This window comes from Canis lupus, unplaced genomic scaffold, assembly GCF_011100685.1.
Source record: "Canis lupus familiaris isolate Mischka breed German Shepherd unplaced genomic scaffold, alternate assembly UU_Cfam_GSD_1.0 chrUn_S2184H2384, whole genome shotgun sequence".
NCBI classification, from domain to species: Eukaryota; Metazoa; Chordata; class Mammalia; order Carnivora; family Canidae; genus Canis; species Canis lupus.
Window position 1 is genome coordinate 1 of NW_023331066.1, and position 51,894 is coordinate 51,894.

At 49.2% G+C, this 51,894-nt stretch overlaps 4 protein-coding genes and 1 long non-coding RNA gene across 6 annotated transcripts; 1 reads left to right on the forward strand and 4 right to left on the reverse strand.

Annotated features, from left to right (window-relative positions):
* Nucleotides 1-6,972: 6,972 nt before the first annotated feature.
* LOC119878981 (ral guanine nucleotide dissociation stimulator-like) lies at nt 6,973-11,290 on the reverse strand. The gene is made up of 5 exons (XM_038589495.1): nt 11,209-11,290; nt 9,319-9,511; nt 8,740-8,799; nt 7,639-7,832; nt 6,973-7,418 (listed from the first exon to the last, which is right to left on the reverse strand). Exons 1-5 carry the CDS (start codon nt 11,288-11,290, stop codon nt 6,973-6,975), a joined length of 975 nt encoding a protein of 324 aa, XP_038445423.1.
* Nucleotides 11,291-15,682: 4,392 nt separating this feature from the next.
* On the forward strand, nt 15,683-26,360 carry LOC119878984. 2 transcript variants are annotated; one of them, XR_005387274.1, is made up of 4 exons: nt 15,683-15,739; nt 17,944-18,014; nt 23,240-23,303; nt 26,302-26,360. It is a non-coding gene; the product is annotated as an uncharacterized LOC119878984 (long non-coding RNA). The 2 variants fall into 2 exon arrangements; XR_005387273.1 differs by lacking the exon at nt 26,302-26,360 and having other exon boundaries at nt 23,240-23,308.
* Nucleotides 26,361-27,322: 962 nt separating this feature from the next.
* Nucleotides 27,323-31,440, reverse strand: LOC119878954 (ral guanine nucleotide dissociation stimulator-like). The gene is made up of 5 exons (XM_038589497.1): nt 31,252-31,440; nt 29,798-29,991; nt 29,158-29,217; nt 28,057-28,250; nt 27,323-27,830 (listed from the first exon to the last, which is right to left on the reverse strand). Exons 1-5 carry the CDS (start codon nt 31,387-31,389, stop codon nt 27,496-27,498), a joined length of 921 nt encoding a protein of 306 aa, XP_038445425.1. The 5' UTR covers nt 31,390-31,440; the 3' UTR covers nt 27,323-27,495.
* Nucleotides 31,441-40,934: 9,494 nt separating this feature from the next.
* LOC119878983 (CMT1A duplicated region transcript 15 protein-like protein) lies at nt 40,935-42,661 on the reverse strand. The gene is made up of 2 exons (XM_038589498.1): nt 42,452-42,661; nt 40,935-41,191 (listed from the first exon to the last, which is right to left on the reverse strand). The coding sequence occupies exons 1-2, from the start codon at nt 42,587-42,589 to the stop codon at nt 40,994-40,996; spliced, it is 336 nt and encodes a 111-aa protein (XP_038445426.1). The 5' UTR covers nt 42,590-42,661; the 3' UTR covers nt 40,935-40,993.
* A 7,198-nt stretch (nt 42,662-49,859) lies between these two features.
* LOC119878982 (ral guanine nucleotide dissociation stimulator-like) lies at nt 49,860-51,788 on the reverse strand. Its single transcript, XM_038589496.1, has 3 exons — nt 51,623-51,788; nt 50,526-50,719; nt 49,860-50,305 (listed from the first exon to the last, which is right to left on the reverse strand). Exons 1-3 carry the CDS (start codon nt 51,712-51,714, stop codon nt 49,860-49,862), a joined length of 732 nt encoding a protein of 243 aa, XP_038445424.1. The 5' UTR covers nt 51,715-51,788.
* Nucleotides 51,789-51,894: the final 106 nt, after the last annotated feature.

A 51,894-nucleotide genomic window follows, 5' to 3' on the forward strand; every position in this document is an offset into this window, starting at 1 on the left:
GTATGTTAACTTATTGTCAAATACATGGTTTGCACATATTTTTCCCATTCTATTCGTTGTCTCTTCACTCTCTAGATTGTATCCTTTGGTGCATTTGAAGTTTTATAGACCCCATTTGTCTATGTTTATTGTTTGCTGGTGCTTTGGTATCGTAGTCAGGAAATCACTGCCAGGTCCGTGGATCCTGGGTGGCTCAGTCAGTAAGCATGTGACTCAATGTCAGCTCAGGTCTTGATCTCAGGGTTGTGAGTTCAGGCCCCATATTAGGCTCCACCCTGGGTATGGAGCCTGTTTACAAAAAGAAAGAAATCATTGGCAGATCTAATATTGTGAATCTTTTCCTTATGTTTCCTTTCAAGCACTTCATCTATAAAATAGATATCTATTATTGGGGTTTTTTTAAACATTACTCTTACATATGTTTTCTCATTTTCAGTGTATGATTCTTTCACTTCTTTCATTAGTCTTGTTCCTGAATATCTTACCTTTTTCAGTGTTGTGGTAAATGGAGTTGTGTTCTTGAGTTCCACTTCAAATTGTTCATTGTTAACATCTAGAGATGCAACTGCTTCTTGGTGTGTTGGTTTTCATTTCTGCAACCTTGTTGAATTTGTTTACTGCTTCTAATTTTTTTAATCCTTACGATTTCTACGTATAAGATTATGGTATATGCAAATATGATTCTTCTTCTTCCTTTCCAGTTTGGATGCGTTTTGTTTCTTTTACTTGCCTAATTGCTCTGGCTAAGTTTTCTTGTACTATATTTGATGGAAAGGCCAGAGTAAAGAACTTTATTTTGATCCTATTTTTAGAGGAAAAGTTTGAGTCTTTTGCTATTTTGTACATTAGTTGGAATTTTTTTTCATATTTGGTCTTTATGATGTTTAGTTGGTTTACTTTTACTCCTAGTTTAGTAAGAGTTCTTTTCATGAAAGAGTATTAAGTCTCGTGAAGTGAAAAAAAAATAAACAACATACAAAGTCAGATGCTTTTACCATCTGAACCACCTAGGTGCCCCCCTTTGCACATTCTTTTTTTGTTTCTTAAATTACACTTAGGAATGAAATCATATGGTATTTGTGTTTCTCTGACTCACTTATTTCACTTAGTATTACTCTTTCGCTCCATGTACGTCATTCCAAATGACGAGATTTCATTCTTTTGTATAACTGAATAATACTCCATCGCATAGGGATCCCTGGGTGGCACAGCAGTTTAGCACTTGCCTTTAGCCCAGGGCGCGAGCCTGGAGACCCGGGATCGAGTCCCACATCGGGCTCCTGGTGCATGGAGCCTGCTTTCCCTCTGCCTGTGTCTCTGCCTCTCTCGCTCTCTCTGTGTAACTATCATAAATAAATAAAAATTAAAAAAAAAATATTTAAAAAAAATACTCCATCGCATATGTACCACGTCTTCTTTATCCATTCATCTATTCTTTCTAGAGTTCCTTGAGAGATTTATATATATATATATTTTTTTTTTCTGTATGTGTTTATAGCATTAAGCTCTCCTAAATCTTTTGCTGCAGCCTAAATGTTTGGTATATTGGGTTTCCTTGTTTCATTTGTTTCAAGATACTATGTATTTATGTAAGAAAGAGAACCCAGTGGGTGGGGGCAGGGGGAAAGGAGAGGGAGAATCTTAAGCAGGCTCCACACTCACTGCAGAACCCAGCACAGGGCTCGATCTCAAGATACTGAGATCATGATCTGAGCCAAATCAGGAGTCGAAGGCTTAACCAACTGAGCCACCCAGATGGCCTCAAGATGCTTTTTAATTTCCCCCTTAAGTTATTCTAGGAAAAAGTTTTTCTTCTTTGACCTGTTGGTTGTTAAGAGAACGTTGTTTCATAATTGGCTCTTTATACATCTGAGACTTCACTAATGTGGTGGTCACTGGCCAGGCACATGTGACAATTTACATTAAAATTAATTAAAATTATATAAAATTTTATATAATTGAGAAAATTCACTTTCTCAATCACACTCGCCATATATATCAGATATGTAATAACCACAATACCATATTGGGCAGCACTAGTAGACAGTATTTCCTTTTTACGGTACGATCTATTGGAGTCTTGATATAGATAGAATAATAGTTGTCAACCAGGTGCAATTTTGTCCCCCATGGGACGTATGGCAATATCTGGAAACATGTTTGGTTTCACAGGTAGGGGATCCGTGCTTATTGGCATCTAGTGGGTGGAGTTCCGGAAAGCTGTTAAAATCCCGTAATTCACAGGACAGCCCCCCAACAAAGGCTCATCCGGCCCACATGCCAGTAGTTTTGACAGTGAAACCTTTGACCTATAATATGTTTCAGCAGGACGTGGAGGGCTCGTTGTTTTTTCCCTCTGATTGGCCAGTTGACTAGACCCCCTCTGCTGTGTGTATTCAATCCATCCTCTGCTTACTGCTAGTGAACTTTAGGCTAAAAATGTGTTTTGGTATTCGTGGTTTTTTTTTTTTTTTTTTTTTTCACTTAAATGGTGGAGAAGGGTCCTATTCCTGCTAATTAGCATGCAATTTTTTTTAAAGTGAAATTGATAGTTAAGGTCCTTTACAATGAAAGAATACATATTTAATTTTATTTTTTTATTTTTAAAGATTTTCTTTATTATTCATGAGAAGAAACAAGAGGGAGAGAGAGGCACAGACACAGGCAGAGGGAGAAGCAGGCTCCACGCAGAAGCCTGACGTGGGACTCGATCCTGGGTCTCCAGGATCACACCCTGGGCCGAAGGCAGTCACCAAACCACTGAGCCACCCGGGCGGCCCAGCATACAATTTTAAAAAATCGACTTTTGCTGTCTTACAGGTTTCTTTGACTCTGCACATATAGGACAAATCTCTGTTTCTGGCTCATCATGGCTTCCACTTCAAGGTAAGTGCCTTTGATGAAAGCCTTTATGAAGGGCCACACCCAGGACATTTTTAGCTCTTGGTCCTGCTGGCCTCACTAAGCATATGGTGTCTAGGAAAGAAAAAGGAGGAAGAGGAGAGCACAAAAGGGAGACTGATGAGGAAAGATGAGGCAAGCAGGGTAGTGCATGTGGTATAGCTGAGGCTTTGTAGCTCCAGGGTCTGCACTGTGTCTGAAAATGTGATTTATTTCTCTCATCTTATTTTTTTTTTAAGATTTATATTATATATGAATCAGAGAGAAGGAGAGAGAGCACAAGTGGGAGTTAGAGAGAGAGGGAGAACACGCTCCAGATTGAGCACAGAGCCCGATGTGGGACTCGACCTCATGACCCCGAGATCAGGATCCAAGTCTGAAACCAACAGTTGGTCACATAACTGACTGTGCCATCCAGGCGCCCCTTCCTCATCTTTTAATGCACAAGGTGCTTGCTACTGGACTACCATGGTCCCTGCAAGCTTTACCATTCCATGAGTCTCTTTCCTTATTTTTTTCAAAAGTTTTACTTAAATTCTAGTTAGTTAACATATACTGTAATATTGGTTCAAGATAGTGTTAGTGATTCATCACTTACCTATAACACCCAGTGCTCATCACAACAAGGTGCCCTCCTCACTGCCAATCACCACGCCAATCCATGCCCCTCCTTCCCTCCAGCAAGCCTGTTGGTTCTCTGTACTAAAGAATCTCTTATAGTATACCTCCCACTCTTTCCTTCCTTCCCCTATATTCGTTTGTTGTTGTTGTTGCTGTTGTTGTTTTGTTGTTGTTGTTGTTTTAATTCCACGTATGAGTGAAATCATCTGGTATTTTCTCTGAATGACTGACTTTGCTTAACATATAGAATACACTCTAGGTCCTTTCTTTGGTGTTAGTAGTGATCTCTCCTTTCTCATCATGATTTTATTAGTTTGAGTGTTTTCTGTCTTCTTTTAATAAGGCTGGCTAATGGTTTATCTACCTTCTTAATTGTTTCAAAGAACCAACTCCTGGTTTTGTTGATCTTTTCCACAGTTCTTCTGGTCTCTATTTCATTGAGTTCTGCTCGAGTCTTTTTAACCCTCTTCTTCTGCTGGGGTGTTGGATCTATTTGCTGTCTTTCACCAGCTCCCTTAGGTGGAAGGTTAGCTTTTCTATTTGAGTTTTTTCCAGTTTTTGGATGGATGCTTGTATTGCGATGTATTTCCCCCTCAGGACTGCTTTTGCTGTATCCCAAAGATTTTGAATGGTGGTGTCTTCATTCTCATTAGTTTCCATGAATCTTTTTAATTCTTCTCTAATTTCGTGGTTGACCCTTTCACCTTGTAGCAGGATGGTCCTTAACCTCCACGTATTTGAAATCCTTCCAAACTTCTTCTTGTGATTTAGTTCTAGTTTCAAAGCATTATGGTCTGAAAATACACAGGGTCGATCCCAATCTTTTGGTATCAATTAAGACCTGATGTGTGACCCAGTTTGTGGTCTCTTCTGGAGAAAGCCCCACGTGCACTTGAGAAGAATGTGTATTCAGTTGCGTTTGCATGTAAAGTTCTATAAATATCTGTGAAATCCATCTGGTCCAGTGTATCATTTAAAGCTCCTGTTTCTTTGGAGATGTTGTGCTTAAAAGACCTGTGGATTGCAGAAAGCGCTACATTGAAGTCACCAAGTATAAGTGTATTATTATCTAAGTATGTCTTAACTTTGGTTATTAATCGATTGATATACTTGGCGGCTCACGCATCCGGGCCATAAATATTCGTGATTGTTAGGTCCTCTTGTTGGATAGATCCTTTAAGTATGATATAGTGTCCCTCTTCACCTCTCACTACAGTCTTTGGGACAAACTTTAATTTATCTGATATAAGGATGGCTACCCCTGCATTTATTGAGGACTATTTGAATGGTACACAGTTCGGGGGATCCCTGGGTGGTGCAGCGTTTTGGCGCCTGCCTTTGGCCCAGGGCGCGATCCTGGAGACCCGGGATCGAATCCCACGTCGGGCTCCCGGTGCATGGAGCCTGCTTCTCCCTCTGCCTATGTCTCTGCCTCTCTCTCTCTCTCTCTCTCTCTCTCTCTCTGTGTGACTATCACAAATAAATTAAAAAAATAAAAAATAAAAAAAAATAAAAAAAATAAAAAAAAAAATGAATGGTACACAGTTCTCCAACCTTTTATTTTCAGGCTGTAGGTGTCCTGATGTCTAAAATGAGTCTCTTGGAGACAGCAAATGGATGGGTCTTGCTTTCTTTTATCCAGTCTGAAACCCTGCGCCTTTTGATGGGGTCATTAAGCCCATTCACGTTCAGAGTTACTATTGACAGATATGGATTTAGTGTCATCATGATACCTATTCAGTCCCTGTTTTTGTGGATTGTTTCCTTGGACTTCCCCTTTCTTTTACAGGGTCCCCCCTTAATATTTCTGGCAGAGCCGGCTTGGTGGTCACATATCCTGTCAGTTTCTGCCTCTCTTGGAAGCTCTTTATCTCTCCTTCTATTCTGAATGAGAGCCTTGCTGGATAAAGTATTCTTGGCTGCAGGTTCCTCTCATTTAGGACCCTGACTGTATCCTGCCGGCCCTTTCTCACCTCCCAGGTCTCTGTGGAGAGGTCTGCTGTTGTCCTAAAGCTTCTCCCCATAAAAGTTAGTGATTTCTTGTCTCTTGCTGCATTAAGGATCTTCTCTTTATCTTTGGAATTTGCAAGTTCCAGTATTAAATGTTAAATGTTGAGCGGTTTTTATGGATTTAAGGGGGGTGGGGGTGATCTCTCTAGCTCCTGGATCTAAATGCCTGTTTCCCTTCCCAAGTTAGGAAAGTTTTCAGCTATGATTTGTTCAAATACATAATCTGGACCTCTGTCCCTTTTGGCGCCCTCGGGAACCCCAATTAAATGTAGATTTTTCCTTCTGAGGCTGTCATTTATTTCCCTTAACCTATCCTCATGGTCTCTTAATTGTCTTTCTTTTCTTCCCTCAGTTTCCGCCCTTGCCATCAACTTGTCTTCTGTGTCACTCACTCGTTCTTCTCCCTCGTTAACCCTGGTCGTTAGGACCTCCAGTTTGGATTGCATCTCATTTAACTGATTTTTAATTTCGGCCTGATTAGATCTAAATCCTACAGTCATGAAGTCTCTTGAGTCCTTTATGCTTTTTTCTAGAGCCACCAGTAGCTTTATAACTGTGCTTCTGAATTGGCTTTCTGACATTGAATTGTAATCCAAATGTTGTAACTCTGTGGGAGAGAGGACTGTTTCTGATTTCTTTCTTTGGAGGTGAGTTTTTCCTTCTAGCCATTTTACTCAGTGTGGAGTGGCCAAAAACAAGTTGTACTGGAATAACGAGAAAGAGAGAGAGAGAGAAAAAAAGAAAAGAAGAAATAAAAAAGAATTAAAAAGGGGGGGGGTGGGGAAACAACAGAAACAAACAGAAAAGAAAAAAACAAGGGGGAGTATCCTCTGATTCTATATACTGTAAATCCCTCGACTTCCCCTGGAACTTTCCAGTGCTGCTTGGTCAATACCTTGCTTTTCCCCTGACCTTCTAGCTGGTCTTCTGAGGGAGGGGCCTGCTGTGCTGATTCTCGGGTGTGTGCACCTGGGGAGCTGCCCAGGCCCCTGCCAGGTGTATGGCTCAGTGGGAGTTGTTTATCTGTGAGGCCCCTGCTCAGTCCCAGGTACAGGGTGACACCAGGAGGGACAACAACAGTGGGGGCGGCCAGCTGTGCAGCTCTGGAGTCAGCTCCCGCAGTGACTACTGCAGCTCCCAGTGTGCAGGGGCCTGGATGCTCCAGGGGCGGGCCCGCCGATCTGTACAGCTCGGGCCGCCCGGGGGCAGGAGCCACCTGGCTGTCCTGTGTCCTCCCGGCCTCTGCCTGACCTGGGGGAGCACCCGATCCTGGGCTGTGTCCCCCGGCGCCCTGGGCTCTGGGACCTGTGACACTGTGAATGGACCTAAAGTGTAGGTCCACGATGTATAATTTAAAAGCATCAGAGTGAATTTTGTTTGAAGTTAACTATACTTTATTACAATAAAACTCATAAGCCATTTTACAGGTTAAAGAAAAACTCAAAATATAGAAACAGTGAAATGACACGGGAAGGGCAAGCCTCCGTTGGGCTGCAGGCATGACGAGCCCTGCGGTGGGAGCTGGGGGCGGGCTCCCGAGGTGGTCAGGGGGGCTGCGCAGAGGTTGAAGCCAGTTGTCCCAGAGGCAATTGGCGGCTCTGGCACTCTGGGGACCCCGATTGCAGGTGCCAGGGCCTGCTCCTCCTCCGGGGTGGCCGCAGGTGCACGTGGCTCGTCCAGGGCGCAGCCGTGATCTAGAGCAGTGACCACTATCTGCAGGGGCTTCGCCTCCCCAGCTGGCACCTCAGCTGGGGCCAAGCCCTCAGCCCCAGCAGCCAGGGCGGCCTCGAGCACTTCAGGCCCATCCGAGGCAGCAGGCCCCACAGTTGGGGCTGGGGCGGGCTCCGGAAGTGCTTCAGGGTCTTTTGCTCGGGCCGAAGCTGTAGCTCCAAGAAGACAAGGTATCACCACCAGGACGGACTTTCCACGTCCCTCCCAAATCAAGGACACTCTTCCAACCGCTCAAAGAGCCCTGGGAGGTGTCCACAGCCTGCAGCTCGTGGGGATGGGGTGTGAGCCGAACCCCTGCTCCCGGCCCAGCTGCACGGACGCTGGATCCGTGGGGCCCACCCTGTCCCCAGCTCGGCCACCCCCAGGCCTCCTCACCCCCAGCCTCTGGCTCCGCTGCATGGAGGCGTCTGAGTTGTTGCAGGTAACGCCGGGCACGGAGCTCCACGTCTGTGCCTGGCATGCGCTGCCTTATGAATTCCAGAATCTTCTTCAGGGAGGCAGATTGGGGGAGCCGACAAAAGTCCTCCTGATAATAGTCCATCCATATCTCCAGGATGCAGCAGATGGCCCTGGGGAGGGACAGGTGGGCACAGGGGTCAGAAGACAGGGCTCCCTCACACCGAGGTGTCCCGGGGAAGCCCTGCAGGACCCGGGGCCTCGGCCTCCCGTGCGGGGCTGTCAGAGGCCAGTCCTGCTCCTCGTCCACCTGCCACCTGGCGGTCCTGCCTGCCACAGGCCTGCTCCCCGAGGAGGGGCTGGCACGAAGCCTCTGTGCGGGGGAGCCCACGCCCAGCGGTGTGACCATCACGGTCTTTGCTGGGAAGCGGGGCTCCCTCCTCAGCCTGGCTCCCTGCCCACTTGCCCCTTGAATCCACCGGCAGGCGTCCGGGGACGGGGGGCGTCTGGCCTGTCATTGCCCTCACTGCACACACTGTCGCTCTGGGAAGGTCCAAGCCAGGAGGGCTCGGGCTCTGTGTCCTGCCAGGCCTTGCCAGGAGCCACCCGGGACCTCCACTTTCCCTCCCTGTGGCTCTGCGCTGCCTCCCTCATGAGGGGCCCCGGGGGGTGTCCTTCCACTGACTCTAATCTGCCGTCTCCCACGGGGCCAGGGCCACCGGGTCTGTGAGCCCTCAATGGCCCTCGTGGCAACCTGCTGTGCACTGGGTCCAGGTGCCACCAGATTGGGGAGTGCGATGCTCCCCACCCCCTCTGCTCTGGGTCCCAGGTGTGGGGCAGACAGAGGGCTGGGAGGGGCGGGCATGGAGAAAGTCTCCCTTAGGGGTCCCAGTGCTCTCCCACCAAGCCCACACCCTATTCACGGCTCTCCTTTCCTCCTTTCCTGAAGGGCCCTTAGACCTTTACCCCGTCACGGGAATTGCAGATGTGTGGGGTGAGGGTCCAGCACCCCCGGCCCACAGCCCCCTCGCTGCCCTCCTGGAGAGGGAAGGCCCTCGGGCAGGGGCCGGAGTCACTCACAGTTTCCAGCGCTGCAGGACCGCGTCGTCGCCACCACACGCAGCTGCGATGCACCCATATCTAGGGGAGGGCGGGGGCATCCCACGAATCATCCTGTGGCCGCGACCTCTCACCGTGGGGGCTGTCACCTCTGACCCCCGACTAGGCCGGAGCCCCGGGGGCCGTCAGCTCTGTGCGGGGGGCCACGGGCAGCCCCCGGAGAAGCGCCCGCACCTGCCGGGGCCTCCTGAATGCTTGAGCATGAAAGGCTCCGGCCAGGCCCACGGCCGATATCTGAGTGGGCCTGGGCGCCCGGGGTCCCCCTGTGTGGTTGCCCCAGGACACAGCCCCCCGGTGACGGTGGGGAGGAGGCACAGGCCCCGTCACGGGGGGAGGAGGACGGCTGCGGAGCACAGGCACAGCCCCTCTGGCCGACCCGCCACAGGCCAGGCCCCGGGGCTGCCCTCCGGGACCCCACTGTGCCCTGGCTGACCCTGCTCCAGGCGGGGGAGCGGCCCGAGGCCGGGCAGCTCAGAACCATTCCCAGCCTCCCCACCAGCAGGTGGCCCACCCCTGGGCTGCGGAGGCGCAGGTGCTCACTTCGTAAACAGCAGATCCAGCACCTCGTCGGTGGTGGCAAATCCATGACAGTTGTCTAAAAAGATGAAAACGGAGATGACATCCCTGCGCAGCAAGGCGGGCAGCAGTTGTTGGAATTCCTGCTCCAGCAGCTCCGTCCGGCTGGGCTTCGTCGGGCAGATGGGAGGCGCCTTCCCGGCCGAGGCCTTGCACCCTGAGTTGGGACAGAGGGGACGTGCATGGAGCCGCCGGGAGGCCTGGGGTGGGAGCGCAGCCCGCAGCCCGAGCTCTCGGGGGCCGTGGGGGGCAGGAGTGCCCACGGCAGGAACCCGGGCCTTGATGCCTGTGGCTCAGTCACTTAGCCTCTGACTCTGGGCTGTGGCTCGGGTCGTGGCCTCAGCACCCTGGGATCCCGCCCTGGCAGGCCCTGCGCTTGGGGCCCAGTCTGCTTCAGGAGCCTGGGTCTCCCCTCTCCCCTCCCTGCTCTCTGCCTGTCTCTTACACAAACAAGACAAACTATCCGATAAAGAAACAATCTTAGAGGATAAATGTTCAAAAAAGTTTGGATCAGTACAAGGACCTCAAGAGACACAGAGAGACAGAGACCGAGAGAGACAGACACACAGACAGAGGGAGAAGCAGCCCTGGTGCAAGAGAGCCCGAGGCGGGACTCGATCCCGGGCCTGCGGGGTCAGGGCCTGGGCGGAAGGCAGGCGCTAAACCCCTGGGCGACCAGGCCGCCCCTGAAGGCTCTGCTCTGGTATTCCTACACCTCTGTGCACAGGGACTCTGCATCTGGCCCAGGCAGGGGCAGGGCCCTGGGGCAAGTGTGGGGAGCAGGGGAATGCAGACTCATGTGGGAGCAGGAGTGTAGGGGGGAGCCCAGGGGAGTAGCAGGCTGGCTTCTGGGACCCGGGGCCCTTCGTGCCGCATCGGGGACCCGGGTGTCGGGGGTGCCCCGGCCCCTGCACTCATTTGAGCCCGCGCTGGCCTCTGTTAGCTGCGCAGGGCACTTCCCAGTTCCTCGAGGCGGTGGGGCAGAGCACCCCTTCCTCCCGCTCGCGCCCCCTGTCCCGGGTGGAGCTCTGTGGAGACAGTGCCCGGCAGCCAGGCAGGAGGCCTCAGCGCCCGGTCCGGCCGCCTCGGCTGGGCCGCACCCCCAGCGGCCCCCATCCAGACACAGCACAGCGCAGGCGGCACCCCCCTCCCCCAAGGAGAGCAAAGGGATCGGCTGCAGGGCCTCGGGGGGACTCTTACTCGGCGGGTAAGAGGACCTCAGGAGCCCTGTTTGCACCCTGCCCACCTTGACCTCAGGGTGACCCTGAAGGGATCACCGGGGAACCTGCCGCCCTGCAATGTCCCCCAGCCTGGATGCACCTGCCCACACATCCCTGTTTCCCGGAAGCTGAAGAGGAGGGGATGGGGCCACCCAGGATGGCTGGCACAGGGGGCCTGGCCTGGCCTGCTCTGGCTTACCTGACGGCGCCTCCTGATAAACGCCCTGAGGCGTTGGTTTTTATGCTGGAGCCAAAGCCTACAGCATTGGAACAAGCGGCACCCCTGGGGTTCCTGGGAGCCAGAGCCCCCAGAGGTGGGCCGGCAGCAGGAGAACATCTTCCAGGAGCGGATGTCTCCAGCCAAGTGAGCCTGAGGTGGGGCTGCACTAGATGCGGTTGCCTGGTCACGGGGGTTCCAAGTTCTGTTGGGCTCTGTGTCACGGGAGTGACCTCACTTCCTGGGACCCCCTCCCTGACCCACTCCTGGAGGAAGCTGCAGGGGCGGCGCTCGGGGCTGCCGACGGCTCCCCCGTCCCTGCAGGCGATGGCCTGTGCACCCAGTGACACACCCGCACCCCTGTCCACAGGCCCCAGGGAAGGACTGTGTGCAGCCAGGGCCCCAGCCTGGACACACGCCTGCGTTCAGACACAACTTTCCATTCTTCCCCGGTTTTGACCCCAGAGAAGCCGTTGTGCCCGTCGGGGATGGTCTGCATCTTGCCCGTGGGACAGGGATTATCCTAGCGGGTGCTTCCTCCAGACGTCCCACAGGGCCACTGTGGCATTCATATCTATGACATTGGAGGCGGGTGGCACATGCGGGAAATACCTCCAACCACATGTTCTTCCTTGGTGTGTACATGCGCCAAGGCCCACGAGGTCCATGTGCACACACGTGGGCACCAGTTCTCTCATACTGGAGGCCAGGAAGATGACAGTCCCACCGGGGGAGGCATGGGCAATAGCTCCCCACGATCCTAGGCTCCTGAATCCAAGGCAAACCCTACAGAAGGTGTCAGAGTCTCGGCCTAGAAGGTGTGAGGCCGTCCTTATCCTGAAACCCCTGCCTGTCGTGTGTTATGGGCCCTTCCCTCCTTCCCACTGGGTGAGCTGTGGACAGCGGTGCACCCAGTGGGTCGCCCTGACCTGGGCTCTAGGGAACCTGCTGTCAGCACAGAACTGAAAGTAGACAGGAGGCACTGACTCTCCGGCTTGACCCCCAACTGAACTGAAAGCACGTTGTGTGTCCACGTACACTGACAGAGAAACAGAGACACGGATATAAATGTAGACACAGATGCAGAACTAGGAAGTTAGCAGAGGGAGAAGCAAACATCACTGAAGATCGTTAAATAAAAAAAGAAAGACAGCTGAGTCTCGAATGGAGAAAAATGGAGTAATTAAAATAGAATCATGAAAAAATAATCATCAAACCGAAAAGCAGAGAGATGGATAAAGAAGAAGGAGCACTTTGGTGACACAAAGAAACGGCAAGCCTCGAAGTAAGGGTGATCGTGCCTCACGGACTCATGGAAACCTAAGTTGGGCAACAAGCAGCACCTTCCAGCAAAGGCCTAAGCGAATTATTTTCTGTTGTTGTTTTTTATTAAAGATTTTTATCTCTTTATTCATGAGAGTGACAGAGAGTGAGAGAGGGCAGAGACATAGGGCCGAGGGAGAAGCAGGCTCCATGCAGGAAGCCTGATGGGGGACTCGATCCCGGATCCCAGGATCAGGCCCTGGGCCGAAGGTGGATGCTCAGCTCAGCCCCTGAGTCACCTGGGGGTCTAGACTAAGCTAATGAAAATGTACAAGGGATTGTGTCATACTGTGTTTGTAAGGGGGTAAAAATTTCTCTTTACTAAGAAAGCGAGGGCAGCCCGGGTGGCTCAGCGGTTTAGCAACCGCCTTCGGTCCAGGGCCTGATCCTGGGGACCCGAGATCAAGTCCCCCCTCGGGTTCCCTGCATGGAGCCTGCTTCTCCCTCTGCCTGTGTCTCTGCCTCTCTCTCTCTCTCTTCTCACTGTGTGCCTATCATAAATAAAAAATAAAAAAAAATTTAAAAAAAAAAAAAGAGTCATGGCTCGAGTAAAAGGGTTTTGGTATCACACCACTGATCACACTGTTTTGGTGCCAGTCTTAGCATATCATATGCTAATATCAATATACCACTCTTGTGTTTGGACCCGCTAATGTGCTTCTTATTATGAGTTTCAAGATGCCCTTCAAGAACAATGGGAAACTTTGAAACAATAGAGATTTATTATTTATAAGACCTGGAAATCACACAGCACACCTGGAACCACATAGCGAGGTCACACAGGGCAGGGGGAAGGAGGATGGCGAGCATACAGATGCACAGGCAGGTTTTTCTGCTTTTTATCAGAGCCAAGTGTGGGGGGCTAGGGTTTTATAGGCTCACTCTTTATTAGAAAATTTAAAATATAAGAGTGTGGAATTTAAAGCTCAGGAAGAGAAAAGGCAAGTGGCCCAAATGGTCACTTATTGAAATCAACCAAGTTCACAAAGGAGCCTAGGGGGCAGTGGGGCTGGCTCTTTGTCTAGTCTTGTGGTTGGCAATGTGTTTATTTGAAATAACTATCTTTTGTCAGTTACTCGTATTACCAAAAAAAATAAAAATAAAAAAAAAATAGCCAAAGCTCATGGCTTATATCGCATTGCCAAGTGCTGCAGAGTAACCATCCTGGAGTACCACTCTGTTCATCTGACCCCCCCTGCAAAGTACCCTCACAATTGCTTCCTGATTATGCAAATTTTTCAGGTACAAAATGACCCAACTTTGCCTTCTCAATCCTGGATCCCACCACTGTAATCTACATGCCCTGTCTCCAACCAACTGGGCTATTCACTTCTCTTTTCACAACGCAGCACTCACCTAGCTCCTTGCCTTTGTCCATACTGGTGCCAACATGTTATCATCAAGCACATGGTGTTTTTGCAGAGACGGTTGGTAAATAATAAGGAATGGGCCTCCAGTGGCCCTCCATGATATATATTATTCCTCACCCCCTCTGATTTTCCTCCTCCTGTTTTTCTACCACAACCCCCCTATCTAGTCACACTCCTAAATGTTCCACTCTCTTCATTAACCCACAGCTGAACTTCAGGCTTTACAATCCTAACATGTTAACAGACATTTATGCGGGGTCTACTCTGAAGCAGGTACTGCACAAGGTATATAGGTGAAACAAAGACGAATAAGCTACTTATGTTCCTGCCCTGAAAAAGCACACAATTAACTACAGAATGAGAAATGCAGGATGCTTGGGGGAATGCAGGAGGTCATTTAAAGACAGTTTTTTGGAGTTTTAACCTGAAAAATAAAACTATCAGTTATTTTACTAGCAAAAAAAATGGTTTTTTTCAGGAATAACAGAATTCCAATTCTGGACATGCAACAAACAAAGAGGAACATTATTTTGTGCAGAAGAAGAATGAAGCTGGGAGGGTTTTTTCCAAACAAAAGTCCATTGGGGGGGAAAAAATAGCAGAAGTCCAGGTCATGATGGTTTCCAAAGGGCTGAGTTGCAGGGGGTAGTGGAGATGTTGTCAGAGATACGAAATAACATCTTTCCCTTGCAGGAGCCTGTGATTGATGATTCTTTTCCTGCTGCTGATTCTTCTGTTGGGCTCTTCATTGATAATTCTTTCTGTAATTAACCATAATTGATGTTGAAGTGGTAAGGCTTCACCTCCTAACTTTCTCTTTTCTCCTCCTTTCCCTATTTTAGTGAGGTTCCACTAATTAATATTGTCTTAAACATTGGAAACCCTGGGGCCAAGTGAAGAGCATGGGAAAGAAGAAAGGGCAGGATTCCAGGGAGCAGAAGCAAACAGAGAGCATTCAGACATTTCCAACCATTGGTGGGACTACGGTAGCAAAGGTTAGGTGGTGGGAAAAGAGGCCAGACTGTCAATAGTTTACTAAGCGAATGCCGGGAGTTTTCTCTCCTGAAAGTAATAGGTTGCCTTTAATAGATTTTTAGATTGGGGAATAATCAGCGAGTTCTCTAGAATGATCATTCAGGCAGCATTATCAGAGGTGGTTTGGAAGTGGGAGAAAAGGCAATCAGGGAAGTGAACTATCAAACTGTTGTAAGAAGAGGCACCTGGGTGGCTGAGTTGGTGAAGGGTCAGCTTCGCTCAGGTCATGATCACAGAGTCCCAGAAGAGAGTCCCTGGTGGAGCCCCGGGATGGAGCCCCAGGAGGGAGCCCTACACGGAGCTCCGCCCCTCCCCCTGCTAGTCGTTCTCTCTCTCTCCCCTCCCTCTCAAATAAAAATAAAATGTTTTTTGAAACATTTTCTTTCTTTTTTTTTTTTTTAAGAAACTGTCGGAAGATCCCGGAGCAGGCCGGAGACACGGTCGCGGGGGCTGGAGCGCCCCCCGAGGCCCCTGCTAGGCGGACAGACCTCTCGGGTCGTGAGTGTGCGCCTCGGCCTCCGCCGCACCTGCACCCGATTCCGACCGCGCTCGTGCCGTCTGCCCCCAAACTTATGCACTTAATTATCTTTTCCTGGACTCCCCAGTCGTTTCCTGCCCACCACTCCAGTCTCCCTAGATAACACAATAGGAATTGATGGGGTTGGAAGGGCTCGCAAGCCCTCGGAGGCCCAGCTCACGCCCAGGAAAGCGGGGAGGCGCTCCGGGAGCCCCATCACGGGGCTCATCACCCGGTCGCCTTCCCGGGACACGGAGCAGGACACCTCTAGCGCGCCCCCACAGCTGTCAGGCCCTCGGCGGCCGCCAGGGGGCGCGTCCGTTCCCCTCCCCATCCCCCCCCCCCCCCCCCCCCCCCGTTTTTTCTCTTTTGCGGAAACGCGAACCCGCGCTTCTCCAAAGCAAATGAACCCTGAGGTAATTCGGCCCTCTGCCGTCGCCGTAGCCCCAGACTGTAAACAGGAAGTAGGCGCCAAGAGGCGGGTGAAAAATAACGCCCGGGGCTCGGAGGCGCCGTCGCCTGCGCGCTCAGGGGGTCCCTGCGGTTCTGCGCGGGAGGGCTTCCCTCGCCAGTCCCTCCTCCAGTGGAGGTCTTTTGCCGCTAGCCAGCTCTCCCCTCGGCGGACAGGGCGTCCCCCCAACCATGGCCGATACTCGTACGTGAAGTCCACCAAACTCGTGCTCAAGGGAACCAAGGCCAAGAGGTAAGGCCAGAGCTGGCGCGGGAGACTCTGGGTCTCTTCCGACGGCGCCCCCGCCCCCCCCGCCCCCCCCGTGGGGAGGAGAGTCGAGTCTCGCGGAACTCGGGGTGTGAGGGAGCCGGGAACTCCGGCGCCCCGCCCTCGGGCCTGCTTCCGGCCGCGGGCTCTGTGGCTGCCGGGCAGCTCCGGGCGCTCGTGCGGGGCCGGCCTGACGGAGGAGACCTGAGGGCGCCACCGCGAGCCGCAGCTGCAGGCCCGGCCCCGGGTCAGGAGCCCCCCAGACCGCTGCTCGGCGCGTCCGCCTTAGTCTCGTGCTGCAGGTCGTGACAGCGACGTCTCCTGTTAGGGCTCGTTACTTCACGCCCGCCCCCCCGCCCAGTACTCCTTAAACGTCTCCCCTCAAAAAAAATCCTTCATTCCCCCCCCCACAAAAAAAACCCTTAATTAATCATCCCTCCCTCCCCCCGCCCAAAAAGAGCAAATCCTTAATTTTTTTAATACGATATGCAGATGTGCGTTTTGACAGGTATAGAATAAGCTCAAGTCCGCGTTCTCCGCAGTTACTAGTTTAGCAGTTTGTGGCAGGTCCGTTAATATCCTGGAGCTTCTATTTACTCATTCATTAGGGAAGATTAGCGGTAGGAGAACTGATGCTAGGGGGCAGCCCGGCGGCTCCGCGGCTTGGCGCCGCCTTGGGCCCGGAGCGTGACCCTGGTGACCCTGGAGTCCCGGGATCGGCCCCACGTCAGGCTCCCTGCACGGAGCCTGCTTCTCCCTCTGTCTGTGTCTCTGCCTCTCTCTCTGTCTTTCATTAATAAATAAATAAAATCTTAAAAAAAAAAAAAAAAAGAATTGCTACGAGGATTAGATGAGTTAACGCGTACAGTAAGCGGAACCAAATGCAAGGAGAAGGTCGTAGTGGTGATTTACGGTCGTTGGACTTTTTAGGAAAAAGTATCTGCCCGCCCAGATCTCCACCTCTCTTCTCTCTGGTAGATTTGCTCACGGTTGATCATTCATTACAGATGTTAATCTGAAGCTTGTCCTGCCTGGCTTTACAGGAGAGAGGGGAGAGTTAGCTTCTGAAAGCTTACGTTTCCATGAAAATACAAATAAGCGCATCTCATGCTCATCACAACTATCAATCTTCATTAACGCACGTAGATAGCACTTTCTGCCTGCCTAGAACAACTCTAAGCACTTTGAATACGACTTATTTGGAAACACCCCCCGGGTGTTTTTTTTTTTTTTCTTTTTTTTTTATTACTGAGATATGATACATATAAAATTCACCCTATAAAGCACAGTTCTGTGGGTTTTAGTGTTTAGTCCACAAAGTTCCCCACTGTCATGTTGTCCAACATTTTCATGGTCTGGGAAGGAAACCCCATAATCCTTAGTAGTCCCTCTCCAGTCCACTCTTCCCTCATGCCCGCAACCACTAATATACTTTCTCTCTGTTATCAGTTTTGCCTGTTCTGAATATTTCCTATAAATGGAGTCATGCAATATGCGGTCTCTTGTATCTGGCTTCATCCATGTCTAGCATGTATCAGTATCCTTATTTTTATGGCTGAATAATATTCCATTGTATGGATATAACACATTTTGTTTATCCTTTCACCCGTTGAAGGACATCTGGGGTATTTCCACTTTTTGGCTATTAGGAATCATGCTGTTACGAATTTCTTAGAAAATTTTTGTGTGGATGTGTGTTCTCATTTCTCTTGGGTATATACCTAGCAGTACATAGGTTAGGTCATATGATAACTCTGTTTAACTTTTTGAAGAACCCCAAACTATTTCCTAAAGCAGCTGTACCACTTTTCATTTTCACCAGCAACATAGGAAGATTCACATTCACCCTTAATCCTCGCAGTAACCTTAAGAGCATAAATTATTATCCTCATGTTATAGATGAGAAGCTGACAGTGATTAAGAAATGTTCCAAAAGTCGCAGAGCTAAGAAATAACAAGATTAAAAAGGCAGTCCTCCAGAGCCTGTTCTCTTAACTATAATACAATACATACAGGATCAGAACTGACTTCTCAGTATTAGAAGGAAGAGAACATATCGGTGTAGATAACTGTGAATCAATAATTCATAAATCTGTGTACAGCTTAAAAGAGGCTTGTAAGATTCCATCTTAGATGTTTAACATCAAATCAATATTTCTAAACTTATCTATATAAATTCTCTCCTACAGTAAGAAGAAAAAGAGCAAAGAGAAGAAGAGAAAAAGAGAAGAAGATGAAGAAACTCAACTTGATATTGTTGGTAAGTTTTCCATACTTTATTCTGGGAAAAGTTAATACTGCTGAGATGCCTTTAAAAATATTTTCCTAGTGGGACGTCTCGATGGCTCAGCAGCTGAGCGTCTGCCTTTGGCTCCGGGAGTGATCCCGGGGTCCGATACAGTTCTGAGTCTTTGCTCCTAGTCTATGGTTTAACTTTTCATTTTATTAAATGGTATTTTTCTTAAAGCAAAAGTTTAAAAAATTGAAAAAAATTTTTCAATTATAATTTTTCAACTATAAGTTTTTTTTTAAGATTTTATTTATTTATTCATGACAGACACAGAGAGAGAGGCAGAAACACAGGCAGAGGGAGAAGCAGGCTTCACCCAAGTGTCCCAGAAGTTTTTAGTTTTTATAAGATTCCATTTATTACTATTTTTCTGTTACATTACCATCTTATATCTTCAGTCTAAGAAGTTGTTGCTTACCCCAAGGTCATGAAGAAATTCTTCCACGTTTTCTTTATGAGGCTTCAGTTTTAGTTTCTCATTAGATCTATGATCTATCGTGGTTTATGTATACAATGGAATATTGCTCAGCCATTAGAAACGACAAATACCCACCATTTGCTTCAACGTGGATGGAACTGGAGGGTATTATGCTGAGTGAAGTAAGTCAGTCGGAGAAGGACAAACATTGTATGTTCTCTTTCATTTGGGGAATATAATTAATAGTGAAAGGGAATATAAGGGAAGGGAGAAGAAATGTGTGGGAAATATCAGAAAGGGAGACAGAACGTAAAGACTGCTAACTCTGGGAAACGAACTAGGGGTGGTGGAAGGGGAGGAGGGTGGGGGGTGGGGGTGAATGGGTGACGGGCACTGAGGAGGGCACTTGACGGGATGAGCACTGGGTGTTATTCTGTAGGTTGGTAGACTGAACACCAATAAAAAATAAATTTATTTTAAAAAAAGATCTATGATCTATCTCATTAATTTTTAGTCTTGTGTGAATTAGGGATCAAAGTTCTTTTTTTCATTTTTTCATATTGATAACCAGTTGTTGTAGCACCACTGTTGAATAGACTTTCCTTTCTCCATTAAAATGCCTTAATACGTTTGTCAAAAATCATTTGACTTTATATGTGCTGATATATTTTTTGACTTTGTTCCATTGATTTGTCTGTTCTGTTGATATATTTGTCTTGATTACTGTCCCTTCGCAAGTTTTTGAAATCAGGAGGTCTTCAAGGTTCATTCATGTTACAGCATGTGTCAGTCTTCCTTTTAAGACTGATATTCCAGGCAGCCCAGGTGGCTCTGGGGTTGAGCACCTGCCTTTGGCCCAGGGCGTGACCCTGGAGACCCGGGATCGAGTCCCACATCGGGCTCCCTGCATGGAGCCTGCTTCTCCCTCTGCCTGTGTCTCTGCCTCTCTCTCTCTCTCTCTCTCTCTCTCTCTGTCTAATGAATAAATAAATAAAATCTTTAAAAAAAGAAAAAAAAAAAAGACTGATACTCCATTGTGTATATACTGCATTTATCCATTCATATTTCAATGAACACATGAGTTACTTCCACTTTTTGCCTATTGTGGATAATTCTGCGAGGAATATGGGTGTACAGATATCTCTTCAAGACTTTGGTTTCAGTTCTTTTGGGCATGTACCTAGAAGTGGAATTGCTGGATCATGACAGTAATGCCATTTTTAATTTTGTGAGAAACCACCATACTGTTTTGCATAGTTGCATTTTATATTTCCACCAGCAGTGCACAGGGTTTCAATTTTTCCGTATCCTCACCAACATTTGTTATTTCTGGTTCTCTGATAATAGCCATCCTAGTGGGTATGAAATGGTATCTCATTATGGTTTATGCCTGTGTCTCTGCCTCTCTCCCCGTGTGTCTCTCATAAATAAATAAAAATCAGTATACACCACATTTTCTTTATCCATTTACCTTTGATGGACATCTGAGTTGCTCCCAGCCCTTGGCTATGATAAAGAATGCTTCTATGAGGATGGAAGTCTCTTGGCGACCCTGCTTTCAATTCTTTTGACTACACGTACCCCAGAAATAGGATTGCTGGATTATATGGTAGTTGTAGTTTTAATTTTTTTGAGGAACTCTCATACTGTTTACATAGTGGTTGCACCATGCTACATTCCTATCAGCAATGCACAAGTGTCCTGATTTCTCCATATCCTTGCCAACATTTTATTTTTTAACAGTGGTCATCCTAATGGGTGTGAGGTGACCCTCATCGTGGTTGTGATTTGCCTTTTTTGATGGTTAGTGATGTGGAGCATCATTTCATAGGTTCATTGGCCATTTATACATCTTCTTTCAAGGAATGTCTGTACAGGCTCTTCGTCCTTTCTTCCATTGGGCTACTTGTTGCCTTGTGACGAAGTTCGTAGGAGTTTTTTGTATGTTAACTTATTGTCAAATACATGGTTTGCACATATTTTTCCCATTCTATTCGTTGTCTCTTCACTCTCTAGATTGTATCCTTTGGTGCATTTGAAGTTTTATAGACCCCATTTGTCTATGTTTACTTGTTTGCTGGTGCTTTGGTATCGTAGTCAGGAAATCACTGCCAGGTCCGTGGATCCTGGGTGGCTCAGTCAGTAAGCATATGACTCAATGTCAGCTCAGGTCTTGATCTCAGGGTTGTGAGTTCAGGCCCCATATTAGGCTCCACCCTGGGTATGGAGCCTGTTTACAAAAAGAAAGAAATCATTGGCAGATCTAATATTGTGAATCTTTTCCTTATGTTTCCTTTCAAGCACTTCATCTATAAAATAGATATCTATTATTGGGGTTTTTTTTAAACATTACTCTTACATATGTTTTCTCATTTTCAGTGTATGATTCTTTCACTTCTTTCATTAGTCTTGTTCCTGAATATCTTACCTTTTTCAGTGTTGTGGTAAATGGAGTTGTGTTCTTGAGTTCCACTTCAAATTGTTCATTGTTAACATCTAGAGATGCAACTGCTTCTTGGTGTGTTGGTTTTCATTTCTGCAACCTTGTTGAATTTGTTTACTGCTTCTAATTTTTTTAATCCTTACGATTTCTACGTATAAGATTATGGTATATGCAAATATGATTCTTCTTCTTCCTTTCCAGTTTGGATGCGTTTTGTTTCTTTTACTTGCCTAATTGCTCTGGCTAAGTTTTCTAGTACTATATTTGATGGAAAGGCCAGAGTAAAGAACTTTATTTTGATCCTATTTTTAGAGGAAAAGTTTGAGTCTTTTGCTATTTTGTACATTAGTTGGAATTTTTTTTTCATATTTGGTCTTTATGATGTTTAGTTGGTTTACTTTTACTCCTAGTTTAGTAAGAGTTCTTTTCATGAAAGAGTATTAAGTCTCGTGAAGTGAAAAAAAAATAAACAACATACAAAGTCAGATGCTTTTACCATCTGAACCACCTAGGTGCCCCCCTTTGCACATTCTTTTTTTGTTTCTTAAATTACACTTAGGAATGAAATCATATGGTATTTGTGTTTCTCTGACTCACTTATTTCACTTAGTATTACTCTTTCGCTCCATGTACGTCATTCCAAATGACGAGATTTCATTCTTTTGTATAACTGAATAATACTCCATCGCATAGGGATCCCTGGGTGGCACAGCAGTTTAGCACTTGCCTTTAGCCCAGGGCGCGAGCCTGGAGACCCGGGATCGAGTCCCACATCGGGCTCCTGGTGCATGGAGCCTGCTTCTCCCTCTGCCTGTGTCTCTGCCTCTCTCGCTCTCTCTGTGTAACTATCATAAATAAATAAAAATTAAAAAAAAATATTTAAAAAAAAATACTCCATCGCATATGTACCACGTCTTCTTTATCCATTCATCTATTCTTTCTAGAGTTCCTTGAGAGATTTATATATATATATATATTTTTTTTTTTCTGTATGTGTTTATAGCATTAAGCTCTCCTAGAAATCTTTTGCTGCAGCCTAAATGTTTTGGTATATTGGGTTTCCTTGTTTCATTTGTTTCAAGATACTATGTATTTATGTAAGAAAGAGAACCCAGGAGTGGGTGGGGGCAGGGGGAAAGGAGAGGGAGAATCTTAAGCAGGCTCCACACTCACTGCAGAACCCAGCACAGGGCTCGATCTCAAGATACTGAGATCATGATCTGAGCCAAATCAGGAGTCGAAGGCTTAACCAACTGAGCCACCCAGATGGCCTCAAGATGCTTTTTAATTTCCCCCTTAAGTTATTCTAGGAAAAAGTTTTTCTTCTTTGACCTGTTGGTTGTTAAGAGAACGTTGTTTCATAATTGGCTCTTTATACATCTGAGACTTCACTAATGTGGTGGTCACTGGCCAGGCACATGTGACAATTTACATTAAAATTAATTAAAATTATATAAAATTTTATATAATTGAGAAAATTCACTTTCTCAATCACACTCGCCATATATATCAGATATGTAATAACCACATACCATATTGGGCAGCACTAGTAGACAGTATTTCCTTTTTACGGTACGATCTATTGGAGTCTTGATATAGATAGAATAATAGTTGTCAACCAGGTGCAATTTTGTCCCCCATGGGACGTATGGCAATATCTGGAAACATGTTTGGTTTCACAGGTAGGGGATCCGTGCTTATTGGCATCTAGTGGGTGGAGTTCCGGAAAGCTGTTAAAATCCCGTAATTCACAGGACAGCCCCCCAACAAAGGCTCATCCGGCCCACATGCCAGTAGTTTTGACAGTGAAAACCTTTGACCTATAATATGTTTCAGCAGGACGTGGAGGGCTCGTTGTTTTTTCCCTCTGATTGGCCAGTTGACTAGACCCCCTCTGCTGTGTGTATTCAATCCATCCTCTGCTTACTGCTAGTGAACTTTAGGCTAAAAATGTGTTTTGGTATTCGTGGTTTTTTTTTTTTTTTTTTTTTTTCACTTAAATGGTGGAGAAGGTCCTATTCCTTGCTAATTAGCATGCAATTTTTTTTAAAGTGAAATTGATAGTTAAGGTCCTTTACAATGAAAGAATACATATTTAATTTTATTTTTTTATTTTTTAAAGATTTTCTTTATTTATTCATGAGAAAGACACAGAGGGAGAGAGAGGCACAGACACAGGCAGAGGGAGAAGCAGGCTCCACGCAGAAGCCTGACGTGGGACTCGATCCTGGGTCTCCAGGATCACACCCTGGGCCGAAGGCAGTCACCAAACCACTGAGCCACCCGGGCGGCCCAGCATACAATTTTAAAAAATCGACTTTTGCTGTCTTACAGGTTCTTTGACTCTGCACATATAGACAAATCTCTGTTTCTGGCTCATCATGGCTTCCACTTCAAGGTAAGTGCCTTTGATGAAAGCCTTTATGAAGGGCCACACCCAGGACATTTTTAGCTCTTGGTCCTGCTGGCCTCACTAAGCATATGGTGTCTAGGAAAGAAAAAGGAGGAAGAGAGAGCACAAAAGGGAGACTGAGGAAAGATGAGGCAAGCAGGGTAGTGCATGTGGTATAGCTGAGGCTTTGTAGCTCCAGGGTCTGCACTGTGTCTGAAAATGTGATTTATTTCTCTCATCTTATTTTTTTTTTAAGATTTATATTATATATGAATCAGAGAGAAGGAGAGAGAGCACAAGTGGGAGTTAGAGAGAGAGGGAGAACACGCTCCAGATTGAGCACAGAGCCCGATGTGGGACTCGACCTCATGACCCCGAGATCAGGATCCAAGCTGAAACCAACAGTTGGTCACATAACTGACTGTGCCATCCAGGCGCCCCTTCCTCATCTTTTAATGCACAAGGTGCTTGCTACTGGACTACCATGGTCCCTGCAAGCTTTACCATTCCATGAGTCTTCTTTCCTTATTTTTTTCAAGTTTTTACTTAAATTCTAGTTAGTTAACATATACTGTAATATTGGTTCAAGACTAGTGTTTAGTGATTCATCACTTACCTATAACACCCAGTGCTCATCACAACAAGTGCCCTCCTCACTGCCAATCACCACGCCAATCCCATGCCCTCCTTCCCTCCAGCAAGCCTGTTGTTCTCTGTACTAAAGAATCTCTTATAGTATACCTCCCACTCTTTTCCTTCCTTCCCCTATATTCGTTTGTTGTTGTTGTTGCTGTTGTTGTTTTGTTGTTGTTGTTGTTTTAATTCCACGTATGAGTGAAATCATCTGGTATTTTCTCTGAATGACTGACTTTGCTTAACATATAGAATACACTCTAGGTCCTTTCTTTGGTGTTAGTAGTGATCTCTCCTTTCTCATCATGATTTTATTAGTTTGAGTGTTTTCTGTCTTCTTTTAAATAAGGCTGGCTAATGGTTTATCTACCTTCTTAATTGTTTCAAAGAACCAACTCCTGGTTTTGTTGATCTTTTCCACAGTTCTTCTGGTCTCTATTTCATTGAGTTCTGCTCGAGTCTTTTTTAACCCTCTTCTTCTGCTGGGTGTTGGATCTATTTGCTGTCTTTCACCAGCTCCCTTAGGTGGAAGGTTAGCTTTTCTATTTGAGTTTTTTCCAGTTTTTGGATGGATGCTTGTATTGCGATGTATTTCCCCCTCAGGACTGCTTTTGCTGTATCCCAAAGATTTTGAATGGTGGTGTCTTCATTCTCATTAGTTTCCATGAATCTTTTTAATTCTTCTCTAATTTCGTGGTTGACCCTTTCACCTTGTAGCAGGATGGTCCTTAACCTCCACGTATTTGAAATCCTTCCAAACTTCTTCTTGTGATTTAGTTCTAGTTTCAAAGCATTATGGTCTGAAAATACACAGGGTCGATCCCAATCTTTTGGTATCAATTAAGACCTGATGTGTGACCCAGTTTGTGGTCTCTTCTGGAGAAAGCCCCACGTGCACTTGAGAAGAATGTGTATTCAGTTGCGTTTGCATGTAAAGTTCTATAAATATCTGTGAAATCCATCTGGTCCAGTGTATCATTTAAAGCTCCTGTTTCTTTGGAGATGTTGTGCTTAAAAGACCTGTGGATTGCAGAAAGCGCTACATTGAAGTCACCAAGTATAAGTGTATTATTATCTAAGTATGTCTTAACTTTGGTTATTAATCGATTGATATACTTGGCGGCTCACGCATCCGGGCCATAAATATTCGTGATTGTTAGGTCCTCTTGTTGGATAGATCCTTTAAGTATGATATAGTGTCCCTCTTCACCTCTCACTACAGTCTTTGGGACAAACTTTAATTTATCTGATATAAGGATGGCTACCCCTGCATTTATTGAGGACTATTTGAATGGTACACAGTTCGGGGGATCCCTGGGTGGTGCAGCGTTTTGGCGCCTGCCTTTGGCCCAGGGCGCGATCCTGGAGACCCGGGATCGAATCCCACGTCGGGCTCCCGGTGCATGGAGCCTGCTTCTCCCTCTGCCTATGTCTCTGCCTCTCTCTCTCTCTCTCTCTCTCTCTCTCTCTCTGTGTGACTATCACAAATAAATTAAAAAAATAAAAAATAAAAAAAAATAAAAAAAATAAAAAAAAAAATGAATGGTACACAGTTCTCCAACCTTTTATTTTCAGGCTGTAGGTGTCCTGATGTCTAAAATGAGTCTCTTGGAGACAGCAAATGGATGGGTCTTGCTTTCTTTTATCCAGTCTGAAACCCTGCGCCTTTTGATGGGGTCATTAAGCCCATTCACGTTCAGAGTTACTATTGACAGATATGGATTTAGTGTCATCATGATACCTATTCAGTCCCTGTTTTTGTGGATTGTTTCCTTGGACTTCCCCTTTCTTTTACAGGGTCCCCCCTTAATATTTCTGGCAGAGCCGGCTTGGTGGTCACATATCCTGTCAGTTTCTGCCTCTCTTGGAAGCTCTTTATCTCTCCTTCTATTCTGAATGAGAGCCTTGCTGGATAAAGTATTCTTGGCTGCAGGTTCCTCTCATTTAGGACCCTGACTGTATCCTGCCGGCCCTTTCTCACCTCCCAGGTCTCTGTGGAGAGGTCTGCTGTTGTCCTAAAGCTTCTCCCCATAAAAGTTAGTGATTTCTTGTCTCTTGCTGCATTAAGGATCTTCTCTTTATCTTTGGAATTTGCAAGTTCCAGTATTAAATGTTAAATGTTGAGCGGTTTTTATGGATTTAAGGGGGGGTGGGGGTGATCTCTCTAGCTCCTGGATCTAAATGCCTGTTTCCCTTCCCAAGTTAGGAAAGTTTTCAGCTATGATTTGTTCAAATACATAATCTGGACCTCTGTCCCTTTTGGCGCCCTCGGGAACCCCAATTAAATGTAGATTTTTCCTTCTGAGGCTGTCATTTATTTCCCTTAACCTATCCTCATGGTCTCTTAATTGTCTTTCTTTTCTTCCCTCAGTTTCCGCCCTTGCCATCAACTTGTCTTCTGTGTCACTCACTCGTTCTTCTCCCTCGTTAACCCTGGTCGTTAGGACCTCCAGTTTGGATTGCATCTCATTTAACTGATTTTTAATTTCGGCCTGATTAGATCTAAATCCTACAGTCATGAAGTCTCTTGAGTCCTTTATGCTTTTTTCTAGAGCCACCAGTAGCTTTATAACTGTGCTTCTGAATTGGCTTTCTGACATTGAATTGTAATCCAAATGTTGTAACTCTGTGGGAGAGAGGACTGTTTCTGATTTCTTTCTTTGGAGGTGAGTTTTTCCTTCTAGCCATTTTACTCAGTGCGGAGTGGCCAAAAACAAGTTGTACTGGAATAACGAGAAAGAGAGAGAGAGAGAAAAAAAGAAAAGAAGAAATAAAAAAGAATTAAAAAGGGGGTGGGGGTGGGGAAACAACAGAAACAAACAGAAAAGAAAAAAACAAGGGGGAGTATCCTCTGATCCTATATACTGTAAATCCCTCGGCTTCCCCTGGAACTTTCCAGTGCTGCTTGGTCAATACCTTGCTTTTCCCCTGACCTTCTAGCTGGTCTTCTGAGGGAGGGGCCTGCTGTGCTGATTGTCGGGTGTGTGCACCTGGGGAGCTGCCCAGGCCCCTGCCAGGTGTATGGCTCAGTGGGAGTTGTTTATCTGTGAGGCCCCTGCTCAGTCCCAGGTACAGGGTGACACCAGGAGGGACAACAACAGTGGGGGCGGCCAGCTGTGCAGCTCTGGAGTCAGCTCCCGCAGTGACTACTGCAGCTCCCAGTGTGCAGGGGCCTGGATGCTCCAGGGGCGGGCCCGCCGATCTGTACAGCTCGGGCCGCCCGGGGGCAGGAGCCACCTGGCTGTCCTGTGTCCTCCCGGCCTCTGCCTGACCTGGGGGAGCACCCGATCCTGGGCTGTGTCCCCCGGCGCCCTGGGCTCTGGGACCTGTGACACTGTGAATGGACCTAAAGTGTAGGTCCACGATGTATAATTTAAAAGCATCAGAGTGAATTTTGTTTGAAGTTAACTTATACTTTATTACAATAAAACTCATAAGCCATTTTACAGGTTAAAGAAAAACTCAAAATATAGAAACAGTGAAATGACACGGGAAGGGCAAGCCTCCGTTGGGCTGCAGGCATGACGAGCCCCGCGGTGGGAGCTGGGGCGGGCTCCCGAGGTGGTCAGGGGGCTGCGCAGAGGTTGAAGCCAGTTGTCCCGGAGGCAATTGGCGGCTCTGGCACTCTGGGGACCCCGATTGCAGGTGCCAGGGCCTGCTCCTCCTCCGGGGTGGCCGCAGGTGCACGTGGCTCGTCCAGGGCGCAGCCGTGATCTAGAGCAGTGACCACTATCTGCAGGGGCTTCGCCTCCCCAGCTGGCACCTCAGCTGGGGCCAAGCCCTCAGCCCCAGCAGCCAGGGCGGCCTCGAGCACTTCAGGCCCATCCGAGGCAGCAGGCCCCACAGTTGGGGCTGGGGCGGGCTCCGGAAGTGCTTCAGGGTCTTTTGCTCGGGCCGAAGCTGTAGCTCCAAGAAGACAAAGTATCACCACCAGGACGGACTTTCCACGTCCCTCCCAAATCAAGGACACTCTTCCAACCGCTCAAAGAGCCCTGGGAGGTGTCCCCAGCCTGCAGCTCGTGGGGATGGGGTGTGAGCCGAACCCCTGCTCCCGGCCCAGCTGCACGGACGCTGGATCCGTGGGGCCCACCCTGTCCCCAGCTCGGCCACCCCCAGGCCTCCTCACCCCCAGCCTCTGGCTCCGCTGCATGGAGGCGTCTGAGTTGTTGCAGGTAACGCCGGGCACGGAGCTCCACGTCTGTGCCTGGCATGCGCTGCCTTATGAATTCCAGAATCTTCTTCAGGGAGGCAGATTGGGGGAGCCGACAAAAGTCCTCCTGATAATAGTCCATCCATGTCTCCAGGATGCAGCAGATGGCCCTGGGGAGGGACAGGTGGGCACAGGGGTCAGAAGACAGGGCTCCCTCACACCGAGGTGTCCCGGGGAAGCCCTGCAGGACCCGGGGCCTCGGCCTCCCGTGCGGGGCTGTCAGAGGCCAGTCCTGCTCCTCGTCCACCTGCCACCTGGCGGTCCTGCCTGCCACAGGCCTGCTCCCCGAGGAGGGGCTGGCACGAAGCCTCTGTGCGGGGGAGCCCACGCCCAGCGGTGTGACCATCACGGTCTTTGCTGGGAAGCGGGGCTCCCTCCTCAGCCTGGCTCCCTGCCCACTTGCCCCTTGAATCCACCGGCAGGCGTCCGGGGACGGGGGGCGTCTGGCCTGTCATTGCCCTCACTGCACACACTGTCGCTCTGGGAAGGTCCAAGCCAGGAGGGCTCGGGCTCTGTGTCCTGCCAGGCCTTGCCAGGAGCCACCCGGGACCTCCACTTTCCCTCCCTGTGGCTCTGCGCTGCCTCCCTCATGAGGGGCCCCGGGGGGTGTCCTTCCACTGACTCTAATCTGCCGTCTCCCACGGGGCCAGGGCCACCGGGTCTGTGAGCCCTCAATGGCCCTCGTGGCAACCTGCTGTGCACTGGGTCCAGGTGCCACCAGATTGGGGAGTGCGATGCTCCCCACCCCCTCTGCTCTGGGTCCCAGGTGTGGGGCAGACAGAGGGCTGGGAGGGGTGGGCATGGAGAAAGTCTCCCTTAGGGGTCCCAGTGCTCTCCCACCAAGCCCACACCCGATTCACGGCTCTCCTTTCCTCCTTTCCTGAAGGGCCCTTAGACCTTTACCCCGTCACGGGAATTGCAGATGTGTGGGGTGAGGGTCCAGCACCCCCGGCCCACAGCCCCCTCGCTGCCCTCCTGGAGAGGGAAGGCCCTCGGGCAGGGGCCGGAGTCACTCACAGTTTCCAGCGCTGCAGGACCGCGTCGTCGCCACCACACGCAGCTGCGATGCACCCATATCTAGGGGAGGGCGGGGGCATCCCACGAATCATCCTGTGGCCGCGACCTCTCACCGTGGGGGCTGTCACCTCTGACCCCCGACTAGGCCGGAGCCCCGGGGGCCGTCAGCTCTGTGCGGGGGGCCACGGGCAGCCCCCGGAGAAGCGCCCGCACCTGCCGGGGCCTCCTGAATGCTTGAGCATGAAAGGCTCCGGCCAGGCCCACGGCCGATATCTGAGTGGGCCTGGGCGCCCGGGGACCCCGGGGTCCCCCTGTGTGGTTGCCCCAGGACACAGCCCCCCGATGGACTCTCCAACCTCCCTTTCAATGGGAAAAGAGGCCAGCTCAGGACCCCGGTGACGGTGGGGAGGAGGCACAGGCCCCGTCACGGGGGAGGAGGATGGCTGCGGAGCACAGGCACAGCCCCTCTGGCCGACCCGCCACAGGCCAGGCCCCGGGGCTGCCCTCCGGGACCCCACTGTGCCCTGGGTGACTCTGCTCCAGGCGGGGGAGCGGCCCGAGGCCGGGCAGCTCAGAACCATTCCCAGCCTCCCCACCAGCAGGTGGCCCACCCCTGGGCTGCGGAGGCGCAGGTGCTCACTTCGTAAACAGCAGATCCAGCACCTCGTCGGTGGTGGCAAATCCATGACAGTTGTCTAAAAAGATGAAAACGGAGATGACATCCCTGCGCAGCAAGGCGGGCAGCAGTTGTTGGAATTCCTGCTCCAGCAGCTCCGTCCGGCTGGGCTTCGTCGGGCAGATGGGAGGCGCCTTCCCGGCCGAGGCCCTTGCACCCTGAGTTGGGACAGAGGGGACGTGCATGGAGCCGCCGGGAGGCCTGGGGTGGGAGCGCAGCCCGCAGCCCGAGCTCTCGGGGGCCGTGGGGGGCAGGAGTGCCCACGGCAGGAACCCGGGCCTTGATGCCTGTGGCTCAGTCACTTAGCCTCTGACTCTGGGCTGTGGCTCGGGTCGTGGCCTCAGCACCCTGGGATCCCGCCCTGGCAGGCCCTGCGCTTGGGGCCCAGTCTGCTTCAGGAGCCTGGGTCTCCCTCTCCCCTCCCTGCTCTCTGCCTGTCTCTTACACAAACAAGACAAACTATCCGATAAAGAAACAATCTTAGAGGATAAATGTTCAAAAAAGTTTGGATCAGTACAAGGACCTCAAGAGACACAGAGAGACAGAGACCGAGAGAGACAGACACACAGACAGAGGGAGAAGCAGCCCTGGTGCAGAGAGCCCGAGGCGGGACTCGATCCCGGGCCTGCGGGGTCAGGGCCTGGGCGGAAGGCAGGCGCTAAACCCCTGGGCGACCAGGCCGCCCCTGAAGGCTCTGCTCTGGTATTCCTACACCTCTGTGCACAGGGACTCTGCATCTGGCCCAGGCAGGGGCAGGGCCCTGGGGCAAGTGTGGGGAGCAGGGGAATGCAGACTCATGTGGGAGCAGGAGTGTAGGGGGGAGCCCAGGGGAGTAGCAGGCTGGCTTCTGGGACCCGGGGCCCTTCGTGCCGCATCGGGGACCCGGGTGTCGGGGGTGCCCCGGCCCCTGCACTCATTTGAGCCCGCGCTGGCCTCTGTTAGCTGCGCAGGGCACTTCCCAGTTCCTCGAGGCGGTGGGGCAGAGCACCCCTTCCTCCCGCTCGCGCCCCCTGTCCCGGGTGGAGCTCTGTGGAGACAGTGCCCGGCAGCCAGGCAGGAGGCCTCAGCGCCCGGTCCGGCCGCCTCGGCTGGGCCGCACCCCCAGCGGCCCCCATCCAGACACAGCACAGCGCAGGCGGCACCCCCCTCCCCCAAGGAGAGCAAAGGGATCGGCTGCAGGGCCTCGGGGGGACTCTTACTCGGCGGGTAAGAGGACCTCAGGAGCCCTGTTTGCACCCTGCCCACCTTGACCTCAGGGTGACCCTGAAGGGATCACCGGGGAACCTGCCGCCCTGCAATGTCCCCCAGCCTGGATGCACCTGCCCACACATCCCTGTTTCCCGGAAGCTGAAGAGGAGGGGATGGGGCCACCCAGGATGGCTGGCACAGGGGGCCTGGCCTGGCCTGCTCTGGCTTACCTGACGGCGCCTCCTGATAAATGCCCTGAGGCGTTGGTTTTTATGCTGGAGCCAAAGCCTACAGCATTGGAACAAGCGGCACCCCCGGGGTTCCTGGGAGCCAGAGCCCCCAGAGGTGGGCCGGCAGCAGGAGAACATCTTCCAGGAGCGGATGTCTCCAGCCAAGTGAGCCTGAGGTGGGGCTGCACTAGATGCGGTTGCCTGGTCACGGGGGTTCCAAGTTCTGTTGGGCTCTGTGTCACGGGAGTGACCTCACTTCCTGGGACCCCCTCCCTGACCCCCACCTGATCCTGGGGACCCGAGATTGAGTCCCCCCTCAGGCTCCCTGCATGTGTCTCTGCCTCTCTCCCCGTGTGTCTCTCATAAATAAATAAAAATCAGTATACACCACATTTTCTTTATCCATTTACCTTTGATGGACATCTGAGTTGCTCCCAGCCCTTGGCTATGATAAAGAATGCTTCTATGAGGATGGAGGTCTCTTGGCGACCCTGCTTTCAATTCTTTTGACTACACGTACCCCAGAAATAGGATTGCTGGATTATATGGTAGTTGTAGTTTTAATTTTTTTGAGGAACTCTCATACTGTTTACATAGTGCTTGCACCATGCTACATTCCTATCAGCAATGCACAAGTGTCCTGATTTCTCCATATCCTTGCCAACATTTTATTTTTTAACAGTGGTCATCCTAATGGGTGTGAGGTGACCCTCATTGTGGTTGTGATTTGCCTTTTTTGATGGTTAGTGATGTGGAGCATCATTTCATAGGTTCATTGGCCATTTATACATCTTCTTTCAAGGAATGTCTGTACAGGCTCTTCGTCCTTTCTTCCATTGGGCTACTTGTTGCCTTGTGACAAAGTTCGTAGGAGTTTTTTGTATATTAACTTATTGTCAAATACATGGTTTGCACATATTTTTCCCATTCTATTCGTTGTCTCTTCACTCTCTAGATTGTATCCTTTGGTGCATTTGAAGTTTTGTAGACCCCATTTGTCTATGTTTACTTGTTTGCTGGTGCTTTGGTATCGTAGTCAGGAAATCACTGCCAGGTCCGTGGATCCTGGGTGGCTCAGTCAGTAAGCATGTGACTCAATGTCAGCTCAGGTCTTGATCTCAGGGTTGTGAGTTCAGGCCCCATATTAGGCTCCACCCTGGGTATGGAGCCTGTTTACAAAAAGAAAGAAATCATTGGCAGATCTAATATTGTGAATCTTTTCCTTATGTTTCCTTTCAAGCATTTTATCTATAAAATAGATATCTATTTTGGGGTTTTTTTTTAAACATTACTCTTACATATGTTTTCTCATTTTCAGTGTATGATTCTTTCACTTCTTTCATTAGTCTTGTTCCTGAATATCTTACCTTTGTCAGTGTTGTGGTAAATGGAGTTGTGTTCTTGAGTTCCACTTCAAATTGTTCATTGTTAACATCTAGAGATGCAACTGCTTCTTGGTGTGTTGGTTTTCATTTCTGCAACCTTGTTGAATTTGTTTACTGCTTCTAATTTTTTTAATCCTTACGATTTCTACGTATAAGATTATGGTATATGCAAATATGATTCTTCTTCTTCCTTTCCAGTTTGGATGCGTTTTGTTTCTTTTACTTGCCTAATTGCTCTGGCTAAGTTTTCTAGTACTATATTTGATGGAAAGGCCAGAGTAAAGAACTTTATTTTGATCCTATTTTTAGAGGAAAAGTTTGAGTCTTTTGCTATTTTGTACATTAGTTGGGATTTTTTTTTTCATATTTGGTCTTTATGATGTTTAGTTGGTTTACTTTTACTCCTAGTTTAGTAAGAGTTCTTTTCATGAAAGAGTATTAAGTCTCGTGAAGTGAAAAAAATAAACAGCATACAAAGTCAGATGCTTTTACCATCTGAACCACCTAGGTGCCCCCCTTTGCACATTCTTTTTTTGTTTCTTAAATTACACTTAGGAATGAAATCATATGGTATTTGTGTTTCTCTGACTCACTTATTTCACTTAGCATTACTCTTTAGCTCCATGTACGTCATTCCAAATGACGAGATTTCATTCTTTTGTATAACTGAATAATACTCCATCGCATATGTACCACGTCTTCTTTATCCATTCATCTATTCTTTCTAGAGTTCCTTGAGAGATTTATATATATATATATATATTTTTTTTTTTTCTGTATGTGTTTATAGCATTAAGCTCTCCTAGAAATCTTTTGCTGCAGCCTAAATGTTTTGGTATATTGGGTTTCCTTGTTTCATTTGTTTCAAGATACTATGTATTTATGTAAGAAAGAGAACCCAGGAGTGGGTGGGGGCAGGGGGAAAGGAGAGGGAGAATCTTAAGCAGGCTCCACACTCACTGCAGAACCCAGCACAGGGCTCGATCTCAAGATACTGAGATCATGATCTGAGCCAAATCAGGAGTCGAAGGCTTAACCAACTGAGCCACCCAGATGGCCTCAAGATGCTTTTTAATTTCCCCCTTAAGTTAACCTAGGAAAAAGTTTTTCTTCTTTGACCTGTTGGTTGTTAAGAGAACGTTGTTTCATAATTGGCTCTTTATACATCTGAGACTTCACTAATGTGGTGGTCACTGGCCAGGCACATGTGACAATTTACATTAAAATTAATTAAAATTATATAAAATTTATATAATTGAGAAAATTCACTTTCTCAATCACACTCGCCATATATATCAGATATGTAATAACCACATACCATATTGGGCAGCACTAGTAGACAGTATTTCCTTTTTACGGTACGATCTATTGGAGTCTTGATATAGATAGAATAATAGTTGTCAACCAGGTGCAATTTTGTCTGCCATGGGACGTATGGCAATATCTGGAAACATGTTTGATTTCACAGGTAGGGGATCCGTGTTTTACTGGCACCTAGTGGGTGGAGTTCCGGAAAGCTGTTAAAATCCCGTAATTCACAGGACAGCCCCCCAACAAAGGCTCATCCGGCCCACATGCCAGTAGTTTTGACGGTGAAAACCTTTGACCTATTATATGTTTCAGCAGGACGTGGAGGGCTCGTTGTTTTTTCCCTCTGATTGGCCAGTTGACTAGACCCCCTCTGCTGTGTGTATTCAATCCATCCTCTGCTTACTGCTAGTGAACTTTAGGCTAAAAATGTGTTTTGGTATTCTTGGTTTTTTTTTTTTTTTTTTTTTTTTTCACTTAAATGGTGGAGAAGGTCCTATTCCTTGCTAATTAGCATGCAATTTTTTTTAAAGTGAAATTGATAGTTAAGGTCCTTTACAATGAAAGAATACATATTTAATTTTATTTTTTTATTTTTTAAAGATTTTCTTTATTTATTCATGAGAAAGACACAGCGGGGGAGAGAGGCACAGACACAGGCAGAGGGAGAAGCAGGCTCCACGCAGAAGCCTGACGTGGGACTCGATCCTGGGTCTCCAGGATCACACCCTGGGCCGAAGGCAGTCACCAAACCACTGAGCCACCCGGGCGGCCCAGCATACAATTTTAAAAAATCGACTTTTGCTGTCTTACAGGTTCTTTGACTCTGCACATATAGACAAATCTCTGTTTCTGGCTCATCATGGCTTCCACTTCAAGGTAAGTGCCTTTGATGAAAGCCTTTATGAAGGGCCACACCCAGGACATTTTTAGCTCTTGGTCCTGCTGGCCTCACTAAGCATATGGTGTCTAGGAAAGAAAAGGAGGAAGGAAGAGAGAGCACAAAAGGGAGATTGAGGAAAGATGAGGCAAGCAGGGTAGTGCATGTGGTATAGGTGAGGCTTTGTAGCTCCAGGGTCTGCACTGTGTCTGAAAATGTGATTTATTTCTCTCATCTTATTTTTTTTAAGATTTATATTATATATAAATCAGAGAGAGGGAGAGAGAGCACAAGTGGGAGTTAGAGAGAGAGGGAGAACACGCTCCAGATTGAGCACAGAGCCCGATGTGGGACTCGACCTCATGACCCCGAGATCAGGATCCAAGCTGAAACCAACAGTTGGTCACATAACTGACTGTGCCATCCAGGCGCCCCCCTCCTCATCTTTTAATGCACAAGGTGCTTGCTACTGGACTACCATGGTCCCTGCAAGCTTTACCATTCTATGAGTCTTCTTCCTTATTTTTTTTCAAGTTTTTACTTAAATTCTAGTTAGTTAACATATACTGTAATATTGGTTCAAGACTAGTGTTTAGTGATTCATCACTTACCTATAACACCCAGTGCTCATCACAAGTGCCCTCCTCACTGCCAATCACCACGCCAATCCCATGCCCTCCTTCCCTCCAGCAAGCCTGTTGTTCTCTGTACTAAAGAATCTCTTATAGTATACCTCCCACTCTTTTCCTTCCTTCCCCATATTCGTTTGTTGTTGTTGTTGTTGTTTTCTTGTTGTTGTTGTTTTAATTCCACGTATGAGTGAATCATCTGGTATTTTCTCTGAATGACTGACTTTGCTTAACATATAGAATACACTCTAGGTCCTTTCTTTGGTGTTAGTAGTGATCTCTCCTTTCTCATCATGATTTTATTAGTTTGAGTGTTTTCTGTCTTCTTTTAAATAAGGCTGGCTAATGGTTTATCTACCTTCTTAATGTTTCAAAGAACCAACTCCTGGTTTTGTTGATCTTTTCCACAGTTCTTCTGGTCTCTATTTCATTGAGTTCTGCTCGAGTCTTTTTAACCCTCTTCTTCTGCTGGGTGTTGGATCTATTTGCTGTCTTTCACCAGCTCCCTTAGGTGGAAGGTTAGCTTTTCTATTGAGTTTTTTCCAGTTTTGGATGGATGCTTGTATTGCGATGTATTTCCCCCTCAGGACTGCTTTTGCTGTATCCCAAAGATTTTGAATGGTGGTTGTCTTCATTCTCATTAGTTTCCATGAATCTTTTTAATTCTTCTCTAATTTCGTGGTTGACCCTTTCACCTTGTAGCAGGATGGTCCTTAACCTCCACGTATTTGAAATCCTTCCAAACTTCTTCTTGTGATTTTAGTTCTAGTTTCAAAGCATTATGGTCTGAAAATACACAGGGTCGATCCCAATCTTTGGTATCAATTAAGACCTGATGTGTGACCCAGTTTGTGGTCTCTTCTGGAGAAAGCCCCACGTGCACTTGAGAAGAATGTGTATTCAGTTGCGTTTGCATGTAAAGTTCTATAAATATCTGTGAAATCCATCTGGTCCAGTGTATCATTTAAAGCTCCTGTTTCTTTGGAGATGTTGTGCTTAAAGACCTGTGGATTGCAGAAAGCGCTCCATTGAAGTCACCAAGTATAAGTGTATTATTATCTAAGTATGTCTTAACTTTGGTTATTAATCGATTGATATACTTGGCGGCTCACGCATCCGGGCCATAAATATTCGTGATTGTTAGGTCCTCTTGTTGGATAGATCCTTTAAGTATGATATAGTGTCCCTCTTCACCTCTCACTACAGTCTTTGGGACAAACTTTAATTTATCTGATATAAGGATGGCTACCCCTGCATTTATTGAGGACTATTTGAATGGTACACAGTTCTCCAACCTTTTATTTTCAGGCTGTAGGTGTCCTGATGTCTAAAATGAGTCTCTTGGAGACAGCAAATGGATGGGTCTTGCCTTTTTTTTATCCAGTCTGAAACCCTGCGTCCTTTTGATGGGGTCATTAAGCCCATTCACGTTCAGAGTTACTATTGACAGATATGGATTTAGTGTCATCATGATACCTATTCAGTCCCTGTTTTTGTGGATTGTTTCCTTGGACTTCCCCTTTCTTTTACAGGGTCCCCCCTTAATATTTCTGGCAGAGCCGGCTTGGTGGTCACATATCCTGTCAGTTTCTGCCTCTCTTGAAGCTCTTTATCTCTCCTTCTATTCTGAATGAGAGCCTTGCTGGAATAAAGTATTCTTGGCTGCAGGTTCCTCTCATTTAGGACCCTGACTGTATCCTGCCGGCCCCTTTCTCACCTCCCAGGTCTCTGTGGAGAGGTCTGCTGTTGTCCTAAAGCTTCTCCCCATAAAAGTTAGTGATTTCTTGTCTCTTGCTGCATTAAGGATCTTCTCTTTATCTTTGGAATTGCAAGTTCCAGTATTAAATGTTAAATGTTGAGCGGTTTTTTATGGATTTAAGGGGGGTGGGGGTGATCTCTCTAGCTCCTGGATCTAAATGCCTGTTTCCCTTCCCAAGTTAGGAAAGTTTTCAGCTATGATTTGTTCAAATACATAATCTGGACCTCTGTCCTTTTGGCGCCCTCGGGAACCCCAATTAAATGTAGATTTTTCCTTCTGAGGCTGTCATTTATTTCCCTTAACCTATCCTCATGGTCTCTTAATTGTCTTTCTTTTTCTTCCCTCAGTTTCCGCCCTTGCCATCAACTTGTCTTCTGTGTCACTCACTCGTTCTTCTCCCTCGTTAACCCTGGTCGTTAGGACCTCCAGTTTGGATTGCATCTCATTTAACTGATTTTTATTTCGGCCTGATTAGATCTAAATCCTACAGTCATGAAGTCTCTTGAGTCCTTTATGCTTTTTTCTAGAGCCACCAGTAGCTTTATAACTGTGCTTCTGAATTGGCTTTCTGACATTGAATTGTAATCCAAATGTTGTAACTCTGTGGGAGAGAGGACTGTTTCTGATTTCTTTCTTTGGAGGTGAGTTTTTCCTTCTAGCCATTTTACTCAGTGTGGAGTGGGCCAAAACAAGTTGTACTGGAATAACGAAGAAAGAGAGAGGAGAGAGAAAAAAAGAAAAGAAGAAATAAAAAAGAATTAAAAAGGGGGGGGTGGGGAACAACAGAAACAAACAGAAAGAAAAAAACAAGGGGGAGTATCCTCTGATTCTATATACTGTAAATCCCTCGGCTTCCCCCTGGAACTTTCCAGTGCTGCTTGGTCAATACCTTGCTTTTCCCCTGACCTTCTAGCTGGTCTTCTGAGGGAGGGGCCTGCTGTGCTGATTCTCGGGTGTGTGCACCTGGGGAGCTGCCCAGGCCCCTGCCAGGTGTATGGCTCAGTGGGAGTTGTTTATCTGTGAGGCCCCTGCTCAGTCCCAGGTACAGGGTGACACCAGGAGGGACAACAACAGTGGGGGCGGCCAGCTGTGCAGCTCTGGAGTCAGCTCCCGCAGTGACTACTGCAGCTCCCAGTGTGCAGGGGCCTGGATGCTCCAGGGGCGGGCCCGCCGATCTGTACAGCTCGGGCCGCCCGGGGGCAGGAGCCACCTGGCTGTCCTGTGTCCTCCCGGCCTCTGCCTGACCTGGGGGAGCACCCGATCCTGGGCTGTGTCCCCCGGCGCCCTGGGCTCTGGGACCTGTGACACTGTGAATGGACCTAAAGTGTAGGTCCACGATGTATAATTTAAAAGCATCAGAGTGAATTTTGTTTGAAGTTAACTTATACTTTATTACAATAAAACTCAATAAGCCATTTTACAGGTTAAAGAAAAACTCAAAATATAGAAACAGTGAAATGACACGGGAAGGGCAAGCCTCCGTTGGGCTGCAGGCATGACGAGCCCTGCGGTGGGAGCTGGGGCGGGCTCCCGAGGTGGTCAGGGGGCTGCGCAGAGGTTGAAGCCAGTTGTCCCAGAGGCAATTGGCGGCTCTGGCACTCTGGGGACCCCGATTGCAGGTGCCAGGGCCTGCTCCTCCTCCGGGGTGGCCCGCAGGTGCACGTGGCTCGTCCAGGGCGCAGCCGTGATGATCTAGAGCAGTGACCACTATCTGCAGGGGCTTCGCCTCCCCAGCTGGCACCTCAGCTGGGGCCAAGCCCTCAGCCCCAGCAGCCAGGGCGGCCTCGAGCACTTCAGGCCCATCCGAGGCAGCAGGCCCCACAGTTTGGGGCTGGGGCGGGATCCGGAAGTGCTTCAGGGTCTTTTGCTCGGGCCGAAGCTGTAGCTCCAAAGAAGACAAGGTATCACCACCAGGACGGACTTTCCACGTCCCTCCCAAATCAAGGACACTCTTTCCAACCGCTCAAAGAGCCCTGGGAGGTGTCCCACAGCCTGCAGCTCGTGGGGATGGGGTGTGAGCCGAACCCCCTGCTCCCGGCCCAGCTGCACGGACGCTGGATCCGTGGGCCCACCCTGTCCCAGCTCGGCCACCCCCAGGCCTCCTCACCCCCAGCCTCTGGCTCCGCTGCATGGAGCGTCTGAGTTGTTGCAGGTAACGCCGGGCACGGAGCTCCACGTCTGTGCCTGGCATGCGCTGCCTTATGAATTCCAGAATCTTCTTCAGGGAGGCAGATTGGGGGAGCCGACAAAAGTCCTCCTGATAATAGTCCATCCATATCTCCAGGATGCAGCAGATGGCCCTGGGGAGGGACAGGTGGGCACAGGGGTCAGAAGACAGGGCTCCCTCACACCGAGGTTGTCCCGGGGAAGCCCTGCAGGACCCGGGGCCTCGGCCTCCCGTGCGGGGCTGTCAGAGGCCAGTCCTGCTCCTCGTCCACCTGCCACCTGGCGGTCCTGCCTGCCACAGGCCTGCTCCCCGAGGAGGGCTGGCACGAAGCCTCTGTGCGGGGAGCCCACGCCCAGCGGGTTGTGACCATCACGGTCTTTGCTGGGAAGCGGGGCTCCCTCCTCAGCCTGGCTCCCTGCCCACTTGCCCCTTGAATCCACCGGCAGGCGTCCGGGGACGGGGGGGTCTGGCCTGTTCATTGCCCTCACTGCACACACTGTCGCTCTGGGAAGGTCCAAGCCAGGAGGGCTCGGGCTCTGTGTCCTGCCAGGCCTTGCCAGGAGCCACCCGGGACCTCCACTTTCCCTCCCTGTGGCTCTGCGCTGCCTCCCTCATGAGGGGGCCCCGGGGGGTGTCCTTCCACTGACTCTAATCTGCCGTCTCCCACGGGGCCAGGGCCACCGGGTCTGTGAGCCCTCAATGGCCCTCGTGGCAACCTGCTGTGCACTGGGTCCAGGTGCCACCAGATTGGGGAGTGCGATGCTCCCCACCCCCTCTGCTCTGGGTCCCAGGTGTGGGGCAGACAGAGGGCTGGAGGGGCGGGCATGGAGAAAGTCTCCCTTAGGGGTCCCAGTGCTCTCCCACCAAGCCCACACCCTATTCACGGCTCTCCTTTCCTCCTTTCCTGAAGGGCCCTTAGACCTTTACCCCGTCACGGGAATTGCAGATGTGTGGGGTGAGGGTCCAGCACCCCCGGCCCACAGCCCCCTCGCTGCCCTCCTGGAGAGGGAAGGCCCTCGGGCAGGGCCGGAGTCACTCACAGTTTCCAGAGCTGCAGGACCGCGTCGTCGCCACCACACGCAGCTGCGATGCCACCCATATCTAGGGGAGGGCGGGGGCATCCCACGAATCATCCTGTGGCCGCGACCTCTCACCGTGGGGGCTGTCACCTCTGACCCCCGACTAGGCCGGAGCCCCGGGGGCCGTCAGCTCTGTGCGGGGGGCCACGGGCAGCCCCCGGAGAAGCGCCCGCACCTGCCGGGGCCTCCTGAATGCTTGAGCATGAAGGCTCCGGCCAGGCCCACGGCCGATATCTGAGTGGGCCTGGGCGCCCGGGGTCCCCCTGTGTGGTTGCCCCAGGACACAGCCCCCCGGTGACGGTGGGGAGGAGGCACAGGCCCCGTCACGGGGGAGGAGGACGGCTGCGGAGCACAGGCACAGCCCCTCTGGCCGACCCGCCACAGGCCAGGCCCCGGGGCTGCCCTCCGGGACCCCACTGTGCCCTGGGTGACTCTGCTCCAGGCGGGGGAGCGGCCCGAGGCCGGGCAGCTCAGAACCATTCCCAGCCTCCCCACCAGCAGGTGGCCCACCCCTGGGCTGCGGAGGCGCAGGTGCTCACTTCGTAAACAGCAGATCCAGCACCTCGTCGGTGGTGGCAAATCCATGACAGTTGTCTAAAAAGATGAAAACGGAGATGACATCCCTGCGCAGCAAGGCGGGCAGCAGTTGTTGGAATTCCTGCTCCAGCAGCTCCGTCCGGCTGGGCTTCGTCGGGCAGATGGGAGGCGCCTTCCCGGCCGAGGCCCTTGCACCCTGAGTTGGGACAGAGGGGACGTGCATGGAGCCGCCGGGAGGCCTGGGGTGGGAGCGCAGCCCGCAGCCCGAGCTCTCGGGGGCCGTGGGGGGCAGGAGTGCCCACGGCAGGACCCGGGCCTTGATGCCTGTGGCTCAGTCACTTAGCCTCTGACTCTGGGCTGTGGCTCGGGTCGTGGCCTCAGCACCCTGGGATCCCGCCCTGGCAGGCCCTGCGCTTGGGGCCCAGTCTGCTTCAGGAGCCTGGGTCTCCCTCTCCCCTCCCTGCTCTCTGCCTGTCTCTTACACAAACAAGACAAACTATCCGATAAAGAAACAATCTTAGAGGATAAATGTTCAAAAAAGTTTGGATCAGTACAAGGACCTCAAGAGACACAGAGAGACAGAGACCGAGAGAGACAGACACACAGACAGAGGGAGAAGCAGCCCTGGTGCAGAGAGCCCGAGGCGGGACTCGATCCCGGGCCTGCGGGGTCAGGGCCTGGGCGGAAGGCAGGCGCTAAACCCCTGGGTGACCAGGCCGCCCCTGAAGGCTCTGCTCTGGTATTCCTACACCTCTGTGCACAGGGACTCTGCATCTGGCCCAGGCAGGGGCAGGGCCCTGGGGCAAGTGTGGGGAGCAGGGGAATGCAGACTCATGTGGGAGCAGGAGTGTAGGGGGGAGCCCAGGGGAGTAGCAGGCTGGCTTCTGGGACCCGGGGCCCTTCGTGCCGCATCGGGGACCCGGGTGTCGGGGGTGCCCCGGCCCCTGCACTCATTTGAGCCCGCGCTGGCCTCTGTTAGCTGCGCAGGGCACTTCCCAGTTCCTCGAGGCGGTGGGGCAGAGCACCCCTTCCTCCCGCTCGCGCCCCCTGTCCCGGGTGGAGCTCTGTGGAGACAGTGCCCGGCAGCCAGGCAGGAGGCCTCAGCGCCCGGTCCGGCCGCCTCGGCTGGGCCGCACCCCCAGCGGCCCCCATCCAGACACAGCACAGCGCAGGCGGCACCCCCCCTCCCCCAAGGAGAGCAAAGGGATCGGCTGCAGGGCCTCGGGGGGACTCTTACTCGGCGGGTAAGAGGACCTCAGGAGCCCTGTTTGCACCCTGCCCACCTTGACCTCAGGGTGACCCTGAAGGGATCACCGGGGAACCTGCCGCCCTGCAATGTCCCCCAGCCTGGATGCACCTGCCCACACATCCCTGTTTCCCGGAAGCTGAAGAGGAGGGGATGGGGCCACCCAGGATGGCTGGCACAGGGGGCCTGGCCTGGCCTGCTCTGGCTTACCTGACGGCGCCTCCTGATAAACGCCCTGAGGCGTTGGTTTTTATGCTGGAGCCAAAGCCTACAGCATTGGAACAAGCGGCACCCCTGGGGTTCCTGGGAGCCAGAGCCCCCAGAGGTGGGCCGGCAGCAGGAGAACATCTTCCAGGAGCGGATGTCTCCAGCCAAGTGAGCCTGAGGTGGGGCTGCACTAGATGCGGTTGCCTGGTCACGGGGGTTCCAAGTTCTGTTGGGCTCTGTGTCACGGGAGTGACCTCACTTCCTGGGACCCCCTCCCTGACCCCCACCTGATCCTGGGGACCCGAGATTGAGTCCCCCCTCAGGCTCCCTGCATGTGTCTCTGCCTCTCTCCCCGTGTGTCTCTCATAAATAAATAAAAATCAGTATACACCACATTTTCTTTATCCATTTACCTTTGATGGACATCTGAGTTGCTCCCAGCCCTTGGCTATGATAAAGAATGCTTCTATGAGGATGGAGGTCTCTTGGCGACCCTGCTTTCAATTCTTTTGACTACACGTACCCCAGAAATAGGATTGCTGGATTATATGGTAGTTGTAGTTTTAATTTTTTTGAGGAACTCTCATACTGTTTACATAGTGGTTGCACCATGCTACATTCCTATCAGCAATGCACAAGTGTCCTGATTTCTCCATATCCTTGCCAACATTTTATTTTTTAACAGTGGTCATCCTAGTGGGTGTGAGGTGACCCTCATCGTGGTTGTGATTTGCCTTTTTGATGGTTAGTGATGTGGAGCATCATTTCATAGGTTCATTGGCCATTTATACATCTTCTTTCAAGGAATGTCTGTACAGGCTCTTTGTCCTTTCTTCCATTGGGCTACTTGTTGCCTTGTGACGAAGTTCGTAGGAGTTTTTTGTATATTAACTTATTGTCAAATACATGGTTTGCACATATTTTTCCCATTCTATTCGTTGTCTCTTCACTCTCTAGATTGTATCCTTTGGTGCATTTGAAGTTTTATAGACCCCATTTGTCTATGTTTACTTGTTTGCTGGTGCTTTGGTATCGTAGTCAGGAAATCACTGCCAGGTCCGTGGATCCTGGGTGGCTCAGTCAGTAAGCATATGACTCAATGTCAGCTCAGGTCTTGATCTCAGGGTTGTGAGTTCAGGCCCCATATTAGGCTCCACCCTGGGTATGGAGCCTGTTTACAAAAGAAAGAAATCATTGGCAGATCTAATATTGTGAATCTTTTCCTTATGTTTCCTTTCAAGCATTTTATCTATAAAATAGATATCTATTTTGGGGTTTTTTTTTAAACATTACTCTTACATATGTTTTCTCATTTTCAGTGTATGATTCTTTCACTTCTTTCATTAGTCTTGTTCCTGAATATCTTACCTTTTTCAGTGTTGTGGTAAATGGAGTTGTGTTCTTGAGTTCCACTTCAAATTGTTCATTGTTAACATCTAGAGATGCAACTGCTTCTTGGTGTGTTGGTTTTCATTTCTGCAACCTTGTTGAATTTGTTTACTGCTTCTAATTTTTTTAATCCTTACGATTTCTACGTATAAGATTATGGTATATGCAAATATGATTCTTCTTCTTCCTTTCCAGTTTGGATGCGTTTTGTTTCTTTTACTTGCCTAATTGCTCTGGCTAAGTTTTCTAGTACTATATTTGATGGAAAGGCCAGAGTAAAGAACTTTATTTTGATCCTATTTTTAGAGGAAAAGTTTGAGTCTTTTGCTATTTTGTACATTAGTTGGGATTTTTTTTTTCATATTTGGTATTTATGATGTTTAGTTGGTTTACTTTTACTCCTAGTTTAGTAAGAGTTCTTTTCATGAAAGAGTATTAAGTCTCGTGAAGTGAAAAAAATAAACAGCATACAAAGTCAGATGCTTTTACCATCTGAACCACCTAGGTGCCCCCCTTTGCACATTCTTTTTTTGTTTCTTAAATTACACTTAGGAATGAAATCATATGGTATTTGTGTTTCTCTGACTCACTTATTTCACTTAGCATTACTCTTTAGCTCCATGTACGTCATTCCAAATGACGAGATTTCATTCTTTTGTATAACTGAATAATACTCCATCGCATATGTACCACGTCTTCTTTATCCATTCATCTATTCTTTCTAGAGTTCCTTGAGAGATTTATATATATATATATATATATTTTTTTTTTTTTTTTTCTGTATGTGTTTATAGCATTAAGCTCTCCTAGAAATCTTTGCTGCAGCCTAAATGTTTTGGTATATTGGGTTTCCTTGTTTCATTTGTTTCAAGATACTATGTATTTATGTAAGAAAGAGAACCCAGGAGTGGGTGGGGGCAGGGGGAAAGGAGAGGGAGAATCTTAAGCAGGCGCCACACTCACTGCAGAACCCAGCACAGGGCTCGATCTCAAGATACTGAGATCATGATCTGAGCCAAATCAGGAGTCGAAGGCTTAACCAACTGAGCCACCCAGATGGCCTCAAGATGCTTTTTAATTTCCCCCTTAAGTTAACCTAGGAAAAAGTTTTTCTTCTTTGACCTGTTGGTTGTTAAGAGAACGTTGTTTCATAATTGGCTCTTTATACATCTGAGACTTCACTAATGTGGTGGTCACTGGCCAGGCACATGTGACAATTTACATTAAAATTAATTAAAATTATATAAAATTTTATATAATTGAGAAAATTCACTTTCTCAATCACACTCGCCATATATATCAGATATGTAATAACCACATACCATATTGGGCAGCACTAGTAGACAGTATTTCCTTTTTACGGTACGATCTATTGGAGTCTTGATATAGATAGAATAATAGTTGTCAACCAGGTGCAATTTTGTCCGCCATGGGACGTATGGCAATATCTGGAAACATGTTTGATTTCACAGGTAGGGGATCCGTGTTTTACTGGCACCTAGTGGGTGGAGTTCCAGAAAGCTGTTAAATCCCGTAATTCACAGGACAGCCCCCCAACAAAGGCTCATCCGGCCCACATGCCAGTAGTTTTGACGGTGAAAACCTTTGACCTATAATATGTTTCAGCAGGACGTGGAGGGCTCGTTGTTTTTTCCCTCTGATTGGCCAGTTGACTAGACCCCCTCTGCTGTGTGTATTCAATCCATCCTCTGCTTACTGCTAGTGAACTTTAGGCTAAAAATGTGTTTTGGTATTCTTGTTTTTTTTTTTTTTTTTTTTTTTCACTTAAATGGTGGAGAAGGTCCTATTCCTTGCTAATTAGCATGCAATTTTTTTTAAAGTGAAATTGATAGTTAAGGTCCTTTACAATGAAAGAATACATATTTAATTTTATTTTTTTATTTTTTAAAGATTTTCTTTATTTATTCATGAGAAAGACACAGAGGGAGAGAGAGGCACAGACACAGGCAGAGGGAGAAGCAGGCTCCACGCAGAAGCCTGACGTGGGACTCGATCCTGGGTCTCCAGGATCACACCCTGGGCCGAAGGCAGTCACCAAACCACTGAGCCACCCGGGCGGCCCAGCATACAATTTTAAAAAATCGACTTTTGCTGTCTTACAGGTTCTTTGACTCTGCACATATAGACAAATCTCTGTTTCTGGCTCATCATGGCTTCCACTTCAAGGTAAGTGCCTTTGATGAAAGCCTTTATGAAGGGCCACACCCAGGACATTTTTAGCTCTTGGTCCTGCTGGCCTCACTAAGCATATGGTGTCTAGGAAAGAAAAAGGAGGAAGAGAGAGCACAAAAGGGAGATTGAGGAAAGATGAGGCAAGCAGGGTAGTGCATGTGGTATAGGTGAGGCTTTGTAGCTCCAGGGTCTGCACTGTGTCTGAAAATGTGATTTATTTCTCTCATCTTATTTTTTTTTTTAAGATTTATATTATATATAAATCAGAGAGAGGGAGAGAGAGCACAAGTGGGAGTTAGAGAGAGAGGGAGAACACGCTCCAGATTGAGCACGGAGCCCGATGTGGGACTCGACCTCATGACCCCGAGATCAGGATCCAAGCTGAAACCAACAGTTGGTCACATAACTGACTGTGCCATCCAGGCGCCCCCTCCTCATCTTTTAATGCACAAGGTGCTTGCTACTGGACTACCATGGTCCCTGCAAGCTTTACCATTCCATGAGTCTTCTTTCCTTATTTTTTTCAAGTTTTTACTTAAATTCTAGTTAGTTAACATATACTGTAATATTGGTTCAAGACTAGTGTTTAGTGATTCATCACTTACCTATAACACCCAGTGCTCATCACAAGTGCCCTCCTCACTGCCAATCACCACGCCAATCCCATGCCCTCCTTCCCTCCAGCAAGCCTGTTGTTCTCTGTACTAAAGAATCTCTTATAGTATACCTCCCACTCTTTTCCTTCCTTCCCCATATTCGTTTGTTGTTGTTGTTGTTGTTTTCTTGTTGTTGTTGTTTTAATTCCACGTATGAGTGAAATCATCTGGTATTTTCTCTGAATGACTGACTTTGCTTAACATATAGAATACACTCTAGGTCCTTTCTTTGGTGTTAGTAGTGATCTCTCCTTTCTCATCATGATTTTATTAGTTTGAGTGTTTTCTGTCTTCTTTTAAATAAGGCTGGCTAATGGTTTATCTACCTTCTTAATTGTTTCAAAGAACCAACTCCTGGTTTTGTTGATCTTTTCCACAGTTCTTCTGGTCTCTATTTCATTGAGTTCTGCTCGAGTCTTTTTTAACCCTCTTCTTCTGCTGGGTGTTGGATCTATTTGCTGTCTTTCACCAGCTCCCTTAGGTGGAAGGTTAGCTTTTCTATTTGAGTTTTTTCCAGTTTTTGGATGGATGCTTGTATTGCGATGTATTTCCCCCTCAGGACTGCTTTTGCTGTATCCCAAAGATTTTGAATGGTGGTGTCTTCATTCTCATTAGTTTCCATGAATCTTTTTAATTCTTCTCTAATTTCGTGGTTGACCCTTTCACCTTGTAGCAGGATGGTCCTTAACCTCCACGTATTTGAAATCCTTCCAAACTTCTTCTTGTGATTTAGTTCTAGTTTCAAAGCATTATGGTCTGAAAATACACAGGGTCGATCCCAATCTTTTGGTATCAATTAAGACCTGATGTGTGACCCAGTTTTGTGGTCTCTTCTGGAGAAAGCCCCACGTGCACTTGAGAAGAATGTGTATTCAGTTGCGTTTGCATGTAAAGTTCTATAAATATCTGTGAAAATCCATCTGGTCCAGTGTATCATTTAAAGCTCCTGTTTCTTTGGAGATGTTGTGCTTAAAAGACCTGTGGATTGCAGAAAGCGCTCCATTGAAGTCACCAAGTATAAGTGTATTATTATCTAAGTATGTCTTAACTTTGGTTATTAATCGATTGATATACTTGGCGGCTCACGCATCCGGGCCATAAATATTCGTGATTGTTAGGGTCCTCTTGTTGGATAGATCCTTTAAGTAGTATATAGTGTCCCTCTTCACCTCTCACTACAGTCTTTGGGACAAACTTTAATTTATCTGATATAAGGATGGCTACCCCCTGCATTTAGTGAGGACTATTTGAATGGTACACAGTTCTCCAACCTTTTATTTTCAGGCTGTAGGTGTCCTGATGTCTAAAATGAGTCTCTTGGAGACAGCAAATGGATGGGTCTTGCCTTTTTTATCCAGTCTGAAACCCTGCGTCCTTTTGATGGGGTCATTAAGCCCATTCACGTTCAGAGTTACTATTGACAGATATGGATTTAGTGTCATCATGATACCTATTCAGTCCCTGTTTTTGTGGATTGTTTCCTTGGACTTCCCCTTTCTTTTACAGGGTCCCCCCTTAATATTTCTGGCAGAGCCGGCTTGGTGGTCACATATCCTGTCAGTTTCTGCCTCTCTTGGAAGCTCTTTATCTCTCCTTCTATTCTGAATGAGAGCCTTGCTGGATAAAGTATTCTTGGCTGCAGGTTCCCTCTCATTTAGGACCCTGACTGTATCCTGCCGGCCCTTTCTCACCTCCCAGGTCCTCTGTGGAGAGGTCTGCTGTTGTCCTAAAGCTTCTCCCCATAAAAGTTAGTGATTTCTTGTCTCTTGCTGCATTAAGGATCTTCTCTTTATCTTTGGAATTTGCAAGTTCCAGTATTAAATGTTAAATGTTGAGCGGTTTTTATGGATTTAAGGGGGGGTGGGGGGTGATCTCTCTAGCTCCTGGATCTAAATGCCTGTTTCCCTTCCCAGTTAGGAAAGTTTTCAGCTATGATTTGTTCAAATACATAATCTGGACCTCTGTCCCTTTTGGCGCCCTCGGGAACCCCAATTAAATGTAGATTTTTCCTTCTGAGGCTGTCATTTATTTCCCTTAACCTATCCTCATGGTCTCTTAATTGTCTTTTCTTTTCTTCCCTCAGTTTCCGCCCTTGCCATCAAACTTGTCTTCTGTGTCACTCACTCGTTCTTCTCCCTCGTTAACCCTGGTCGTTAGGACCTCCAGTTTGGATTGCATCTCATTCAACTGATTTTTAATTTCGGCCTGATTAGATCTAAATCCTACAGTCATGAAGTCTCTTGAGTCCTTTATGCTTTTTTCTAGAGCCACCAGTAGCTTTATAAACTGTGCTTCTGAATTGGCTTCTGACATTGAATTGTAATCCAAATGTTGGTAACTCTGTGGGAGAGAGGACTGTTTCTGATTTCTTTCTTTGGAGGTGAGTTTTCCTTCTAGCCATTTTACTCAGTGCGGAGTGGCCAAAAACAAGTTGTACTGGAATAACGAGAAAGAGAGAGAGAGAGAAAAAAAGAAAAGAAGAAATAAAAAAGAATTAAAAAGGGGGGGGTGGGGAAACAACAGAAACAAACAGAAAAGAAAAAAACAAGGGGGAGTATCCTCTGATCCTATATACGGTAAATCCCTCGGCTTCCCTGGAACTTTCCAGTGCTGCTTGGTCAATACCTTGCTTTTCCCCTGACCTTCTAGCTGGTCTTCTGAGGGAGGGGCCTGCTGTGCTGATTGTAGGGTGTGTGCACCTGGGGAGCTGCCCAGGCCCCTGCCAGGTGTATGGCTCAGTGGGAGTTGTTTATCTGTGAGGCCCCTGCTCAGTCCCAGGTACAGGGTGACACCAGGAGGGACAACAACAGTGGGGGGCGGCCAGCTGTGCAGCTCTGGAGTCAGCTCCCGCAGTGACTACTGCAGCTCCCAGTGTGCAGGGGCCTGGATGCTCCAGGGGCGGGCCCGCCGATCTGTACAGCTCGGGCCGCCCGGGGGCAGGAGCCACCTGGCTGTCCTGTGTCCTCCCGGCCTCTGCCTGACCTGGGGGAGCACCCGATCCTGGGCTGTGTCCCCCGGCGCCCTGGCTTCTGGGACCTGTGACACTGTGAATGGACTAAAGTTGTAGGTCCACGATGTATAATTTAAAAGCATCAGAGTGAATTTTGTTTGAAGTTAACTTATACTTTATTACAATAAAACTCATAAGCCATTTTACAGGTTAAAGAAAAAACTCAAAATATAGAAACAGTGAAATGACACGGGAAGGCAAGCCTCCGTTGGGCTGCAGGCATGACGAGCCCTGCGGTGGGGAGCTGGGGGCGGGCTCCCGAGGTGGTCAGGGGGCTGCGCAGAGGTTGAAGCCAGTTGTCCCAGAGGCAATTGGCGGCTCTGGCACTCTGGGGACCCCGATTGCAGGTGGCCAGGGCCTGCTCCTCCTCCGGGGTGGCCGCAGGTGCACGTGGCTCGTCCAGGGCGCAGCCGTGATCTAGAGCAGTGACCACTATCTGCAGGGGCTTCGCCTCCCCAGCTGGCACCTCAGCTGGGGCCAAGCCCTCAGCCCCAGCAGCCAGGGCGGCCTCGAGCACTTCAGGCCCATCCGAGGCAGCAGGCCCCACAGTTGGGGCTGGGGCGGGCTCCGGAAGTGCTTCAGGGTCTTTTGCTCGGGCCGAAGCTGTAGCTCCAAGAAGACAAGGTATCACCACCAGGACGGACTTTCCACGTCCCTCCCAAATCAAGGACACTCTTCCAACCGCTCAAAGAGCCCTGGGAGGTGTCCACAGCCTGCAGCTCGTGGGGATGGGGTGTGAGCCGAACCCCTGCTCCCGGCCCAGCTGCACGGACGCTGGATCCGTGGGGCCCACCCTGTCCCCAGCTCGGCCACCCCCAGGCCTCCTCACCCCCAGCCTCTGGCTCCGCTGCATGGAGGCGTCTGAGTTGTTGCAGGTAACGCCGGGCACGGAGCTCCACGTCTGTGCCTGGCATGCGCTGCCTTATGAATTCCAGAATCTTCTTCAGGGAGGCAGATTGGGGGAGCCGACAAAAGTCCTCCTGATAATAGTCCATCCATATCTCCAGGATGCAGCAGATGGCCCTGGGGAGGGACAGGTGGGCACAGGGGTCAGAAGACAGGGCTCCCTCACACCGAGGTGTCCCGGGGAAGCCCTGCAGGACCCGGGGCCTCGGCCTCCCGTGCGGGGCTGTCAGAGGCCAGTCCTGCTCCTCGTCCACCTGCCACCTGGCGGTCCTGCCTGCCACAGGCCTGCTCCCCGAGGAGGGGCTGGCACGAAGCCTCTGTGCGGGGGAGCCCACGCCCAGCGGTGTGACCATCACGGTCTTTGCTGGGAAGCGGGGCTCCCTCCTCAGCCTGGCTCCCTGCCCACTTGCCCCTTGAATCCACCGGCAGGCGTCCGGGGACGGGGGGCGTCTGGCCTGTCATTGCCCTCACTGCACACACTGTCGCTCTGGGAAGGTCCAAGCCAGGGCTCGGGCTCTGTGTCCTGCCAGGCCTTGCCAGGAGCCACCCGGGACCTCCACTTTCCCTCCCTGGTGCTCTGCGCTGCCTCCCTCATGAGGGGCCCCGGGGGGTGTCCTTCCACTGACTCTAATCTGCCGTCTCCCACGGGGCCAGGGCCACCGGGTCTGTGAGCCCTCAATGGCCCTCGTGGCAACCTGCTGTGCACTGGGTCCAGGTGCCACCAGATTGGGGAGTGCGATGCTCCCCACCCCCTCTGCTCTGGGTCCCAGGTGTGGGGCAGACAGAGGGCTGGGAGGGGCGGGCATGGAGAAAGTCTCCCTTAGGGGTCCCAGTGCTCTCCCACCAAGCCCACACCCTATTCACGGCTCTCCTTTCCTCCTTTCCTGAAGGGCCCTTAGACCTTTACCCCGTCACGGGAATTGCAGATGTGTGGGGTGAGGGTCCAGCACCCCGGCCCACAGCCCCCTCGCTGCCCTCCTGGAGAGGGAAGGCCCTCGGGCAGGGGCCGGAGTCACTCACAGTTTCCAGCGCTGCAGGACCGCGTCGTCGCCACCACACGCAGCTGCGATGCACCCATATCTAGGGGAGGGCGGGGGCATCCCACGAATCATCCTGTGGCCGCGACCTCTCACCGTGGGGGCTGTCACCTCTGACCCCCGACTAGGCCGGAGCCCCGGGGGCCGTCAGCTCTGTGCGGGGGGCCACGGCAGCCCCCGGAGAAGCGCCCGCACCTGCCGGGGCCTCCTGAATGCTTGAGCATGAAAGGCTCCGGCCAGGCCCACGGCCGATAT

What these genes read in the sequence shown, in the direction of transcription:
- LOC119878981 (XM_038589495.1), bottom strand. Translation starts at nt 11,290, where the DNA reads ATGCAGACCATCCCCGACGGGCACAACGGCTTCTCTGGGGTCAAAACC. An exon ending in AGTTGTGTCTGAACGCAGGC is followed by an intron (nt 9,512 to 11,208) that starts GTGTGTCCAGGC and finishes GTCCCAACTCAG; the next exon opens with GGTGCAAGGCCTCGGCCGGG. An exon ending in AGCGGAGCCAGAGGCTGGGG is followed by an intron (nt 7,419 to 7,638) that starts GTGAGGAGGCCT and finishes GTCTTCTTGGAG; the next exon opens with CTACAGCTTCGGCCCGAGCA.
- LOC119878954 (XM_038589497.1), bottom strand. Translation starts at nt 31,389, where the DNA reads ATGTTCTCCTGCTGCCGGCCCACCTCTGGGGGCTCTGGCTCCCAGGAA. An exon ending in TTATCAGGAGGCGCCGTCAG is followed by an intron (nt 29,992 to 31,251) that starts GTAAGCCAGAGC and finishes GTCCCAACTCAG; the next exon opens with GGTGCAAGGGCCTCGGCCGG. An exon ending in CTGGATCTGCTGTTTACGAA is followed by an intron (nt 29,218 to 29,797) that starts GTGAGCACCTGC and finishes GCCCTCCCCTAG; the next exon opens with ATATGGGTGCATCGCAGCTG.
- LOC119878983 (XM_038589498.1), bottom strand. Translation starts at nt 42,589, where the DNA reads ATGTTCTCCTGCTGCCGGCCCACCTCTGGGGGCTCTGGCTCCCAGGAA. An exon ending in TTATCAGGAGGCGCCGTCAG is followed by an intron (nt 41,192 to 42,451) that starts GTAAGCCAGAGC and finishes GTCCCAACTCAG; the next exon opens with GGTGCAAGGGCCTCGGCCGG.
- LOC119878982 (XM_038589496.1), bottom strand. Translation starts at nt 51,714, where the DNA reads ATGATTCGTGGGATGCCCCCGCCCTCCCCTAGATATGGGTGCATCGCA. An exon ending in GTCCTGCAGCGCTGGAAACT is followed by an intron (nt 50,720 to 51,622) that starts GTGAGTGACTCC and finishes GTCCCTCCCCAG; the next exon opens with GGCCATCTGCTGCATCCTGG. An exon ending in AGCGGAGCCAGAGGCTGGGG is followed by an intron (nt 50,306 to 50,525) that starts GTGAGGAGGCCT and finishes GTCTTCTTGGAG; the next exon opens with CTACAGCTTCGGCCCGAGCA.